Raw genomic sequence first — 72089 nt, 5'->3', positions numbered from 1 at the left:
GTGTCTTGCCATGGCATGAGTTGCTTGAGTTCATGTTCTGATTTTCTCAGGCAGGTTTCTTTCCACTTACTGAACTCCTGACTAAAGCTAGAGAGCAGTCTGTACAAGGATTATGTAGAGGAAAACAATCTTGGTTTTAACTTTATCCTGTATTTTTGTTGTGTTTGTGATTGCAGTCAGATTAAATTCAGAGGGCACAACTTAAAGCACCCTTAGGCTCTGATTTATCTCTGAAACAGGGCTGAAGATGTTGTAAGTTGATATTTGTGCTATTTCTGCAATTGAATATCCACTGAAGCCAAGGAATGTGGGTTTCTTGTGCACTAGGAAGAGTCTGAGTATCACAGGAGCTGCCAGCTGAGACAGCCAGGAGTCCTGTGAGGTAGTACAGTGTCAACAGGGGAAAAGCACTAATATCCCCTTCATCCTGAGGATGAGGGGTTGAAGGAATATGCACAGAATTGTTTGGAATCAATGGCTTTATTAGGTCCATTGACACTTCACACCATGCCTCTTTGTTGATGTAAAGAAATAGGTGAGCTTTACTATAAACTTGATTTTCTGTAAAATCAGTAAGTTCCCATTCTTGCAAACCAAATTTCCAGTGACAGGCATGATAAAGTCAAGTTTCCCACTGAAGCCAGGGAGCTTTGGGTTAAATTGAAGTACCACAGAGGTTGAGTCCCTCCTTACACCCTTCCATTTTTAAGCTTGGAAAAGGTTAGGCTTGAAGTCACTAAACAAAGATTAAGAGGCTACCTGTATATACACTTGAAACTTACTCAAATATTACAGATTTGACTTTTATTTGTTATGAAAAACCTAAAGGCTGTAAGCCTTGTTTTGCTGATGATACCACCTAATCCAGCTGTGCTCTTGTCCTCAGTTTTCTGGACTCTGAAGGAACAGCTGGAGTGAGAATTGTGGTTCTGTCCTGCACAGAAAGAAAAATCCTTATGTTGTCAGTCGTTTTCACAGTACCTCTGGCTGATACAGTTGAGCCATGTCAAAGAGAACAATCCTCCAGAAACAAAATTATTTCTACCAGATGAAGAACTTCAAATACTTCAAATGTAAGCAAGCTATTACTATCAGGACCTTGAAAGATGCATCAAAGAGAATCCCAAAGAGAAACAGAGTAATATCAATGTGAGTTAGTATTAGACAGCCAGGTGGAGACATATCTAGACAGAGGGGTAGTTTGAGTAGCAGATTTAAAAGGACTTTTCCAATGCTGCTTTTGGAGTAGCTGGTTTTAAAAACACTTCCGAACTGAGTCTGCCAAATGTTCAGCTTTTTCCATTTTTTTGCTTATTAGGGAGTGGGGAGTAATTTAAGTTTTTGTGACATACAAAGTACATTCTTCATTAAACGTTGCCTCCTTTTCTCTTAGCAACTGAAGATTTTATTTTAGAGGGGTTATAGCCCTACATACCATACCTGATTTTACAGTCTATGCTATATCCATCCATAGCCATCTCACTGCCTTATGCTTGGAAGCTTTCAGAAGGCCTGCTACTGGAATGGGTTTCACGTTTTACTCTCCCAGAAGTAGCTGCTGAGCTGAGCAGTGAGCTGTAGTTCTTCAGGAACTAAAACAGTGGCTTGATGTAAACCATGTGTTTTGCAGCCCAGACCATGCATGTTATGTGGGTGGCAACAAGGAGCCCCAAGGGCCAGAGCTGTGCAGCCAGGAGAGCTCACAAACCACCTTCTTAATTCTTCTGGACTGTTGGGGGTTTTTTTGTCTTTTTCTTGTTGTGAAAGCTCTATGCGCATGCATATTACTAAAATATCTTTATTATTATATGTATATCTCATTTTTCACAAATGTTGGTGTTAAAAAGCCTTAAACAATAGAAAATCAATAAAGTCCAGATTAAAGTTGCAGTTCTGTCCCTGTGGCAGTGCTGGAGTATGCCCCAGAGGAACTGGGAATGCTGAATCCTCTGCCTGCATTAGAGGGAGCAATACACACTTTTTCTGCAGCAGAGCTCATGGAAGGCTGTCCATATGGTTGGTAAATTAAGCAAAAAGTCAGTTGAGGGTAAATGTTAAATTGTTGTTATGATTTATGGACCAGCTACCAGGCTCCTTTTCATGGTCTGGAATAGTATTTGGAATGCTTTTTGCTAACAGATACTATCATAGTAAAAGCATGTACATGTATCATTTTGGATGTGTCAGGAAAGGCAGGGATGAAGCTGTTGTTGGTACAGGTGCTGTGGCATCCCACAGAGCTGTACTGGTCATGGGTGTTCTGCCTTGTAAAACCCCTGGTCAAGCCATGAGCTGCCCTCCAAGCTTAATGATGTTGAGCTGTTAGAAAAACATCTTGGTTTAGGGCATGTGTTTGATAATGGAGACATGATGCTTGCAGAGGAGGACACAGACTAGTTATGACTTTGAACATGATTGCTCTGCCATGTATGGAATGAATGGAGGTAATGTCCACGGTCAGGATGGGAGAAGGGGATCTGAATGGGAAAGTATTTTGAATTACAGTTGTTATGACTCCTTTATTCTCCTGCTCTTATAGCACAAGTGCTTCTTAGTCACCCAGCTCAGCCTGGGGGTGGTCAGAAATGGTCAGGGCAACCCCATACCTTTGCCAGCTGTTTTCACCTGCTCTGTCTCCACAAGGAGCCCCCAAAGCTGTTGTCACTCCAATACCACCTTTCCTCTAACTCTCTGCAGAGGCAGGTGCTCCACAACACCCTGAATGGGTGTTTGCAGACCGGGGCCATGGCTGCAGTGGGCTCTGACAGTCCCTTTGGCGTTTCTGGGGGCTTTTGCCACCGCAGTAGTTTGGTCACTGGAGAAGCCCAGACATGAGGTATCCAAAGTCAGTGGGCGTGCTAGAGGGGCTGAGCTACAGCCTCAGAGGGCTTCCTTCAGAGGTTGCTGGTGCAGAAGCAAACCTGTGCATGGACATCAGTGGGAGAACGTGAAACCTTCAATAACTCACTCTTGGTTGTTTTTAAGTCGTAATGCGTGTATTAATCGTGCAGAAATGCATTGCTGAGTTTGGAAAACGCCCTGGTCCACTGTGCTTAGCATTCAGAGGGTTCTTCAAAGGGAGCACTGGAAATTTCTGTTGACGCTGTCAATTTAAAGAATGTCCTCCAGATGCCAGGTGACTCCTCGACAGATGTATAATGAATTGCTTTCCTTAAATCAGACATTACCATTGGATACTGGTCCTCTGCCCAAAACTCCTGACTGGAGCCTGATGAATTATGGCACACATTCCATTGTGCTTTGCAGGAACTAAAGCATTCCAGTTCCTAATTTCTGCACCAAGCAGAAGTGTGTGGAAATGTGCCGACCAATTTTTTTTCCCCTGCAAGAAGCAAAGGATTTATGTCACTTCCACTGCTTTAACTGATTAGCTTATTTCCAGGTGGAGATCTGATACTGAGAGTATAAATTAGGGGCATTAAAAAAGTTGATCAACCCACATAAGGACAAGACTAACAGTGTGTTTTAAAATGCTAGGGGACCTACTGATGCAATAAGCCTGACGGTGGATTTGTTCTCCCATTTCTGTCCTACTTTCTCTGGTCATATACTTAGGCATTTACATGTTAGGGAAGATCCCCACTAGAGCTAGTGCTCTGCTCTGTGCCATGGCAGGTCTGAAGTAAATTATTGAGTCCAGGGTCTTGTGAAATTAGAGCAGTTAGCACATCTCGGTTCAGAGGGCCACATCAACACTGTTTGAGCTGGCCCACTGACTGCAGGAAATATCTCTGCAGAGTGAACTCTTCTTGGGATGGCCCCAGTCCAGTCCTCATTGAAGCTGGTAGAATTGTTCACATTTTCTCAACAGAACTTGCATCAAACCATCAACTTAAAAAAAAAATCCTGTAATGCTTTGCCAAAGTGACACAGTGCATTACTTTTTGGGTGGAAAACAAGTATTTTCCTGTGATATTATATTTATCCTCTTTCTTCTTTTCTGCTGATATGGCTTGCGGATAGCTGTATGGCAATAGTTAACAGCGAGAGTATGTGAAGGTGAGGAGAACAGCCACTCCTCTGTGGATTGCTGAATGAGAAAGATGGGATGTTTTATTTCCCCCATCTCTTTCAGTTATGGTAAAATGACATTTTTCTTTTCCTGTTCATGAATAACAACTGGGTTGAGAGCCGTAAGCTGCACGAAGGACTATAGGGCTTTAGACACATGGCTTTACTAGTAAAGCTCTGCTTTCTCCTTTTCAAATACACTCTGTTTAATATGTATTTCAAATTGGGTGAAAAAATAAAATGGCATGTCAGAATTATCCCAACCCTTAAAGCCAACATACAAAGTGATTTACCTACTGGTAAGGGGTAGAGCACCATTTGGAAAACAGCGCCCACTGGGGGCATGAAGAAGAATGGAGTGTTGCAAAGTATTTTTGCAAACAATAAATTTTTTCCTGGAGAAGGTTGGGCCATGATTCAGCCAGTACATGAACACTGCCACACGAGTGTGAGGCTTTACTCCCCGGCTTTCCTGGTGCCTCCTGTGGGGCTGGCATTGCTCAGTGTTTCTGCACCCCTGGGCAGATGCCTGCCTTTGTTTCACAAGTTGTCAAAAAAAGGGGCAATTGTAGAGCTGCCTTAGGATGTGTTGGCCACACGTGTTCCGAACTTTAGTGTCACTGATCAAGCAGTTGCATTTAGGACTGGTCAATACAATAGGTTTTAGGAATGCAAATGTTTTACAAAGAGTCTTACCTCACAAATGGAATTAAATTTAGAGTTGCCAGCTGAAGAATCAAAAGGTAGTGCCTCTTTTTTTCCTGTTCATTAATTCACTATAATTTTTTGCTACAAGTACAGCTGATACCTTTGTGGTGATATCCAGGCTTGGACACTTATCAGAATGCAGGGTATAGAGGAGTATTGTTTCCCAAAGAAATAGCTCAGAGATCTAGGAGCCATCTCTGGCTGAGGTACTATTCTAATCCTGGTGGGGGGTTTTGAGAGGAATGCTGTAAGGTGTTCGTAAACCGAGTTGTTCAGCTGGATTGCACCTTGGCAGTGGTGCAAGGTTCTTACCTCAGAGGACAATTGGTTGAGCTTAGGAAGCAGTTAAAGACTTCTTAAGACAAGGATCTTTGAGGAGGATGAATGAACTGAGCAGTTCAGCACGTTTTGTTTAATCTTCCATACTGTTTTGTCTGGTAAAGGAGCAGTAGTCTTAAATTAGGGCTCCAGAGTCAGTAGGTCTCATTCCATGCTTAGAACTTAATTTAAAAATAGTAATAAAAACCAAAACACACCCCTTCCTCCTCCCCAGAAAAACCCAAATAAACAAAAAATCCCACCAGTTTGCTGTTGCAGTGCAGACGATGATTTTTGGTGAAGTTGCCCATTGCAGGATTTCATTTGAAAGCTGCCATTTTTGGCCTTCTGATGACTTTGTTATCTCTAAGCAGTTACAGCTTCTACTTTCAAGCCGTTACTTTGCACATGGCTGGGCTTAGTCTCCCAGACTTCTTCCTAAACCGAAAAGAGAAATTGATTGTTGTTTATAAACTGTATTGATGTTGTCTACTTACTGTGCCAAGTATGTGTCCTCTGTGCAGCAGAACACATTTTTATAGGTCCAGTTTTCCAGTCCTGAAGTTATGGCACACAGAAGCAAAGTGTAGAAAAGTTTTTACTGACTAGGGAAGACAAAAGGAAAAGTTTGTACATAGACTTACGGTAGTAAATTAAAGTGCCTGATTTTTTGTGACCTCAAATGTCAACTACTTTTTTGTGCTTATATCTTAATAGGTTTGGGGTGCTTGGTATGTTTTTCCCCACAGTTATCAATTGATTACTAGGGACCATCCCTTTTCCTCTGGAACTGTTTTGTGTTTTTCTTTGCTAGATAATTGATGAGACCCTCTGAAGAATCTGTGTGATTTGGCAAGTGCAAGCTACCTCCTTGTGTGGTTGTTTAGACGATGTTTTACTCTCAGCTTAGACCTCATGCTTTTGTAAACTGTTCTCCTACAGTACTGACACAGACAGAAATTTTGGCAATACTAGTGGACATTTCATCTGTGAAAAATCAATACTAAGGCTTTAATCAGCCCTGCTTTTTTGAGGCCAAGATACTATACACAAATTCCTGTAGCTCTGGGTAATGTTGGATTTCTGCACTGAAGAGAATACAAGGGAGTGACTCTTTCTCATTTTCCAGAATATAGAAAAGGATTTTATTTTTATTTAATTGCAGGTAGCTCTTTAGATTAGTTCTGAAGATGATTACTGGTTGATTTAGTTTGGCCAGAGTGGAGGTCCAGAAAACTGTTAAATCAGTTTTGAAACAAAAGTGAAAAAATGCTTAAGATATATTTACGGGGTAAATAATGGTTAGAGGAGGAAGAATCAGCTGTCAATTCAGTCACGCACTTGGTAACTTGATTGAATTTATTAGAAAAATGAAGGAGGTTGGGAGTGAAAGCATCCGAAGACTTAGCTTTTTCATTTCTACAGAGTTGGTACCTCATCCAAAGTTTGCTGAAATCCAGTTGAGTTCCTGGTGTGCAAGAGTAGGTATTAGATGGGGAACAGACAACTGCAGCCCTGTACTCATTTGTAAAGGTCATATCTACTGTCTTTGAAAGGAGAAACCACAAGCACTGTAGTAGCTGTCAACTGTGCAGCTTCCATGCTGACATGAAATCTTGTTTTGGGACCTGATGGGGCCATCTTCTGCTGCGAAGCTGGCAGCCTGTCCAAGTTTAGACCATTTGAAAAGGTAGGGAGAGATGCTTGACAGGGTCAGACTGCAGCCCAGGGAAGCAATGGAAATGTTCCCCACCTCTCAGGGCCCTAAAAGTGACTGGTGTCCTGGGCCACTACTGGATGCCCATTTATCTAGGTTGGACTCAGCTGGCCTCAATGAAGCTGTGGAATTGATGCTGCAAGTGAGCAGCAGTACAATGTATCCATCCTATGTGACATGGGAATGTGTTATGCCAGACAGTGAGGAAAATATTGGGGTTTCTGTGCTTGGTTCCCCTGTTGCTAGATCTGTCACTTCCTGCATCACTGGGAGTGCCAACTCACAGATAGAATCTGATGTGTCTTTTCTTCCTTGAGAAGGATGAGGGTTTGTTTACAGATCTCCACATCACTGTTGTTGAGATTAGTGTACTTGTATATCTAGTGGATATTTGTGCTTAAGAGAGGCAATTTTTATTGACACATTAATGTGTTTGTGGGAGGCTGGAAGATTTGTGTAAGGTTGTGTTGAAGGTGGATGAAGCCCAGCATCCAGTGGCTACAGCTCTGTCTCATCCTTCCCTCCTTTCCACCCATGCTATTTCACTCTTAGCCTTTTCTCAGTTTCTTCCCTCTCTGCTTCAGGTTTCTGTGTGTGCTCTATTTCTGTGTCACCTTTAATATTATTATAGTAGATCTTTCGCTGACTTCAGTGTCCCCTGTTTCAACTTCTCTTTTCCACACCCCTTTTCTTGGACCTGTTTTTGACTCCCTTGGTCTAGGATTGAAATGATGCTTTGATTTTTCAAGAGGTTTTGCTTTCTTTAGCCCAGTGTGACAAAAATCTACTCTATAGTCTTTTGAGTGGGTTCAGATCATGGCATCTCCAGGTTCACATCCAGCACCTAGATGTACAGTGAATGGTATCTTAGTGATGCAGGAAGGTGATGGGATGTGTCCTCATAGTGCTTGACCTGTGGTGGCAGCCTCTTCTAATTCTTTTAAGGCTGTTCAAGACTGTTGTTCCTGGTGAGTTCAGTGTCCTCACAGGAAGGGGCTACTTTGGAAGTTGAATGACTTAAATGATGCATGGGATTTATTTCTTCCTCCTCCCATCCCTTCCTTGATGAGTGTAGGTTGTTTAGGACAATTCTGTATGTGTGTGTGTGGGGGGTTGTTGTTGTTATTGTTGTTGGTTTGGTTTGGGTTTTTTTGAAGATGAACGAGCCTAGCCACGAGGACCAAACTCTGGTCTTTAGTACACAGTGAGCTTTTTTTGTTGCTTAGTCTCTACAGTCCCAGGGTTATCCTCTTTGTGGAAATCCAGACTCTTTCCCGGAGCCAAGACAAGAGCAGGAGACCAGGGCAAGAGAATGCTGATGTGCAAGGGCTGTGACTGCAGAAGACAGTGACTTTATATCCTGCGGGGAACTTAAGGAGTGGGAAATGCCCTGACTGGGAAGCACTGTCTTTTTTGCGTGGCTAAGCCTGGCAGGACAGAAGCCCAGCAGGTGCTCATAGGAGGAGGTGTGAGCCCAGCTGCATCTTCTTCCTCTGTGTGGCTGAAGGTCCTGACTTTCAGGCCCTTATCAGGGCTGATACAGACTTCACACAAAAATACTGGTTTTGATGGATTGGCAGTTATCAGCAAAACCATTTAAACCATTTCTGATAGTTCTGGTCTGGGTGCCTTCAGATTCCTGCTGGTCAAACTGTGACGAGGAAAGATAAACAGAAACTGGAACCAACTAGTGAAATGGGAACAGAAATGAGCAGTAGAGTGTGGTGCTACCATGAGGAAAGTAATGGAAGCCTTGGAAAGCTGTGGTTTTAAAATCTCAGCTGATCCCCTGCATTCAGCTCTAGAGCCGATAAACTTCACTTTGCCTAAAACCACATTTGTTTCAGATTGAATACTTTCCATATGGCTCCCTGGCTGGGGCGGTTCCTTTTGTATCCTTTGTCCCTTACAGCTCTATATTTTAATTCCAGATGAAAACTGCAGCTTTCACTGGGGAAGCAGAGCTGATGGGCTGCAGTGTTCCTTCCAGCTACCCTGGGCCAGTGAGCCTATGGGGCTGCTGAGAGGAAACCAGCATGGTGTGCTTGCACTTCAGCCTGGCAAAAACTACAGGCACTTGGGAAAGTGTGGCTGGTCAAGGGGATATGTTCCTTCCCTCTGGCCAGGGCTGGCACACTCAGGAGAGACGTTGAGGTCTGTGGAGGTGGTGGCTGCTATGGCACATGGGCTACAATGAGAGGATGAGGGAGTGGGGCGGGTAATCTGACAAACAGGAGGACAGGGCGGCATCCCTCAGCAGCCAACCACTACTTGACAGGAGGATGCAAGAAAGCCACTTCTTCTTGGTGGCAGGGCCCGTGTATTATTTTAATGCTGGGCAGCAGCTGCAAGTAGCAGTTTGGGAGGTTTGGGTTGGACATTAGGGAAATATATCAGAAGTAGTGTGGCCAGAAGGACCAGGGAAGGGGTGATCCCCCTGTACTTGGCACTTGTGAATCCACACGTCAAATACTGCGTACAGTTTTGGGTCCCTCACTACAAGAAAGACATTGAGGTGCTGGAAGAGAAGAGCAACAGAGATGGTGAAGGGTCTGGAGCACAAGTCTTGTGAGGAGCAGCTGAGGATGGTGGGGTGGTTTAGCCTGGAGAAGGGGAGACCTTATTGCTCTCTGCAACTACCTGAAAGGACGCTATAGCAAGGTGGGGGTCAGACTCTTCTCCCAAGTGGCAAGTGACAGGACAAGAGGAAATGATCTCAAGTTGCACCAGGGGAGGCTTAAATCGGATACTAGGAAATTTTTTTCACTGAAAGGGTGGTCAAGCAGTGGAACAGACTGCCTAGGGAAATGGGTGAGTTACCAGCCTCGGAAGTATTTAAAAGACATGTAGATATGGCACTTAGGGATGTGGTTTAGTGGTGGACTTGGCAGTGCTGGATTACAGGTTGAACTAACCTAAACAGGTTTTTCAACCTAAACAATTCTATGATAAAAACTTTCACCATTGGCAGGTGTTGCAGCACTGGAGCAGGTCCACAGAGAGGCTGTGACATCTTCATCCTGAGAGATTTTGAAAACTGAGCTAGAGAAAGCCAGGTCTGGCCTCACACAGTGTTGGAGATAGTTTGTCTTTGAACAGGAGATTGAGAAGAGATGTCTAGGTGTCCGTTCCAACTTGGATTTTGCCCTCTTTCAGTTCTCCATGGTGGTGCTGTGAATGAAGGATCTGTGACTGTATAATCACTGACTCACGGGCTTTTGAAATCCGTGTTGTGCAACTACTCAGGAGAGCCAAAAAAAGAAACCGCTTGGGAGCAGGTGTTTTCTTTTAATAGAGTACATGACTGAGAATGTTCCTTGGAAAGTGGTCAGGGACCCTCATGAAAGCAACTATATTTATTGTCAAGCAAAAGGCGTTTATTATTTGTTAAACACCTGGGACCAGTTGCGCTGCTGCGATCCAGCTAATATACCCTGCTCTGGCAACAAAAAAAGGTCTGTAAAATCAGCTTAATTGGCTGATTAATCTGCTTTTATAGCTGCTTCATTTTGCTGAGGTGGTCAGGAGCACTACCAAAAGAGACAAGCTGCTGAAGTCTGTCCATGTGTTTAAACTGATGATCCATGTCTTTGTAGGCAAAATAAAAAGGCATGGTTTACCATGCTGAGCTGCTGCCCAGTATTTCAGTAGAAAAGCAGAGTTCCCTGCAACTGTGCGGTTCCCTGCATATGTTACACACCGCATCAACACTAAAGCCTTGTATTTCTCACAGGGGTTTCAAGAGAAGCTTTGCAAAAAGCTCTGAGAGTTGCTATGATTCTTTCCAAATGGTAATTTAATAGAAGAATGTGTGTTAGGAGTGTCTAAGAAGATGCAAACTTGTCAACAGATCAAGACAGTGTGAGCATTTTGGTTATAGAAGGTGTTACTGAGCAGAAATATTGGAAAAATACCTACTTCTGGCGTATATAGTGACATGCAGCCATCAATACATACTTAAAGTAAAATGTTTAAGTGATGTAATGAATAAATATGAGCTCCTGAACTGGTACTTTGGTGCATTGTCTTTCATTGTCTGTCCATGTCTCTGCCAGGTCTCTGCCCCAATACCTTATTCTCTTGACATTGCTGTGTTGTCAGTGGTTGATATAACCAGTGAGTGAGGGGATGTGAATACAGCATGTAACCTCTGTGCTTGGTGGAATGGCATTGCTAGAAAAGACAGAAAAACCTGCTGTGAGTGCAAAATGTAAAAGATAAGAGGCAAAAATCACTCCAAGTATGAAAGATCTCAGTCCTGGGTGGTGCTGTCAGCCCTTTTCTTCCTGCTATCAGGTCTGCTTTCAGCCTGCACAGTAACATAGTGCAGGTCATATGCAATGGAGAATGCCGTGAAGACTGGAGATGCTGTTCAGAGAACCATACTGGTTATTTGAGTAATCCTTGCATCAGTGTCACTTAAAAGAATGCTGCCAACTTGCCAGCAAATGTAAAAAAACCACCTGACTTGCATAAGGTACCTATTAAAGTGCTGGATGTTCAAAGGATCCTATATTGAGAGTTTGGGAAGTCAGGAGTTGAAGCACATGCAGAACAGACCTTTAAATATGAGTCTCTTGGGGAGCAGAACCATTAGTGATGCATTTAGGGGAAAGGAACCTGCTTTTAATGTGGATTACTTTCTAAAAGAAAGTTTAAAAATAGTGAAACAGTTCTGTGCTTCATTTTACTCTTCAGCATTTGCCAAAAAAATAATGTACTGGTGTGCTTGAACTAGGGAAAGGGGATTAAAAAAAGAAAAAGGAAAAGATTAAACAGGAAAGATACAAGACATCCCCAGTTTTTGGAAGGAGTCCTTGTGTTACAGTATGTTTTCACTTTTGGTGTCTTGCACCAGTCTGAATGAAGGGCCTGGGAAAATACACTGAGTATTGTATATCCAGCTTGTAAACTTGCTGTTACTGAAATTTAGTTGTATAGAAAAAAATAAAAAGCTATAACATTATGTTCTTTATTCTGATGTTAATAGATATGCTTGCAACAGACATGCATGGACTGCTATACATGTCATGTGCTTCATAATAACTATGATGGGGTTTGTGTGTGTGTTTACTTATTTTTTAAAGAGAAGGACATGCCAAGCAGACCTCTGAGAGTGCGTGCCCAGTCTCCAGATAGCAAGTTACCTTTTCGGTGGAAGCCACCTTATGGAGCAGGCTTCAGAAGTCCACGCAGCAGATCCCAAGGTTATCCCCGTGGGTATGGAGAGAGCAGCCGAAGGATGAGCTATGCTCCAATGCCGCAAGAGCGGCAAAACCAGGAAGCAAGAAAACTAGGTGAGTTAGATTTTCCTGATAGCACCCAGTTTAGCTAGCACACTTCTGTAGTCCTCTGTGGCTGCTAGGTAATCACAGATCACATGTTGTTCTAGCCATCAAACAGCCTTCTTTCTATAAATGAAAATGCTTACTACGATTGTATTCTATAATGTGTTTTTAACAGAGAGTAGAGTATTACCTAAAGAATAGGGTAGAAATTGTAGAAGAACTTGATGCTGTGTTAAAGAGACATGATGTATGAGTTACTCATTAACAGCAGAGGGAAAGGGTGGAGAGAAGAGCCATATCCCAGATTATCCTTGCATGTAGTGAGACCACTCTAAAATCCATTATTTCTTTTCAATGAAAAGGATGACAGGAAAGCCTCTGTTTTTCCCCTGCATGTACAGCCTCTGAATCAGTTCATGTGGTTTCGCTGCCAGCAAGGAGCTCCCAGGGACGGAGCCAACCTGTCTATAGGTCATCTTTAACAAAAAGAAAAGTCACAGGTATGTTTCTTTCACGTCTGCTGTCAATGAATGGAGACAATTGGATACAAAGAGAAAACTTTGTGATTTTTAGACTGCAAGTCTTTTGGTGCTGGAGCTGCTAGGTTTTTCCCTGTGTGCTAGAGAGCTTTATGGATGTCTCCAATTGCTTCTTTAATTCAAGCAGGATTGATAAAGTAATACAACTCTACAACATGATTGATTGAGTTTCTGAGTTGGGTTTTTGTTTTGGTGGTTTTTTCTTTAGTCTCCTCCTATCTATTGAGAAATGTTATGCATTTCAGTAACTGCATAGGAAGACATGATTAAATCGAAGCCAGGACCCCTCCAATGGTATGCCGCCTTCTCAACTCTCCAGCCCCTTTTCCAGAAGCATCAATCTGGTCAACAAAGGTTTTCACTTTCTTTGGGAAAGAAGGCATTACATACTACTGCCAAGGTTAAAAAGGATGAGCGAGATTCTGAGTCCTCTCCATGCCAACATACTTTTTTTGCTCCCTTGCATTGTGATGCAAATGCCATGGGAGTGGCAGAGTGTTTAGGATATTTTGATAGTGATCATAGAGTCATAAAATCATAGAATATGCTGAGTTGGAAGGGACTCACCAGGATTATCAAGTCCAACTCCTGGCCCTGCACAGGACACCCCAGGAATCACACATGTGCCTGCGAGTGTTTGTCAGAACTAAGAACTGGGGTGTATTGAAATCCCACCTCACACCTTTTCTGGGGAGGCAATGCCATCCATTTCTCATGTTCACTTTCTCGCTTCATATGCTCTCATTGCAAGCCACTTGTGAATAGGTCCCCTAAGCCACTTAGTAGATGGGTCTTCTTGGCTACTTTTGTATAGTAGCTGTTTGGCTTGGAAAACCTGGAACTGTTTGAGAACCCTCTGCATTAAAAACCTGATTGGAAGAGGTGAAATGTGCCTCCCTGCTGTCTGCCATCTGCAGGCAGTGATGGTTTTCGGGGTAATGTGCCACCTGCTGAAGAGAAGGGCAATCTTTGCCTCAATTTCAGTCATACATGAGTAAGATCCCTAGAGAATGAAATTGTACTCTGAACTTTCCCTTTCCTGAGGCATCAGTATTTCTTCCAATATTATTTGTCTGTAAAACTCTGTCTGGAAGGTTGCACCTTGTACATTCTGTGCCTCTGGGATACTGGGAAGTAGTTGCTGTGACACTAATTAGGAAAAGTTAAAAATCTTTCATGGGCCAGTGGATAGACTATACTCTGATGGACAGAGGGAAAAGGAAGCCTCATCAAGATTAAAAGCGTCAAAAAATCAAATAGGTTTCCCTTATTTTTAAAGTTTTTTAAATTGTTTGCAAAAGATATTCTGATATGTCAAAACAGCCCACTGCAATGATTTTTTCATTCACTTTTTTTTGCCTTGTATACCATAAAAAATTAAATGTTGAATTCAAACAACCTGTTCGAAGCACTCAAAAACATAAAAGATACAGGAATTCTCCCTTGTGAAGAATTTTTTGGAGAAGGTTTTATTGCTCTTCAAAATGAAACCAAATTTTAAAATCTTGAAATTTTTCATAAGTCAGAATTTCTACTCTCCAGGCAGCTCTGGCAGTGAGTTTGCCAGAAATGATGAATATCATTATGTTAATAAAACCTTTGCTGTAAGTGATAGTTTGGGCACCGATAGAATATTGAAAAACTGTAGAATATATTAGTACTCTGGTCTTTTAGGCAGACAACTAACAAAAGAAATGATGTTTCTGTGGGATACCATCAGTAATCAATCTACTTGTACTTGTAATTCAGCTGTGCTGTGTGAATATTATAGTGTCAGCTGAAGACATGTGTTGATTTTTATGAGAGATCTAATGTTGTTATTGATATGCTATTCTGTTTTGCCGTTTCAGAGGAGGAAGAGGTGGAGGTGGCACACGACATAACTGTTCGAGTTATGTCCTCTCAATCTGTGCTCGTTGCTTGGACAGACCCAATGTATGAAAAACAGAAGGTTGCAGCAAATAGGTAGTTAGCCCTGTGTTTTTTAAATGAATACTGAAGGGGAACTGCTGCTAACACACTACTGAATGCTTTTGCATTTATTTAATTACTGTTGGTTATGAGAATAATTTAGCTTGCCTCCCAGCACTGTTAGTATTTAGAAATCTGTGTAAGTGCTGAAATGTTGCCATCCCCAGCTGTGGGTATTTTGCAGTTCAAATGCTAATATGTCACCATGGTCAGCAAATCCCCACGTGTCCATGGGGAAAGAAGAAGTGGGGGACAGGGCACAGCCCAGCAGAGGTGAGGTCTTGAGTTGGATTGGCAAAACAGACTACAGCTTTGAGACAATCATACTGTGGATGAAGGAAACATCACTGCAATGGGAAAGACACCCGTCATGGCACCCTGCATCCTCTAACCTTCCAGAAGGCCCATGCCGCTGAGGCTGAGCAGATCGGGGGCTCCTGTGGGTGAGAGAGCTTGACTCACAGCAGCATCCCACAGCAGACGGAGACCACAACAAACAGGGAAATGGGCTGGAAACTGCTAAAGGTCTGAAAGCACTGGCTTGTGTTGCTCAGCTTGGGAACGCCAAAGAGCTGTGCAACCTGGTGTGGAAATACCCTGAGGGTCACAGCAGGAAAATTGATAATTTCAGATATTCTCTGTTTCCTTGTGGAAGCAGCTGTCTAGGCAGACATGTGGGAACCAAGCCGATGCTGCTCTGGGAGCAAAGGGCTCCCAGCCATCCAGCTGTGCTCACAGCCGTGGGGCAGTGAGATGGTGGTGTGGAGCCCTCTGTGACTTCCCCTGGGGGAAGAAGGTATTTTGAGTAAGAGTCTTGAAAGAGTGGTCCGGGATCACACTCCGTTAGAAGACAAATGTGTTTATTTAAAAGACGTTGGGTTTTCGTGGTGGTGGTACTTTATTTTTGCAATTTGGTAGGTTCCTCGGTAAGCCCCAACAGACTAGCTGAGGGCAAAGCATCCCCATCCCTCTGTGGTTCTGCTAATGCTAGGTTTCCACAGGTGAATTTTTATTTTCCTGTGTTTCTGATCCCAGGCAATATAATGTTCGCTATCGGGAAAAGGGGGAATCGGCAAGGTGGGATTACAAACAGGTGTCCAACCGGCGGGCACTGGTGGAAAATCTAGTGCCAGACACTATGTACGAGTTTGCCATTCAAATCTTGGAAGGAGAAAAGGAAGGCAAATGGAGTGTGTCTGTTTACCAACGGACCCCAGAGGCGGGTATGTATTCGAAAGGTCTGTGGGGTAACACAGGTCTTAGGATTTGAGCTGTGGAATAGGGCTGACTTGAGGGAAAGTCAGAATAAGTGGTTGCCTGGGGCAGCAGAGGGTTGGGAATATGGGAAAAACCTCAGTGCTGCTGCCTGAATCCCTGCAGTAGTGCCCTGGAGAGCACACCAGACTGCTCTTGTGGTATGACAAGAACGGGGGGTGTTTCTGTGGGATGAGTTGCACCCCTGAAGCTGGATGAGCCCCTTCAGTGGGAAGAGCAGCATGTCTTCTGTCCCACTCTGTGAGCAGCAAATTTAAATCCTCTATCCACCACGGAGAAGCAGTCAGGCCCCTTTGGTACAGGGAAGTGGTCCCTAACAACCAAATTACCATGTCATTCCAGCTAAGCCACAGTAGCAGTCTTGTGCAGACATCCTGTTCCTAAAAATATGGAATAAAATTTCACTATGGTAGTCTGAGAGAGAGATGTAAACAGAGGCATGCATGGGCCTGAGTCATGTGTGCTCTTCACATTTATCTTTGAAATGACCATATAGTAATCTCTGCTATGAGAAGATGGAGCAAACGGTGTGTGCTGTGTTCGTTCACCTTTCTTAATTGCCTCTTCTGCTTATGGCTGTTTCACAGCTCCTGCCAGTGCACCTGAAAATTTGGATGTTTGGCCACTAAAGGGGAAACCAACCTCTGTAGCAGCATCCTGGGATGCTCTCCCAGAGAGTGAAGGAAAAGTCAAAGGTGAGTTGTCAGTGTTGGTTTCTAACTCCCTCAAGGAGCTGGTCTTCTCAAAGCCAGACTGCTGCCTCACAGTAAGCTGGAGCATTTGGTGTGCCAGGATTTTTTCGCTTGTTAATGGCTTATACCCAAGTAAGGTTTTCATGTTTCCAGCCCAGAGTCTCCACAGCACCACTGAGAAGCCATTGTCACTCTATGCCTGGGATGTCAGGGAGCTTTCTGGGGTATCATGCATGCACATTTTACCTCTTCTTCCATTAATAAACAGGTTGAAATGGAGCTCAAGAAGGAAGTTTCTGGAAGGATTTGTAAGAATTAGGTGAAGAAGGAAAAGTTGGGTAGTTGCCAAGAAAGTGGGTGGGCTTATGTTGTGATTTATTTCTAGTTTATCATGGAAGGAAAGCCTCAGCTTTAGAAGCAAGCACAAATTGTATTTTCAGCAGTTTTAGTGCATAAATTTTGTGTACTGTAGCATTATAGTCATAATGATAATTTGTCAGTGGTTATGTTTTTGCATAGTATTAAAAAGAAAAGCTTTCTGGGATTTTTTTTCCTGTTTCCCTCTGAAAATGAACAGGCTGATTTTTTGGCCTCTCCTGTTCTTCAGTGGTTGACAGGATTGTGTTCTCAAATTACACAAGTTTTTGGAGGTGCCTTATCAGCACTGTAGCATCTCAGGATTTAAAAAACCATTGGCCTGGAGGGAAGTATACTGTGTCTGCATATAAGACCTACTCCGTGTGTTTTCCAAGGTGGTGGTGGAATTAATTCCTTTTTGAAGTCAGTAGAAGTCTTGCCAGTTACTTCAATGGACCTGCAATAGTGTCCAAGAATTATTATTTCTTAAAGTAGGGTCATGCAGGGACATTATCTCAAATTTGAGATCTGCTCCTAATTTTGAGCAGTCTGTAGGCCTTTGTGCATTTTTGTCTGCTAATCATTAGATGATTCATTCAAGACAATAATTTTAGAGATACCTAATATTCAAGGGCTGAATGCTTGTATGTGTTCAATATATTGTGGTTTTTCTTGAGTATGAAGTGTTACAGGAAAGGCCTAATTTTTAAACTAAATAAATGAGAAGATATTTTTACTGGCTAAATAAAATCACTGAATTAGCACTTCATAGTCATTTTGATGGTACGTCGTAATCAGGAATTTTTGTCTTTTAAGTCTTTTGGTTTTCAACCCTATCCTTATATATTTATGCCACATATTAAAATTGTTGGAGAAAATGTCCTTCAGTAGTTATCTGAGAGTTATCAGAAGCTACACCAGTATCTCTGCAATTAAAGTAACACCTGTGTATCCTAGAGGAAAAAAGATTCAAAGCTTACCATGTCTTCTAATACATTGATTTATTTTTCAACTGAGAGCATTAAATGTATTTGCATATAAAATACTGATGAATTTTTTTCTTTATTTTGATGAACTATGCCTATGGGCTCATTTTCAGAAAAAATACGTTTCTTCTTTTTCAGGATGCCATTATGTTCCAGAGTTTTTTTCCTCATGGCACTGTGATTGCTCAGGTGTTGTTGGGGTTTTTTGTGTGAAGTTTTTATGTTTCAAGCTGGCAGCCCTTGAAATTTATTATCAAAACCCTGGTTTTGTCCAATACCTCTTACAGAGGACTTGAAAAGAAAACGAAGCCTGCAGATGTCTGAGATCTTACCTGCAGTTTTTGGGGGTATAATGGGAAGATTCCTGTTCGTGCCCACAGTTATTCCTATAGGGGTGAAATTTCTTCCAATACAGAAAACTAAGAAAGAGCACAGGTATCACAGTAATCTGAAACTCAAAGGTGAGAGCAGGGTGAGTTTCTTAAGTAGCAACAAGACCTTGCTTTGCTCTCTCTGCCATGGTGTTTGGCCTGGCTGTAGTTAAGCATAGTATATCAGATTTTGATTTTGTTGTACAGATATGATGTTGCTCCCATTTGGCAAATCCACAGTGCTGTTATTTTCTGGTAGAAGTATCTTTTCTGAATAAGAACCTCAATCATCCAGGCATGACTTTTACCTGTAGGTTACAGCTAAAACTCCTTTAAGCAAAGACTCTGCTGGAAATATTTATATTTGACTGCAGTAATATTGTTTCCAAGATTAAAGTAAGTTCTTTGGTGTTTTCATGGGGATGTCCCTTAGGCTCCAGCACTGCTGAAAAATGAGTATGTGGCCTTTGGAACTGGTAGAATTTCACCACAGTGGACTGGAAGAACTACTTTTACATGACTAGGGTCTTACAATAGAGTGTAATTATAGCTGTGTCAAGACTGTGTTGGAAATTAGGATCAGAAAGTAATTAATAGCAATGAATGATGTAATCTGATTTTAATACTGATGTTTTGAATGATAGTTATGTGAATACACAGTTTTATTCTTCTCCCAAATAATTTCTGTGGAAAAGAAAAAATTTTAACATTCTTATTTGGTGGTGAATATAGCTACCATCAGCAATGCAGTTATGTATTGTCCACATTGTGAGCGAGTTATGTTTTAGAATAATATTCTTTGGATCACGTGTTATTCATTGCAAATATCTTAGTAGCTAGTCAGTAAGTTCAAAATTTCTCTATTTTTTGGGAAGTATACAATGTGCTCATAGTCAGTGAGCCATAAAAAACAGGTATTCTGATCATAGCAATCTGCACTACCTGGCGTTCGCACAATCTTTCAGACTAGATTTCCACAAGTAGTAGGACAGCGCATATTTTCACGGCAATGTTCATACATGTTTTTTGCCTCCAGTGCATTTTCTCTTCATAGATTTCCTCTGTTATTTCTGATTTAGAGCACTTATATTTTTCAGAACTCATTTTTTTCCCCTTTATTAGTTGGTGTCCAAAAACAAAAAACAAGGTCTCCTGGTGCAGCACACCAAACGGCGCAGGAGTTGTTGCTATAATTTTCTCATGTCCCCCACACCTTCTCTGGAAGTGCGCACGGATGTCATCCGGCTCCTCTTGACACTTCATCCCGATGGGCATTGTTGCTTATGTATTTTTACAAAGGTATAGCTAACATACTGTCTCAGTGATTAGGTCATTGATGTGATTTGGTTTTGTCTGTTAAGATGAACAAATGTTCAACTTACCTACATATATATGTATATATCTCTCTCTCATGTCTTTATACTCCAGCTATTGACTCAGCGTGCATTGCTAGTGTATTAATTTTAGTAATGCACGTTCTAATTCATCCTACCCATACAGTCTGTCCGCTGGAAACAGGACTGTTTTCAGTTTCCTCCTTCCAACCGTCTGCCAAATCATTTCAGAATACATTCTTTCATACGCCCCGGCTCTCAAGCCATTTGGAGCAAAGTCCATCACCTACTCTGGAGCTACAACATCAGCCATAATAGACGGTCTTCAGGCCGGGGAGCGCTATATTTTCAAAATTCGTGCAGCAAACAGGAGGGGACCAGGTCCTCAGTCTAAAGCCTTCAGTGTCGCCATCCCAGCAGGTGAGCACCAAGCCATGAACCAGTTGCATAGTTCACCCCTTCTTGCCTTGGTCCCGGCTATTTTAATTCTTACTGACTTAACTCCTCTACGCTCTATCTAACCCATGGGATTTTACTTCGTTAATGCTGTTTCTGTTAGTTCTTTTTATTACTACATTGTCCAAATAAGTATTTGTCACTCTGCAGCAGGTAAAAGGACATCTTATGGACATTTTAACATCTTAAATGAATGCATGCCATACTCCATTTCCCGCATGGCAACACTATGTACTTTTGCTGTCCAAAGGCTTTGGGTCTTTGCAATGCTTTGGGTCTTTGGCTGCCCTATTCCTGAGAACTCCTGCTTGAAAGTCTTCAAAGTCACTTAGAGTGTTTTACTCAGAATGTTTGCTGGGTTAACTAAAAATGGGATCTACAGCATTACATGGGTTAATGCAGCATCATGCCATCAACATGACTAAACTCCGCTGAAGATTTGGTTTCACTGAAAGAGGTTTTACCCAAGGTACAATAATTCCACATAGGTACCTTTCTACAATCCAGAATTTAACTTAGCTGTACTGCACAACCTGGTTAATACAGAAACAATTGTTGTCTCATATTCTCGTAAGTTGTTTTGTTCTTGCTACCTGGGTGGTTTCTTCTCTTGGTCAGTTTTTTATGCATCTTCTATTGTGAATAAACACTTTTTTTTCCCCCCTAGATGCTCATGAGGATTCAGTTGCTCAGCAAAAGACAAATATTCAAGATAATTCAGAAGCTAAAAAAACTGGGAATGCTGGCTCATCTTCTCAGTCGTCTTCTGTTTCTTCAAAAGCCCAGCCATCACCTTCTTCTAAGCAATTATCTGTTCATTCACCTAACGTTAGTGATGAAAAGAATCTTCTTTCTGAATATAAGAATAAAATCTTGACTCGAGGGGTCTTGACTAAATCTCAGTTACCTTCTAGAAAGACAGGAGAGCTGGAACCTGATCTCCAGTCCACTGAGGTGACAGATGATCATGATTCCTCCCAAGAAGCTCCAACATCACCACTAAAAGCGCAGGACCAGAGGCGGAATGTTAGGCCCTTATCCCCTGGTCGTCCAGTCCACCCTGTCCTTTCCTCAGGGAGGACCTCTGTACGAACCCACGCATCAGAAGTGTCACGCCAGACGAGCACAGAGAAACGTGAGCCACCAGCAGTGTTGCCATCCTCAGCACAACATTCTTCTGCCTCATCTGTTCCCAAATACACAGATAATGAAACAAAGCAACAGAGGCAAAGCAGCAATAATGTGGCTTCTAAAACCTCTTCCCATCCTCTGCCTGCCAAAAATAATGATCTTGTGGGTAATGAGGAAGAGAAGCCAGACCCCATGCTGGTGAAACCGTCTTCTAAAACTTCAGAGCCTAGTCGCCCGGCTTTGCCATCGAGTCGGCAGTCTGCTGTCTCTCATGAGGTTGTCTTAGGTCGTCGCAGTGGGTCTGGCTCTCTAGGTCTGTCCAGATTAGCAGGTTCCCACGCTCGTGATAGCCATAACGAGTTTGACAATGAAGAAGCAGAGGACAGAGCAGGACAACCCAGTTCTAGGTCACAGCAAACAAGGCTATCCTCAGGCTCCAGTTCTCGCACATGGAAGGATTCAAAATTGGCTGCAGTGGCAGTCTCATCTAGATCTGCTGTTTCTGGTCACACTTCAACTCACTCTCACTCCTCTACCCGTTCCAAATCCAATGGGAAAGATGTTGATAAGAATCATAGGGAGGACTCACAAGATCAAAATCCCTTATTTCCTTCTCTGCCCTCTTCCAGACAGTCTTCTTCAGCAATCTATTCAAAGAGAAGAAATCCTCAGGTTGATTCTGATTCTCAGCTCAGAGAGACACATGGTGAAAAATCACCCCACTTTGACTCAGAAGAACAGCAAAGTCGAACGGCTGCTCCAGAAAAGCATTCTCTTTTGCAATCTTCTCTTTCCAAACACAAGCCTGAAGAACAGGACAGTCGAGAGGTAAAAGAAATGCTTGTTCGATCAAAACCAAGTGTGTCATTGTCTAGAAAGATATTCTCCTCTCATCTTCCAGTGGAGAAGACCTCCCACTCAGAGCCTTCACAGAGGGCACAAACCAGTCCTTCATTACTGCATTCAAGGGGCCGGCGCCTCCCATCTCACATCTATTCCCAGAGTAATGAAGAGTTGCAGGAAGATGATGATGAGGATGTAACAGGGGGCAGTGACAGAGCAAGCAGTCACTCTGTGTTTCCTAAAGAGGTGTCCTCTTCTAGGGGATTACCTTCATCTTTCTCTCAGGGAAGTTCAAGTTCATCTCAATCAAAGCAACAGCAGCCAGGTTCTCAGGTACCTTCTTACAAACCAAAGCATATTCAGCCAGACTCCAGTTCTGCCAGTGATACAGCAAAAGACAACCAGTATAATCCAAGGTTGTCGTCCACTTCGAGACAAGCTCGTCCTTCATTACCTACTCGCTCAAGGGTTGCTATGAGAACAGCATCCCAAACAGAGAAAAAATATGGTCTATTGCCCTCAAAAATGTCTGACACTGAACTTCCTCAAAAAGTTCCTTCATCTTCTTCATCTAAATCTCATCAGTCAGTTTCTAATGAAGAGAGTGATTATTACAGTGAATATGATCAGAAAGAAGTGGAAGAGAAACCCACATCTTTGGCAGCAAAATGGTCCCCTGCTGTTTCTAGAGGTAACAAAAACACATACGATGACACTACTAGCAATAAAAGAAAATCTATGGACACTCTTCTACCTCACAAAGTAAGTTCTGAAGAGGAAGAGGTGGAAAAAGCTTCAACATTAAAAGTGGCTTCTCCTGAATCACCAGGAAGCTCTGCCATAGCATCACATATTACTCAGTCCTCTAACAAGCATACCCCATCTAAACCAAGCTTTGTCTGGCCGCATTCTCCTGCATCTACCACCACACACACTGTTTCTCCAACAGTTTCTTCTTCCACTTTGTCTCCTCGTCAGCGACTATTGAACTCCAGGCTACGGAGCCCTTCCCAACGGCAATTTGTCAGACCTCCTCATAGACCAGGTATCTTGTCTTTGTTGTACTAGTCTCACTAATTGTGTTTTTCCTAAGGTCAGCAATTAGCTGAAAAGTCCTCCATCAGAATGCAGGTTCAGTTATTTAGTATAACATAGTGCTTTTTATTTTGATGGTTCTCAGGGAGCCCAGTCCTCGAGGACATTGTCCGATTGGTGTAATGTGGTGCTCCAGACCTTTTGTCCTGTGGTCTGATCTGCACAGGATCCCATGATCCACAGAGGAGATGACAGAGTTAGGTACTAAATTGGAAAAAGGGCTATGTTCCTTATTGAGCAATGAATTCACTGAATGCTTACGGAAAGAGCATTTGTACTCAGAGTACGACAACTTCTCAGGTGGATAGCTCTTCATGACAGGGATTGCTAAAAGGCCTGTTCTGTAGTTCTGTAGTACTGCCTTGCCCATGTCTACGCAGTGAGGTGTTTCCTCATGATGTCCTGGCATTCTGTGTTTTCTTTAATTAATTTTTAAACCACTTTCTTCTTTTTTCTAAATGACAGGTCAGGGTTGCCCATATCTGTTGAGGACTCTGCACATCACAGTCAGGCCATCTAATACCTTTATGGCTGTGATTTACCCCAAATTAGGGACTTGCTTTCTGGCAGAATATCTGATGACCCTGGGTAGTAGAACAGAGGTGTGTCACCTGTTGATTCCTCATGTCACATATGGAGAATCCCAGACAGTTTCAGTGACTTTGATAAGTAGAAATAGTTTTTCTTCCTCCAATGTTTGGACATCCAAAGTAATATTGAGTGACCTGAATGTTTTAGTAGCAGCGTTTTGTTCAACGTGGCCTCACTGTTACACAATGAGGACCATGCAGCTGGCCTATTGTATTTGATATGCTTTAATCAGACTTAGTATTGTGTAGAGGTTCACCAGCTTAAAGAGCTTTAATATGGGAGCAGACTTGAAATAATGCTGAGGAAGATAAAATGTATAGCATGAAAAAATAACACATTTCTATATGGAGGTTGTATAAGCTTACTACTAGCAATGCAGTTGCGAAGTTATAGCCAAGAAGTGTTCAGTTAATATATTTTTTCCAGTCAATATATGTATATACTTTCATTATATTTTTCTGGAGACAAGTCTCTGAGCTAGGCTATGAAAATTGCTGCTGTTTCGGAGCTGGGGGACCTGCAGCTCAGTGCCACTGCTTCTCCACCTCTGACCTGAGTGTGCTTCTGTTTAGCAGTGGTTTTTCAGCTAGAGGAGAATCCTTCCTTTCACGGGTTAAAAAAAAGTTGTAGAGAAAATTGCCATCCCCTCTCCTTTCAGTTTGTCACTACAGGATATAGTATAAGGATAGGATTGAATAAGTGTTTGCATTTAATAATGATTTCTTCCCTCATCCCACTTCAAATATTTACAAAATATCGCAAACATTTTAATGACTGTAGTGTCATCGAGAAATATTGACCTGCTTTCTTAAAAAAAGTAAAGAGGGAATAAAGAGACCAAATAAACATGGTAGAGACAAAGCATGAGTACTTAAACTCTTTAAGAAGAAACAATTTCAGATGCATGTGTCAGCTACAGGAATCTAACAGTGTCACAACAGTTGCTCCAAGCAGAAATGGAGAGCCTGGTGTGCAGAGTGTGGTGAGGGCTCTTTCTGCCCTCGTTTGTGTTCAGGTCAGTCAGAAAATGCCTTTACTTGCAATTTAAAATGCAGTTTGTAAGTGGCACGGCTTTCTTCAGAACAGTGTGTTTTCTTCTATGTTTCAGGTTACAATGGCAGACCAAATCTTACAACGAAAAATGGAAAAATAATCCCTGGTAATAATGGAAAACCAAGTGGACAGAAAGTAATCAATGGCCCTCAAGGAACAAAGTGGGTAGGGTGACCTTCTCTCCAAATTCAAGATGCTTTGGCCTTTTATAGTATTTACATTTTCATTAAGAAAAGACAGGCGAACAGTGCCGTCAGTCAATGAAGCTGTAAAGTTGAAGTTATACTGTAAAGTGAAGTCTAGTTTCCAGTGCTCCACCGAAATCTAATGACAAATTCTGGATTTTGTTATTTTAACATTTTAAATGTCTAATTTAAAGCATGATGGCTCAAATTTTCAACTATAACATTACTCCCATAAATTTAGTGATTTAGTGAAACATTTTCTCTTCAAAGTCAATGGGACTTAGACTCCCCAGTGACTCAGGGCTTGTCTGCTGTGCAGTGTGAGTGGGGACTGTCCAGGATAATTATTGTGAAAGATGTGTTCAGCAATGCTTCTCCCAGACTCATGCTTCAGGTAGAAGCTTGTGAGCAAGAGTATTGAAATGTAAAGTTACTCCATAAGTGTCACAATGCTTTAAATGCACATATGTAGTTATCTTTTAAGTATTTTGCCATTCTTACAGACATTCAAATACCCCTTTCCAGAGATATTTCAGAAGAGCTCAGATGCCATTGATAGGAGAGCCCCACGAGCTGCCTACATGCCCAAACCTTGTCTTTTAAAATCCTTTCCAATGAATTTATAACCAAGGAAAGCAGGGAAGAAACTGGTGCTTCCTGCACGTTAGCCCATGTGCTGAGCAGTTGGAGACTGTGGTCAGCCTCCCTGGCATTAGCAGAGCTGCTCACACACGGCATTGACACATAAAGACATTTATTTTATGACCACTTCAATCTCACCGTTTGCATAGAGGAACATAAAAATGCATCAGGTATGTCACATTCAAGGGGGGGCATTTTGAAAAACATGCCCAAAGCCCTTTAAATAGACTCCAAAAAGTGGGCAAGAAAGGTCCTTGAGTGCCCATGGGGCATCTCTCTCTGCCTCTTGAGAGGAAGGCATTGCTGCAAGCAGGGCAAACACCTTGTAAAGCAAGAGGATCTATGCCAAATCTGGGACCTGGAGGGCTTCAGAGACTGAGCTCATGATCTGCTCTCCTTCCTGCTGCAGTCTTTTCCTCAGCACCAGATGGTCTGTCTTGCCAACCTGGAACTGTTGATCATGTCTTCTTCCCATTTTCCTTTCAGCACTTAACACCTTTTGCATTTTTGTGTTTTGTGGCTCAGCATCTGTTACCTCAGGTTAAAATAGCATACAATTAAGCTCTTTCGGATTGAAATAGCAACACAGACTGGATTTTAACTGCAGTTAGCTCTTGAATTCAATCCAAGCTCTCAGACACATTTGTTTTATGAGACAGAGGCTTTTCTTCAGTCTGCTGACCAAATTAAAATCTGAGCTACTTTGTTTTCACTTCCATTTCAATATAAATTTACTAGTTTAATTTTTCCATTTTCTTTGGTTCACAGACATACTTTTAAATCCCATCTTCAAAAGGATTCAGGGTCATACTGGAATCAGTATTACAGGAATCCACCTTAGGAGTCATGCAGCCCAAGAAAATCAAGGGAATTGCTCCTTTGCATATGAGAACTACATTAGATGATATGAATATGGTTATGCAGCTCTGGAGCCCAGAGATTTTCTGGGGATTTGCTTTCTTCAGCCATGATTTTTCAGTGATTACTATCAATTAGGCCCTTAAAAGGCCCTGTGTGTTGTAGCTATTCCTGAACATCACACTTAGTGTATAAATTTCCCCAGGATTTCTGTTGCTATGACATTTCATTTCACCTTCTCTTGTGCTAGCTAAAATTGAGTCCATCTATTGCTTTTAGATTGTAGATCTTGACCGAGGGCTAGTGTTAAATGGTGAAGGAAAATACCTCCAAGATTCCCAAGGCAACCCTCTCCGAGTGAAATTAGGAGGAGATGGACGTACAATTGTTGGTAAGTTACAACTTCCTTCTTAGAGAAAAAACATTTACAGTTTTTGTACCCATAGTATAAGTCTTCAAACTGTTGACTGCTTCAGGTCTCATGAAAGCCATTTGGAGTTGCTTGTACTCAGATCTCCATCACACAGTCAGCACATTGCAGGATCTGGGAAGGCTTTGGGGCATTCTGTGGGATTTCAGAGTATGAGGCAGCAAGAATCTCTTGAGTCCATCTTACTTGTATCAGCATTATAAAGAAATGCAGAACTTAGTCAGAATAAGGATTGGTGAATGTTTATATCTTTGTATATATAAAAATAATTATTTCCCACTGCTAGCACTGTACCAGCCATATGTATGTGTTTATTTCATTTTTTCCTCTGAAACTGACCACAAATAGTAAGAAACCCTGTGTGTGATCTCTGAAAACACTGCTGTTTGCATGTCAGTTCACCTGTATAGGTCTCTTGAATACAAATTCAGTGACTGTTCTTAAACTGGTTATCATGAATATTTGCAGTATCCAGAATCTGGCACACGAGTTTATCTGCAGTGACAGCATCTCACCAGCTCATCCCAGTGTTTCCTTGCACATTTGACATTAGGGAGCAGAATATGGATTCATTATACCTTTCATCAGCAGTTATGAGAGTGACTTAGATTAAATTCACTGTCTACACATTGTGATTCTGAAGTGAAACCTCCCTAGAGTGTTTATCAAACAGTGGAAAAAAAGTGAACACCACTGTGGTTTATCTGAGGTTCTTCTGAACCATTTTCCAGCTTCCTTAGCCATGACTGTTTCCTAGATAACACCCTTCTTCTCTGTCAGTTTAGTTGCAGGAAGCTCTTTTCACACTGTCAGTACTCTTGTGGTATCTACTGTGATAAAACACCCTGCTATAAGACTGAAATGGATTAATGGTGAGATTTTTCAGTTTTGTTTTTTTTTCCTAGATGAAAACGGTGCCCCAATGGTAAGTCCTGATGGGTTACCTTTGTTTGGACATGGCAGATTCAGTAAACCTGTAGCGAGTGCACAAGATAAACCAATAATAAGCCTTGGAGGAAAGCCTCTGATTGGTCTTGAAATGGTTAAGAAAACAACCACTCCCTCAACTACTACTACAACAATACCTACAACAACTACCACAACAACTACTACAACCACTACAACAACTGTTGCTACATCCACCACCACCACTCCCGAACCAACCACCACTGACCCACCCACTGAGAAACCAATCCCAACCTGTCCTCCAGGCACCTATGGACAGTATGATGATGAAGGCAACTTGCTGTTGGGGTTCGATGGCCTGCCAGAGTGCAATGCAGAAGGTAATTTCCTTTTGTGCTGTTTTGATTTCCTTGTCTGTGCTATTTGTACAGCGGAGTTACACAGATGTAAAATGGGAAAGAATCTGCCTCTGAAGACTTTGGTCCATTTGATAAGGTAGGAGCTGAGATTAGAGGATATGAAGAAGGGTTTGGGTGTTAAATGTTTTTTCATTGGAAAATTCCAACTTTCCCTAAAGCTGAATTTTTCTGTGGAAATACGTTGTTTTCAGCAGGTTTCTTACCTTGTGTTAGATCCACTCCTAATGCATGTATTCACTCAAATGTAGACAGTAGTTTTGTGGTCAAAGCAGTCACATATGAGTTTTTCTCAGTCCATTTCAGGCCAGGGAAGGACCTGGAGGCACCATACATTTTGTCTATTTTGTGTTCATTTATCACAATGAATTCTGAAAAGTCTCTCTTTTGAGCTGTAGTGGAACCAGCATTTGCAAAGTGGGATTCTTGTTCTCTTGTCAGCCCTTGGAGATAAAGATTGTCTAACAGGAATGCAGCACAGCACAGATGAAGCTGGTTAAAGTCAACCTTGGCTCTGCACGGATAAAGCAGAGAGTTGTACGCTAATTTCTTTAGAATATGAAAATACAAACCAGTGTCAGTGCATGTCACTTTTTCCCTGTTGCAGTTATACAAGCTTAGGATGTGGTGCCAAACTGAAATCCAGAATAAACACATATAAATGCACTAGAGTCTTTGGGTGTTGAGCCTGTTCCCTACTATGTTTTATGCTTTCCTCACCTGAATGTTGCACTGCAAGCCAGTTAGATGCTTATTTTGCAAAACCAGATCAGGGAGCCTCATACCCTTAACTTTCCCGTTTGTAGGTAATCCCCAGCTGAGTCTACTAATGGGCAGAAGCAGCAGCACAGCCATAATTTAAAAAGCATGTCGACCATCAGGCATCTGCCAATGGCAGTAGCCAGTTGTAATGTGTAGTGAGATCCCTTTACCTTTCCCCCATACACCTGTATCTCATAAACCAAAGTAGATTTACAAGTAGGTCCTGTAACCATGGCCTAGGAAGCTGAATGATCACTTTGAAGAGTGTAGCAATATGGAAAGATGTGGTTTCAGCAACTCACAGTGGGTCTAAGAATGGAATCTTTGGACAGGATCTCAGAAGCAGAAAACAAAATTCCCTTACCAGCTGCCCTGGGTAATGAGTCAGAGATGTCAATGCCTTGTGCACATGGAATTACAATGAGTTATGGTGTTAATATTTATGTAAGAATTAGCCCCATATTTGACAGCATGTATTTACAGAAGTCTACTTGCATGTGTATATATGCATGGATGTGTAAGCACAGAAATGTATGTATATAAAAATGACCATCATTGTTATATATTTCTGTGAAGATTTTTGCTCTTCCCTTTGGTGCTTTCATAGTTCTTAATTGTATTTACAAAAGTGTTACAAATATTGTTATTGTATATGATCACTCTCGTAATTTCATATTTGCCTAAAGGGAGCCCTGGTTTTTGGTAGAGTCCCTCCCACACCTCCAGCTCCTTTTGCTTTTCTTAAATATTGATTATATCTTGTAATGTTTCCTCTCTTTGGCCTGCGCTGTTTGTTACCTGGAGGACCTCTTCTGAGAATACAAATTATAAGAACAGTAAGAATTCATGAAATATGACTGGGGTTAAGCTGAATGTAGGCTCCAGAAGCTGAGCAACAAAAAGCTTTGCAGTATTACTTTTAGCAGAATTGTGGGCTGTGGTCTGGGAACTTTCATGTGATTTTATGAACATTTAAAAACATTCTGCTTGGGTTTTTTGCCTTCTACCAGATGAGCTTGCTGAATCCTTGAACTTTGTAGAGGCATGAATAAAAACTAAGTTTTTACTCAGGCTGTGTGTTCAATGAGAATGGCCCTTAAGTCACTTATAAACTGCCTGGCATTTTGACAGTATGTCTGCAAATGCCTCACAGTGGAAGACTAAAAGGACAAGATGGTACTGGATTTCTACTTCTTGCCTGGTATATAGTTGGAACAGTATTAGTCTCTACCTGGCAATTTTGAAAGCTTCTCTGAAGAGCCTAATCTTTTTAGTTTTTTTTTAATCCTAGTGACCTGCCTCAAGATTTGATAAACATAGCACAAAAACCTGTCTGTTCCACAGAGGAACTTACTTGAAAAGAAATCATTGTTGTCGTATTTATTTAATGATGGCTGGTTTTGTTTAACAAGTGAAGTGTATATTTCAAGAGTGACAAACAACTACTACTTGAATTATCAAAACAATTATTGCAGTTTTTACTTGTCCGTTTCCAAATTATGTTTTTATTTTGTCTTTCCCTTTAATCTGAGTCTAGAAATTATTCCAGATCATTTAGTGAAATACTCTTTCTGCCGAAGCTTGATATTTGTTGCTAAGTGCTTTACTCACAAACAGCCAGGGGCTGCAAGTGCCAAAACCCACCGCCAAATATTCTATTCAAGCTTTGGCAAATTCTCTTACTCTCTTACTCTTCTGCTCAACCCAGCAGAATTTATGGTCAGTGTTTCACTAGATTCAGCAGTCTCTAACTTTCAAGGAGGAGTTTGGCCACACAAGCACAATTTGCCAGCAAAATCAATCAGCTAAACTTTATTCATAAACTCACAAAGAAAAAAACTGATGGAAACTTTACCATGTGCTGCGTGTGATAAAATCAAGGGATGGATGCACAGTCTGCTGTCCTTATAGATGTCCAAAGGCTATGGCAGGTGGCCATAGGAAGACTTAGCCTTATTTGTTACAGGCAGGGTTCGCTCAAGAGCTTAAGCGAAGGGTGATGGAGCAAGCTGCAGAACTGCAGCTGGTGTATGTACAGAAAATGATAAAATGAGAGGTCTTTTGGGAAGTACCCCTATTATCACCATTGCACAGCTAATGCTAAACAAGCCCAGACAGTGAAGTTGAGTACAAAAATAGAAAATCAAATTTGACTTTGCTGGATTGTAGGTAGGTGAAAGACTGACTATCTAATACGTGTGAGTGAGCTGAAATCTGCCCATGAAGGATTTCAAATTTCTGCATATCTGATCCTCTGTTTAATGTATGCTGAGCGCATACATTATAGCTGTTGGTTGATGCTGGTCAGCTGTGATGAGATCTGCAGAACTACTTTGTGACTGACTACCCTCAGAGAAGTCAAGTGACTTCCAAGGGGATCATCTCCTGAAGAGTGGCTGCAGAAGTCTACCATGAGAAAATGTCAGTTTCTGATATATGAAGGTTTGACAAGGATTAACCTATTTCCTGTGTTTTCAAAGCTTATTTTGGCTTTGAAATCACACTACAGATTTAAAAGAAAATGATTGTAGGAGAAAAAAAGCAGTCTTATACAATTATTGTTGATTCTAAACAAAAAAAAACCCTGCAAAATGAAAATGTATAATTCAGATTATATTTGTGAAATATTTAACATTGGCAGTTGAAATTTTGCATTATGTGTATTACTGACTTAGTGAAAATAACAGTGTTACTTTCATATTGAGTGTTACATTACCAATTTATGTGAAGTGTCCTGAGATCAAAGCTGTCTCTCTCTTGTCTTTGTTCACACACTGGCCGCTCCTAGCGTTTCGTCGAAGACTTCTGATGGTGCCTGCAGTGGGTTCCACCACAGTGCTTTTGCTTTGTTTGCTTGGCTTTTTATGACTATTCTGAGCTTTGTGTACTCTTTGACTTCCCTGAATAATATGTGGAGAAATATGTCTCTCAGAGTGTGCAGGAAAGCCTCCAGGATTCAACAGATGAGATATTTGATGGTTGATGTATCTCGTGCTGGATTCATGACCTGAAGAGATACTGAGATAATATGAAGGAATAGGCATCTGTGAAGTCTTTTTGTGCATTATTTTTGGGGTGGATTAGGAGTGTGTTTTTGATGTGCACCTCAGAATCATCCATTCTTGCTATGCTTTCATTTGCATCATGGAGCAATCTTTGTGTGCACAAACTGAATTCCTGTTGGATGAAACTAAAGCAAAAGCAGTGCTTCATGATTGGGCCAGTATGTGGCCCAACCTGTAATGGGCCTTCATTCTGCAGGATCAGACTAGAGCTAGTGCAAAGTAAAACCCCAGAAAATCCAGCACCAAGTACTTCATTCTACAAATCCATTTCTTTTGGGCTGCACTACTTGCAAGCATTGACACAGTCTGTAAATGTCACAGCCCTGTGGGTTGTTTGTTTTTTATACCTCCACAAAAATATTTGGACAGAAGTATTTTAATTGCTTGCTTGTTTTCTTGTTATATAATGTTTTCACATTTGCTGCTCTTGAGACTATAAAATATTTTCAAATCCTGACATGAGTGTTACATATTTGTTGGCAGCCTACCTTTGGTCCAGAGCCACTGTGGCCTGGGGTGGAGCTCCTGGCAGGTGCATTACTCTTGATTTTGAGTAGCAGCATTGAACCCATTTTCCCCCAGCAAAACTCCTGGCTACTACATTTAGCTGCTCATGTGTTATTCTAAATATGTAGAGCAGACTGTCACTGTGTTATTTGGAAACTAGGCAATTATCTTATTTCTTTACAAATTAACTGGCTAAATATTTTTATTTTAAACTTTATTCCAGAAGTATTTTATTGAATTCTTAAAGCGTTTTTTTCTTTCTCCTACAGTAGATACGTTCTCGGGACTGGATTCAGATATGACAGCAACTCCAGAGGCATATGTGATATATGATGATGGTACTGTTTAACTGTAAAAGTCTATTGCAAGTGGCATGTTTGCGGCTGGGGGTTTTTCTGTCTTCTTTCTTTGAAATTGGGTTAAGGGGGCAGATTGGTGAATGGGAGCTTAAGCAAGGGGTGGTGAGCTGGAAGAGTCCTGCATCACATGTGAAGAGAAAGGGTGCAAAGACACTTGCTTCTGGACGTGAAAGTCCCTTTCTTTCGGTCCTGCAATCTAACAGGAGCCTGTTGAGGAAATAAATTATATTCAGAGCTGGGTCATACAGACACTGCTTCAATCCTGGATTCACTTCCTCTGGTACAACTTATAACTCCAGCCCAGTCAAAGTCAATGAACTCTTCTGAAATAGAAAATCCAAATAGTATCTGAGCCCTGGAAACTTGAAATACCTTAGTGAGTTTTTAGCACTCTACAGCAGTATGAATATTTTTTTGTCTTTTTTTTTAATGTGTAGTCTGTATTTAGACAATTAAATATGCTCATACTGAATAAGATCACCTACATATAAAATAATTAATCTGCTAAATTCATGTAGAATTTCAATCAAAGAGATTTGAAATTAGATGAAAGAAGAAGGAAATATTTTTGCAGAGTTATATTCATGCCATCTTGATATTATAATCCAGGACACACAAAACTCAGCTGAAGATGAAGCCTCAAGTCCCAGCATTTAATTATAAGTTTGCACAGGGAATGCAAATTCTCAATTACTAGAAATAACATTCACTTTCTGTCATCAGTGCTATTTAATGTTCTATCCCTTTTAGTCCTCAAACTCCTGCTTCTACCGGCACGTAAGTACAGACCTCACTTAAACAAAAAGCTCTTTTAACAGAATTTATGGCTCTACAGTAATGAAAGTTTTTTTCTTTGTGGTTGTAGTGCTGGGATCTTAAGTCAAACCAACAACAGAAAAGCACTTAAAAAGGGAGTGCAGCAGCTGAGCAGAAGATATCATAGGTGTTTGAGTTTTTAATTCTGATCACTTCATACTGAGACTGACCTTTAGAATATGAGGAAGAGAGAAAGAATTAAAAACTGCACAAGACCTACATCGCATGTTCCTTACATCCCCATGAATGCAGAATACCCTCAGTGCACAGGTCTTTTACCAGGCTTCCTCTTAGGTACAGGTCACCCGCAGAAAACATATGCTTTAGGAATTTAGCACGAAATTCTCAAAGCCATGAGCCAGGCCCCCCAGCCTGCATGAGGTCATGACAAGGATGCCAAATGCTACTTTCCCTTCATTTTGTGTGTCAATCAGGTAGCACAGTAGCTTTTCAAAGAGCACTGAATTTAATGGGACTGAACATCAGGATGTTCAGTAATGGCCATAAGTGGGACCACAAATGACAAGTACCAGACTCCACATCTCAAGTTGCAGGAGGGTTTAAGAGCAGTATGAACCACCTGTAGTGGTTTAAAATAACAACACAGAGTTAAGAGTTTTCTTAAAGAGCCATTTTTTCACTCCCTTATCTCCTTCATTTGGCATCTGAGGGTTTTGGCCAGGGATTCAGTTACTATGCCATCTTCTCTTGGCGGTTGTGAAGGGAGGTAGCAGATGCTCTTTCAGGATATTGCCATATGAATACACTTGTTTGCTTCCATTCTATTTAAATTTGTGAGTGAGGTCTAAATCAGCAACAACACTATTATTCAAAGGCAAAGACTTTGTGTTCTGTCCATCAGTTTGATAGAAGCCATTGCAAGGCTGAGGTGCAACCAACCTCCACTTGGAGGCCTGTAAGGAGTGTGCAGCAGCTAGGGCAGTGTATGTTGCACTCCTTTGAGACTGTCGCTGGTGACAGAACTGTGTCCTTTCTCATACTTGAGCCAAAATAAGATGAAGCATGCTAACATTTTCATCTTATGTTTCCTCTGAAGACTACGAGTTTTTTGAGAGCACTTTGCCAGCAACCACCACCACTGTAACCACCACCACTGCTTCTACAACAACAGAATTGGAAGCTGTCTATCCAGAGACTAGTGTTGTTGGCACGGGCCCTATGTCAGAATATGATATCGCTGGAAAGAAGCGGTTCACTGGTAAGGATGCCCTTTGGTTTATGTAGCTTACTACTTGTACTGCAAAGAATTCTTGTTCTAGCAAGGTCAACCCTTAAGCTGAGACCATTGTGCAAACAAATCCATCAGACTTGTGTGTGGTCCTTTTAAGGACTGCCACCTCAGAAGCCCAAAAAGCAGTACCTTATTCCTTGCTTCTATGCTTGCATGTCTACGTGTGGGGCCACACCGCTTTTGTTCAAACCTCTTTGTACTCTTTCAGTGTGAATGCTCTGCTTTGTGGTTTGCATCATATTCAATCTAGATGAAGTCAGTAAGAGAGCAAGAGTGTCTGTTCCAGTGCTTTGTTCAGCTTAGCTGCATCAAACTTCACACCAGTAGTTCAAGCAGTGCAAGTCTCCATGTAGGTGTGAGTCTTCCTCTGGGGGACTTAATTGTTTTCCACTGACCCTTGCAACCCCAGTGATTTCATCCACCTTGCACAAGCATGTATGTCAAAGGTGTGCTTCAAAGTCAAGTAATGAAGGGCATTTTGGATGTGAACTTTCCAAAAAATAAATCCAATGGAGATGAATTTGATTTTGCTATTTTTATGTTTGCTCTGTAGAAAGAATTTGGTGAAGGAACCCCCAATACATTACATGAGCCATGAGGCTGTCTCCTGTGTACACGAGCTATTGAAGTGTGTAGGTTGTTGTTGCAGCACTGACTTCAGAGCTGCTCTCCTTCTTTGTCAGAGAAGCAGCTGGGGGCCAGAACAGAGGGATTTGGAGATTGTAAGGCACTGCATTCCAACCTACACCCCAGACTGGTGACACCCCCTGCAGCCCTTTACATACCTCTGGAACTTGAACTGAGGTCAGATCAGCTGCTGACTCACCTGGCATTTCAGATGGGAGTTCAGGGGATGGAGAATCCTCTTTAATCCATGCATTGCCTTCCCTTCCAATATCCACAAGCTTCACGCAGCTTAGAGTGGAACTCTGCTGCTGCAGTAAAAATTTGTTTTTATATATGCCAAGACCTTTTCCAGTGCATCTTCAGTTTCCCCATCCAAACAATTTCATGATGTTTCTATTCGGCTCTCTCGTTACCAGTGCTTCTTGATTCGTTTGGCTAAATTTAACTTCATTGCGAGATCTGGAAAAAATTCCTTTAGGGCATGAAATCCAATAAGATAAACCAAGAATCGTTGGTTTATGAACATTTCAAGGCACTAGGGAAATAATATTACCATTTCAATGAATTGTATTATTGCAACTGAATAAACATTTCCAAAGTAAGTTTTATAGTCCTTACTTTGAATGTTACGGTGACTTTCAAGGCAATAAAAAGATGATTTAATCTTTTCCTGAACTGAAGTGCAATTCCAGTCAGAATAAAGCTTTTAAAAATAGAAGTTACAGGTTGGGAGCACGTGCCTGGAAGATAGGGACTCATGACTCCTGGTCCCTTAGTACCCAGGGGACCACAACAACAATACATTTAAACTGGTTGGACTTCACCTTGGAATTAGTCTTTATATTGCCTTTGTTGTTTCACTCCAGCTTCAAATTGTTTGTGTAAGAACCAACCCACCTGTAAAGTCTTAGATGATCGAAGGCCCTGTCAGGGATCTGTTCCCATGTGTGGAAAAGCAGAGCTTGGGTGACATTTTCATCCTACCTTCCAGAGCAGCTGGAGGTAGTGTGTGGAGAGTCCTGCAGTCAGACTGCTCTCTTCTGCTTCTTCTAGCAAAGACAATCCTTCTGTCTTTGTGTGATTTTGTGCAATTGTGAGTGTGGGGTAGACCTGAATATTGGCATCCCATTCCCCCTGCTCATCAATCAAATTGACTTTGAGCCATGCTTTGTTGGCAGCAGTTGGCTGAAAGGGGAGGAATTTTAAAATGCATCACAAAACTTGACTCTCTTCAAGAAATTGACAACCTGTCTGCTACTCTATGGTACCTAACAAACTGTTAACTAAATACCACCCTTCCTTGTCTTTTCCAGCTCCTTATGTGACCTATCTCAGTAAAGATCCAGCAGCCCCATGCTCCTTGACAGAGGCCCTGGAGCACTTCCAAGTGGACAGCCTTGATGAAATCATCCCTAATGACTTCAGAGAGAAAGATCAGCATCCCCTGAAAGCTCCTCACAACATCACTGTTGTGGCAGTTGAAGGCTGTCATTCCTTTGTCATTGTGGACTGGGCTAAACCTGCTCGAGGAGACATGGTAACAGGTACTCTCCCGAGGTTGCTCTCCTAATGGTGTAATGGAGAATCATAGAACCGACCATGTTGGAAAAGACCTCCGAGATTATCAGGTCCAACCCTTGATCCAACACCGCCGTGTTTACTAGACCATGGCACTAAGTGCCGCATCCAGTCTCATCTTAAAAACCTCCAGGGACAGTGAATCCACCACCTCCCTGGGCTGCCCATTCCAATGTCTGATTACTCTCTCTGTAAAAAATTTGTTCCTGATATCCAACCTAAACCTCCCGTGGCAGAGCTTAAGACCATGCCCTCTTGTCCTACTCTTGGGGACAGGTTTTCTTAAATGACCGTTTTTAAACTGAGCTGTTGTCTAATGACTCTGATGTTTCACTGCTCTGGAATTTTCTGAGGGAGGTGAGCTACTTTGTGAAGAGAAGGGTCTCTCTGTCAACCCTCAGTGCCAGACTGACCAGCCCATGTTGGTCCAGATATCTCGATTTTGGCACTGATTTTGTGACAGTGGTTCCGAAGGCATCGCATCCTACTTGCATGGTAGCTCTGATAGTGCTTTGCTTAACTGAGCACTTCTTCCCCCAGATAGTGCTCTCAGCTCCACTGCAGGCATCTCCAGAGCCTGCCTTTGCAGCATCTTTCACACTCAGCTTCAGTCCGTTTCAAGCAGACAACCCAGTCTGGGTCATGCCTGGCTCCTGAGTGTGGTTGCAGGAATGGTCTGCCTGTAGAGGGGCTTCTGGCATGCTGATCTTCTAGTCCGCTTTTTTTTTTTTTTAGGAAAATAATGTATAAAAGTCAATTTTCTTGGAATCTGTGGCCCAGGCTATGCTTAGCTTGTTTTGCTGGAATTTTGCTGAAATATCAGTCTGACAAAGTTCAGAGATGGGGAATATATCAAACAAATGTATTAAATTAAGTCTCCTTTAATGTCTCTAGACCTTCTGAGAGCCAGAGAAAATCCCAACTGACTTCAAGAATGAATCTCAGAAGTTGCTAGAAAAACGCTAGAGTAAATAACCAAAATATTTTAGAAATTAATCCTGTTTGTCAGTGGACCCAAAAGATTTGAAGTGAGTATTTCAATAGGCCACTGCTTTGGTGCCAACATCCAGTTTTGGAGGATCCTCGCCCAGCTCTGCAGCTGACACCATGGCAGAGGGATGAGAACTGGCAGAACTGAAGCAGTGATAATGACTGGGAAGGGAGAAGATGGCACTTGAACAGGCTGTGTGGTATCTTTCCCACAGTATTTAATTTTTCAAGACTGTTGAGACAGTAGCTTAATGAGCACAGTTTGTATAACTTCAGTTTTTTTCCCCCAAAAATCCTCTGGTATTTCTAACTATATTAGTCTCTGCACAGTCCATGTATCACTTAAAAGCAGTGAATGGATTGCCTCTGTCATCTTTTTGCCTTCACTGTGTTTTAAATCAGAATTCACACCTGTGTGCCACCCTCGGATGTAATGCTACATCATTAGCTAATGACAGGAAATTCTTACAGCCTGGAGTTTTCCAGAAGACTTAGGCATTGAATCATTTCCATATTCAAAGATGCTTCTACTCCTTTTAACCCGTAGAATTCACCATAACACCTAGAGATATCATTTACTTAAAATTTGTTTAGAATCCTCACAACTATTTGTCTTTCCTGTTTACAGGCTATCTGGTATACAGTGCATCCTATGATGACTTTTTAAAAAATAAGTGGTCAACCAGGACTGCAGGGTCTACTCATTTGCCGATTGAGAACCTGAAGCCCAACACACGGTAAGGATTTGACCCACTCCTTCTCAGCTCTGTTAAGGAAGTAAAACAAATTTTGAGAATTGTCAGTTGTTTTTCTTGGTCTTAGTGTAAATATTTACATGTGATTTAGATTTTACTCATTCTGTTTGACAGCAAATCGCTCTATAAACTGCGCAACTACTTACATGATATCTTTACCATATTAACCCTGGAGCAGATGACTGTGTGTACATGGATATGTATTTGTGTGTATAAAACCACATATCAGTAACAGAGAAAATCTTATTTTAAAATGCATTTCATAGTCTTTTGCATAACTGAATCAAATGTTGGGGGGGAAGGGTATACTAAAATATTTTCTTGGTGTGATGTGATGTGGCCGTTCCCACATACTGATCTGGTCAAGATTTGATACCTGAGGGCTGCTGAGGAAGTGCTGCCCACTGGGCTGTTTTTACTTTTTGTTCACATGGGTTGTGCTGGAAGAGAAGGCTTGGTGGTATATAGTGAGGCTGTGGCCATTGCTCAGAAGTCAGTTTGGCAGGAGCTTTAGGTCTGTATCTTGCAAAAAATCTCACTGAAATGACAGAACAAGAGCGCGTGCTTTGCCTGATATTGAAATAATTTGTGGGAATTGGGTGGGAAGTAAATGGCCACAAAGGGACTGCATTAAAATTACTTCTTTTGAGAGATGCTTGGTGTCTTTCAGACTTCTCTTTCAAATTCTGAGTCTGAAATTCAGGAAAAATTTCCTGTTTTGTCTATCATACTGTCAGTCACATGCTTTATGAAGCCTGTTCTTACATATCCAAGAGATAAAAAAAGACCACTTATTCTGAAGATTAATAATCTAGACCTTAATGAAAGCCTTTTAGGGTCATTCATGGTGTGTTAAGGCAAAATTACTTCACAGTAGAGAGCTTCAATTATATGCTCTACATCTGCTAGTGCTCTCATTACAAAACGTTGTAGCTACAAATGTATGGAAGGTGGTATTGGACACAGTTTATCTCTGGGTTTCACCTGTTATAACAAGATGGAAGAGGTTTGAGATCTCCTAAACACTGTTCCTGGGCAGTGATGGAAGCAGTTGCAGACCGTCCTGCCTTTGTACATCCACGTCCTTGTGACTTGAAGACACCTTTTCCCTAAATGACTCTCCTCTTGCTGCTAGTTCCTCCCTCCACATCCCAGACTCCTCAATATCCCCAGCCCTTTTCCCCTTCATCAGTATACACTCCTTGTCCCCCATGCAGGCTAGGGAGGCATTGTTTTGACACCCCAGCTTCCCCTGGGGGACCCTCCATCTCTTGCTTCTGTGCCATTTCCCTCTTTCCAGCTGCAGTTCCTCACCTCTTCAGACTCTCAGTCAAGTCTCCCTCTCCTGATGCCCCAAGGACAGTGTTGAAGGCCAGAGATAACTCTCTGCTTCTCATACCCAACACTTAAAGGGCTCCAGGTCACCAGAAGGAGTGGTTGCAGTGAAAGCTCACAGGAGTTCTGCAACTTCTGTCCTGGCCACGCTCAGTGCAGGGGAATTGGTGGGAGTTGAGCTGTCAACCTGTGACTTATCTGATGAGGTGTACATTAACTCCAGGCTTCCGAAGTTCACAATTTGTCTGTATTTGAATGGAGTTTTATAGGAACAGCAAGGTTATAGGTTCATGCAAAGTTATAGGTTCTCCATGAGTGTAGTGACTGTCATGTTGAATATTAAGGTCCTGTTTCAAGTGTAGGGAGGTTCAAGCAAGTGCTATTTATTTAGGCATATTGTTTCCCCAGCACCTTCCTGAAAATGGTGTAATCCATTGGTCCCTGTTGTATGCTCTTGAAAGACAATAAAGGCTTCATGTGGGGTCTGTGGTGGAGAAGGAGGGGTCTTTATAACAGAGAAATTGTGCGTATCAGCCAATCTCATTTACATTCTCCAAGTCCACAGACTGAATTGATTGAATACTTTCTGTCTTAAAAATAACTCCCTAACCACTGCAAAAAGACCCCATACCTAATTAAGGAAATATGGCATGAAAGCTGAAGTTAGTCTAAAAATTTTGTGTTTGCATTGTTAGTGTATTTTGTGAGAAATCTCAATTCAGTCAGATTTACTGTAAGATGGTATTGGCTGCTGGGCATCCCACGAGGGCCTATGGGTGGTGCAGTTTTGCGGCATGTGCAGCGTATGAGAAACGAGTTGGCATCTTGGCTGAAGTCAGCCACAGAGAAGATTTGAAACTGTCACCATATCCTGGAAAACATCTGCCTGGTGTTTAGGTTTTACAAACAAAACGGAAATCTCTGTTTAATGCGTGTCATAAGTTTTCTTCCGAGGACTGGTCTGACCCCCATTTGAGAAGTGGAAGTTTTTTCGTTAGTGAAACTCTGGTCAGCTTCAGTGGGCACAGGAACTGCTTCCTTGTGATGTGTGATTGTAAACACTAAAATTACTTTAAACCTTAATAAATCTTTAAAATAGCAGTTTTGACAATGTCTTTTCCCTAACCTTAATTCTCAGCTGTCACAGAAGATGATGCAAAGGGCTGGACAGCATCTGCTCAACCACTAAATCCACAGTCACAAACATTATAATCCTTGCCATGAACATTTCAGTCTCCTTCTTGAGCATGTTTAGACTTTTTCCTGCCTTTTTTCAGGAAACCTGTGTCACTGCCTGATGGGAGTGTCATGATTTAAAACACTGTCGTTTACCACCATATCTCCATGTCTCATGAAATCTTTTTCCCTGTCCACTTCGGTTGTGTTTCATCTGGGAACACTTTGATCCCATAGTGCCTGCTACCAATTCCGGTGTTGTACATAGGAGGTTCTCAAGCATTTACTCAGGGCTCACAACTACAAACAGAACCTGGATCTTCTGTCCAGACACACCAGAAATTTCTGTTTCCTTGCTGTATCTCTGTTAAAGCAAAGCCACAAGCTTCATCAACCAACAAGCAGCATCAACCACAGCTGACTGCTGTGTGCCACCAGGGAAGCACAGAAGAGCTAAGATGTCAATGAAACCCTTGTCCTGTGCAAGTGGTAGACCTGTGTGGCACGTACATACCTCACACCTGCTGTGTTGGAAGGTCCTGTTCCACCTGCTGTCGCAGGGGGGTAACTGTCGTGGGGTCTTGGTCCATGGGGGAAGAAAGACACACGACACGTAAAGGTAGTGAGACAAAGAGATGTCTGCCTGCTCAGCGCAGCAGGCAGCCTTTATTGAGCTTGCCAACTTCACACACAACACAAACATATTCCTACAACAACACCCAGGAATCCAAGCACCTGCACATTATCAAACCGTCTTAACCTTGTACTCCCTGCAACCCAAGGCCGTGTCCATGGAAACCATCTAACCAGCTCCACTGCTCCCATGGAACACGGCCTCACTTTTGCACTACCTCAAACTTTAATTGTGGGGCTACAACTTCACCCCACACGACGCTACTGTCTTATTATAATATTTGTTGTAACTATTCATGAGAGATGTAATGCTGGACCATTTTTTATGTAGGGAGACACTTTGCACTATCCTGTGAACCTGCAGGCAGCTGATTTAAGTGTCTTTCTTCTGAAAGGGATGGTGCAGTTGTAGGAGGAGGATTTTAGCCCCTGCCATGGGGAGAAACCTGTCCTTCCTGATTCCCTCCCAGCCTCTTTTTCCCCTTGTCCACTGCTCCTGCTGGACAGTGGGTCTATGGGGTGCTGTAACATTGGCTTGTCCCCTACCCTTCCTGGGTAGCAGCACATGTTTGTCCCTCCCAGTCACTGGGTTGGGCATGCCAGTTTCCCTCACGCAGGTAGAAGCCACGTGCTCTGCTTGCACACCCTCTTTGCATCCACCCTGGCTATCACCCAGCACTGCCGGAAGTCCAGCAGCAGCCATTCCACCATCCTCGTGGCTGGCACATGGTCATGGTGCTGTGGCTCCTGCCCTTGCCACCTGCAGCATGTGTGGACAGTGCCACTGTGCACACCGTGGCTGGCTGGCATCCCTGGCTGACATCTCAGCCTGCCACTGGATGGAGTGCAGGGCTGAGGATCCATGTAGGCATGCCTTCGGAGAGTCTGGAAAAAGGAATTTACAGCTAACTAATTTTTTTTTTTAAAGCTGCTTCTCAAATTATCATGCTAAGTGGTTATCTCACTTTGTGCTGTGAGTACCAGCTGTTTAATTCCCAGAGAAGGGAGACATCTTGAATTAAGTCATAAAATAATTTTGCTCCAAGTGACAGGTTTGGTGAACAATTAATCATATAGTCTAAATGAATAAAAATATTTCAAATTCATTGCCCTGTTACAGTTTACTGTGTCCTTTCTTGACATATCAGTAGAACTGGTAAATAAAATTTCAAAGGAACTTTACTCTTAGGAGGAAAAGCTTTTTTCTGGTCTGTTTCGAAAATGAACAACAAATCGTTCTGCATCTGTGGCAGTTGTGATTCTTCTGTGCCTATTGATAACAATTAATTGCAGTTCTGCCTAAGCGAAGTGTAAACAAAGCTCAATCAAATTATATATTATAAATTTTGTTCATGTATTTATGTGATGAAAACCAGTGGAGTTATACCGATTTGAGATTTCCTGGCAAAGTCATCAGCTGAAGGATTCTGACTAATGCAAATGTCAGATTCCTGGACTTAGAAAGGCTTTGGGAATTTCTTTATTATTTGTCATGTCTGAGAAAGAAATATATCCTGACTGCATTATTTTATTGATGTTCTTAATACAGCAATAATAGCAATGTCTATGTCTAAATCACAGGTCAGCAAGTCATGAGACCTGGCTCTCTTTCTGGCACGACTAGAGGCTTCTTGTGTATATAAAGGCTTAGAAACCAATTTTCCAATTTGTAAAGAAAAATGTGCTCATAACTTCATCGCCGATTTTTTTTTGAGACAGTCAGGCAGGAGCTTGAACAATCCTGTGTCCCAGATGGGCTTCTCTGTATGTAACAGGACACCTGAATGCACAGTTGTCCTGACTCCATAGGTAATCAGTTCCTGCATTACACATTGGATACAAAACTGCATGTTTTTCTCTACTTAAATAGGGGCACAAGGTTCTTGGGCTGCTCTATCTCTGGTTTCAGAGGTGGATCATCACACTCATATATCTGATGGGAATGGTTTGAAACTGCCATTAATACACATAAATTAAGTGCATTGAAAGGGTTGCTCAGAAGGTGCCACCATTTTGCAAAGGTGGTATCTAATTATACTGCTTCGGAAGCAGTGGGACATCAATCATACATATAGATGTTTCCACTGTGCTTTGAAGCATCATGGAAGAGGTGTAAGCTGGAAAACATTTTTCTCCTGCTCTTCTGAAGTATTTAGAGCAGGTACTGGGTTAAGTCAGTTAAGCTTGGTGCTGTGTTGTGGTTGTTTTGGGAGCCAGCATGAGGAATCACTGCGCTGTGGTCAGGCTTGTGCTGCTCACTCCTGTCCTGATCCAGGTGGAAAAAGTGCTAGTGGGTGAAGAAGGTATGGATGGGTGCAGGTGCCCCATGAGAACAATGGCAATTTTGGATTAAAGCAGAGCTCAGGCTGCCATGCTCTGCTCAGGTGGCCAGAAGTGGAGGAGCACAAGGGAGGTTTTTTGCCTTCCCTGTCCTCTTTCCCCAGCCATGCTAAACATGCTTTTATACAAAAAGCAAGGTCAGTAGTTAAAACCAGGGGGAAATTTTTCTGCCAGCAAGAGGATTGTGCTAGGCATGAGCAAAAAGCACAGCCTTACTAAATTTTGCTATTTAGCTGCTAAATTCTGCTATTTATTCTGCTAAATTCTGCTGTTTTCTTTTTGTCTCATCATGTGTCTCTTTTAAAGAAAGCTGTGAGTTGTTTGTGAACATCATATAGTCATTCATTAAAGGCAGAATTGTCTGAAGAAAGCAGAAATGGAGTAGTTTTCTGGTATCAGCTGCAGGACACAGTAGGGACAGGGGACACATCCCCCATGCAGACATGGGAACGTGTCCCACAGAGAGTCTGACCGTGCATGTGCTCCAGGTCTGACATAGGTGCAAGGTAAATCTGGTGCCGTGGATGAAGTTGAGAATATTTCAATTCCTGCAGCTTCCGCATTGATTTCACCTAGGCAACCCACCTGTAATTTTTAAGGAGTAAACAAGAAGATGTCCTGGCCCATATCCTGGAGATAACCATCTTGCTTCATGGCAAAACCCAGTGTTCATGTGACTACCACCATTCTGCTGAAGACAGAAGGGTGTTACTTGCACATCTTTTCAGCCTTTTCATAAAGATCAGTTTGATTTTGAGGCAAAGAAGTTCACCTTACTTGATAAAGAATATTTCTTTTAATGTATCAGGAACAGTGTGGCCAGCAGGACCAGGGCAGTGATTCTGCCCCTGTACTCAGCACTAGTTAGGCCACACCTTGAGTACTGTGTCCAGTTCTGGGCCCCTCAGTTTAGGAAGGACACTGAGGTGCTGGAGAGTGTCCAGAGAAGGACAGCGAGGCTGGCGAAGGGAGTGGAACACAGGCCCTTTGAGGAGAGGCTGAGGGAGCTGGAGCTGTTTAGCCTGGTGAGAGGAGGCTCAGAGGAGACCTCATCACTCTACAACTACCTGAAAGGAGGCTGGAGTGAGATGGGGGTCAATCTCTTTTCCCAGGCAACCAGCAGTAGGACAAGAGGGCATGGTCTTAAGCTGTGCCAGGGGAGGTTTAGGTTGGATATTAGGAAGAAATTTTTTACAGAGAGAGTGATCAGACATTGGAATGGGCTGCCCAGGGAGGTGGTGTCTGGGTGCATTCCTCCCATTGTGGGGTTCCATTTCCGAAGGCTTGAGGTGGATGAGGAAGGGGTTACTCCAGCTCCAGGGGTTTCTTCAGGGTCCTGGACGCATGGAGGGGTTAGGTGCTCACCCCTCCCCCCACCCACGAGGTCCCATGGCTTCCGGAGAGACAGCACACAGCTCGTGGAGAGGAGGCGAGAGAGCGAGTTTATTGTGGTTAGGGGTTTATAAAGCTCTTGGGAGGGTCAAAAGGGACCATGTAAGGTAAGGGGTCTTACAAAACACCAATCAGGCAGGGAACAGCCAAATAAGGAAGGGATTAACAAGAGACCAATGAGAAGACTTCTTGATATCTTCTCAGGACATTCCTGAGACAGAGATAAGAACTGGCCGTGGGGGATTTTGGGAAGAAGAAACATGAGTTAGCAGAGACCACAAAAAAGCCATTTCAAAACATGCTTAAACCACAGCTTTCCCATATAATGCAGGCCCACTGCTACAGTGGTGGAGTCACCGTCCATGGAAGTATTCAAGAAGAGACTGGATGTAGCACTCAGTGGCATGGTCTAGTTGACAGGGTGGTGTTAGGTCATAGGTTGGACTCGATGATCTCGGAGGTCTTTTCCAACCTGGTTGATTCTGTGATTCTGTGAAAAAAAGGCTTGCCAAAGGGCTGGTTCAACCATGTCACCTCCGGTTTATTGTTATGAATAATTTCCTATGTGCCTAGCTGGTGCTCCGGCCAGAGAGGGCCCTTTCAGGAGTGACCTCCAGGCCCTGTTCTGTGGCTAAGATACAACTGATGGTACAGGAAAGGGCACATGGTAAAAATTGAGTGGCAGACTAAAACCAGCAAAGTTCTTGCAACAGGATTGTATTGGATCTTCCTAATGCATGGGAGACTGTAAAGTAAAAGCACCATGTCTCAGCCCAGTGTGGCCCATGCAATAGAACCAGCACTGGCAGTTTTTTGTGCAGGATGGGGAGAGCTTCACCACCAAAAGCAGCCTGATATTTTTAATGAAGCAGGCTCCCTTTCCCAAACTGAGGTGCATCAGGCCAGCCACTCAGATAGGATATTTTCATGTAAGGTAATCCAGCCATTGGTGGCAACCATCCATGCAAGTAATCACTTGACCTGTTATGTGGGTCATGTATAGAGCTTTTGAAGATGTCTGCTTTTGGGTGAGAGGCTTAATTAAGATCCAAATGAGATGTGGATATTACAGAGACACAATAATTTTTTATGTTTTATTAATTTCTTTACAAGAATGAACTTGAGCAAGGGGGAAAGAAGGGAAAACCTAAACTCAGGAATTTAAAAAATGCTGTGCTGGAAATTTTTACAGTAGTCTTTCATTCTAACTGGTTTCTGCTGGACTGGTACAAATATAAAAAGAAAAGAAGAAAACATTAATCTGGGGAAAAAATGACGGGGTAGGCATCAACTAAAAATCATTGTATTTGGAAATGAACTAAAATGTGCTTACATGTATTCTTCTCTAAGGGTGAGGATAATTTTGCTTCTGTTGAGCAAAGAATAGTGTTCTAGTGGTGAGTCATGTGCTTTGACTTAAGCATGTGATTTAAAAACTTTGGGGGAATCAATAAGGCAACGTGATGCTTCCTTGTATTACTCAAGTATTGTGATCTTAATGCTGCTGGAGTTTTTACACAAAGGTCAAAAGCTTAGTTTCTGATCACATATAAATCTGATCCAGTTTCAGTTTGCAGTTTACATCACGGCTTTCCTAGGAGTTAATCTGGTTTAAAACTATTCCTGAGATCAGAATTTGATTTCCTTGCATCTTTTTCTTTTAGTCTTTTGCTATCAGTTATTTCATAGAAAGTGGATATAGTTGTATGTGGTTTTTGGATGGGGAATGATATATAAATAAATGATCCAAAAATATGCATGAGAGAAATTGCAAAAAGGAGACATTTGTCTGTAACAGCCAGCTCATACCCTGGCTCAGTATCCAACTCCATTTAACGATAAGGACACTCGGTGCTGTTCTGCTGTTTTGATTCTTACCCTGTTTTAAATTACTTATAATTTAGCCATTGCACTGGGACCTGTTTTCATCTTATTTCCCCTCTCTTTTTGTTTCAGGTATTATTTTAAAGTCCAGGCAAAGAACCCCTTTGGTTATGGACCTGTTAGCTCTTCTGTCTCATTTATCACAGAATCTGGTATGGTTTGCTTTTTATTTTCATCTCAAAATGGAATTTTTAATAAGAGATGTGGCAAGGCAATGACTGAAACCAGCATGCTAATAATGGTGATTATCCTGAACTTGCTGTTTTGAGGTTTTTTTTACTTTAATTATTTGTTTTCAGTTAAGCCAGGAAAATAATATGCACTCCTAATGCCACTATTAAAATATAGGTGACAATAAAGTGAACTCTGGGGAAACAGGAAACTGAATTTCAAATATACAAGAATACTAGTGTTCAACAATACAGAAGCAATGGGAAGCTTAATATCTTTGATAGTTTGACCAAACATTTAGTAAAGTAGTTTCCTAATTGTGGGCAGCTAAACAGTTGGAAACAGTTGTCTCTAGAAGAAATATAGAAGGCAACAGTTCCATTGGACAGACAAAATTCTCTGCTCTTTTTTTTTGACAAGGCATGCTGCTCTTTCACAGGGCTAATAGTACATTCAAGAGCAACATCCTCTTCTAAAAATAGTATGTTAAATGAGCTATTTTTGCCCATTTCTTCTTCTTCTACTTCCATCAAGCCAGAGGCCAATGACTTCACTAAATAATAAAGGACAAATTTTTCAGTCTTTACTTCAGTGAAAGGTCTGTTGTTTCTTGCAAATTTTGCCCTTTTAATGACATGAGGCTTCTGTGGTCTCTGCCTTTGCTCATTTGACTTCACTCTGTAGTGCTCACTTCAGAAGCTCCACTAAGAACTGTGCAAGTAAGTCATCACAGAAGGGAGACAAAAATGCAAGATAAGAAAATGGTCCTGGGTAACATGTTCAGATTTTCATTAAAGGAGTAAGAAGCTCAAGTATAAATCCAAGCATAATATTTAATATTGCCTGGGTGGCCAAGAAGGTCAATGGCATGCTGGCTTGTATCAGCAATAGTGTGCCCAGCAGGACCAGGGGGGTGATTGTGCCCCCCTGTTCGGCACTGGTGAGGCTGCACCTCAACTGCTGTGTCCAGTTCTGGGCCCCTCACTGCAAGGAAGACTTTAAGGTGCTGAAGCATGTCCAGAGAAGGGCTGTCAACAGGCTGGAACCTAGAACAGGCTGCCCAGGGAAGTGGTGGAATGCCCATCCCTGGACGTATTTAAAAGACGTGTAGATATGGCACTTAGGGACATGGTTTAGTGGAGTACTTGGCACTGCTGAGTCAACGGTTGGACTAAGTGATCCTTAGAGGTCTTTTCCAACCTAAATGATTCTATGATTCTTTGATTCTGTGCTGTATCTTGCAGATTGTTTTCCTGATTAGCTGGCTACCAGTCTATGGGTCTGAATGCCTGGTTTTGCCATCCAAAATCAATGAGCTTTAACATGTTAAGTACACCAAATTTAAAGTTTTGTTTGCAGCACTGATCTTTTGTTTGTCATGTAGCCAAAGGTGGCTCTCTATAAGGTGGCATAAGTACAAAAACAGTTGCTAAATGCAAAGCCAGGTGGTATAGTTACAGTGATGGTATAGGTCATAAGAGAAAGAAATTGCTAATTCCGAGTGCTCTTCTAATGCAACCATAAGGTTTGAGCTGATGGGAATATTCAATAAAGAATGCCATCATACTTATGAATAGCACTGAAGAACTGTGCTGAACATGATGGATGTCTGAGACTGAGGTTTGCATGCAAGAGTTAGGTTATATTTCCTGTTGGAGGACAGGCCCACTATTCGTTCAGAAGTATACAGTGAAACTGTTTTCCTGCTCTGAAGACGTTCTGAGAAGAGGAAATGTTTCAAAGCTGGCTTTGGACTTTGATACTAATCTCAGTAGAGTTTTTACAGTATCAAAATAAATTTACAATCCTGTGGCAAATTTCATTAACTGAGGAAACAGCAGAATAACAAACACACATTAGGTCTGCAAATTGAAAAGACAATATAAGTTCCACATTTCATAATGTAGTTATGCATGCTGTACTGTCATCCTGTTGAGTGACTGTATGTTTCATATTATAAAACAAGATTTGGAAAAAAAAATACTAAATTTTTTGTTTGTTTTATTCTTCTAGACAATCCTCTTCTCATTGTCAGACCACCTGGTAAGTCTTACTCTGTTGTTTCTTTCATGAAGTGCATAAAATCTGTGCAAAACAGTTAGAATATAGAAGTTAGAAACATTTAAACATGCAGTTTTAGTTACAGTTTTAAGCAGGTAGTAATTCATGGGACTAATTCACAAAACATTTTTTGTCTTAGGACCCCTTATTCTGTTTTCTGAAAAGAAATCTTGTAAAGCTATGCTCGAATAAGCATTTGATTTTAGTCCATCTTTTTGCCTGGTACAAAGGCTTAAATTGCTTAGTATTAAGCATTAAACTCTATTGCTTTTGTATCTGTGTCCTTCAGTTGCCTAAGCAGAGCTTGAATAGCAGCATCAGGTTTTTGTCTCTCTAGTTCTTATGTTCATCTATACAAATCATCATGCCCTTATAAATGCTAAAAAACTCACTGATTTGCTACTGACCCAAATGATATGCCACAAAGCTGATGAGCTTTCCAAATTGTTGAGCTGTTTTCAAATTTGCAATAAGCTAGTTCAACCCCTAATCAGAAGATCTGATTTCCTGGTGCTGGGACTAACCTTGCTGACGTGAATATTGGTAGGGTAACCCCAGGCAGTACGTGCTCTCAGAAGAGATGCAGGAAAAAAACCCCTCATAGTTATTATACACTATACTCTGTCAGCTTTCCTAAGCAATTAAAATGCTTGGTTCTGGGGCTTTTTTGCTACAGTGTTTATGAAAATAGCATCCAGCATTTCCCTTCCTCCTCTGTTTTATTTTACTTGGGGTTTTTTTCTCTGTCCTCTCAGAAGTCTCTGATGATGCACAGGTATTGCAGAGCACACTGTGTCTCTGGCAGTCAGTGTGAGAGGCCTCTGAGAGTGGTGATCTTTCCAGACACCTTCAGCTTTTTTGCTATCCATTACTTTGTTGGTCTGTTCAAAGAATGGAGGCTTTGGAAGGTGATGGCTTTTGCACTTGTAGTTTCTTTTCCAACTGGACAAAGAGAAAATACTTCGTGTGGCCGCAGTAGTAAAGACAGACCAAAAAGAGATGGCAGAGATCTAGGAACTTGTGGAAATTAAGAGATTCTGAACATCCATTGCAGCCCTTACAGGTCATGCTAAGTTTATCCTTCAGGATTTTTGGAGGTGGGCAAAAGTGATGGACAAAAGCAGATTATTCACATTAACAAAATTGCATTCAAGAAATAGTTTACTGTTTTATTCTAAAGACAAATCTGTGGCTAAAATCCTGTAATCCCTTCACTGTGTGGCTGAGTAAAATCAGTACAGTTAACGTTTCTATTCACACCAGTGGAGTTTTAAGGATTGCTGATCACATGATAGTGTTTGCAGGATTTGGACTATGTGTCTAGTGAGAGGGAGGAAGAATGACTAACAGAAAAAACTTTCCATCTCATCTGTAAACCATCTCAAAATAGCACAGTAAAATCAGGGCTTTGTGCTGTAGCTAGAGACAAAAATACCAATTGTCACACTGGAAACTTTTTGTATCATTCTGTATACATTACTACAACAGCAATTTCAAAATAAATTATATTGCCTTGTCTAGTATAAAACAAACATTTAGGTAAGGCAGTAGGAGTATTTAGTCTTTTGCAATACAATTAAGCATTCTCCTCTGCAGCAATGCTCTGAACAGAGTTCCCCAGGAAAGATCTTGCTTGTTTGTTGTTGAAAACTCATCTGTTTTGATGTAATCTGAGAAACAAAACAGGGAAGTACATTTGTGATATGATCTTTTTAACCAGATAGCAAGAATTACATTTCAGGCTGTTACTACAGAATTCTTAACATCTGTTCTTCAGTAATAGGGTTAAGTTTTGTACTTAGTCTTAAAATGCAAGTCACTGTCAGACCTGAGATCAGGCCGTGTCGAGGAAAGAAACTGTAATACTAGGTAAAGAAGAATTCTTATTAAAACAAATGAGACCGTTTACTTAAAACTGTGGTTCAGTACATGAAATAATATTTTTTAATCAATTTAACAGTCTGCTGCCTAGAAGGGATTTAATCAAGTCCCTTTCTTCTCTTTTTTTAATAGTATTTGTTCTTGAAGTAGTATTTCTGGATATAGAAAAATTATGCATTAATCTGCTGCAGTGTGTCTTGTAAAACATATTATTAGATGTTAACCTCAGCAAAACTCAGATTGAAATGCTGAAGTCTGTCTCTAATGTGGAATTTATTTTTTTCCCCAAGGTGGTGAGCCTATCTGGATCCCATTCACCTTTAAATACGACCCCACCTACTCGGACTGCACTGGCAAGCAGTATGTGAAACGAACTTGGTACCGCAAGTTTGTAGGAGTGGTTCTTTGCAACTCCTTAAGGTATAAAATTTACCTCAGTGATGACCTGAAAGGTAGGCACCAAGATTAATTTCTTGATATATGATTACTTGCCATCTCCATCTTCTCACTTTCTTCATTTTATATGTGAAAGAATTGCGTGACGGCTCTGTGGGAGTCCTTCTCTTGAGAAGAATCAATGCTAATGCTTATATGGGTGTATTTACTTTCACATGATATATTCAAATGACTAGTATAGTTGAAATTCTCTCCACCCATCACCTATGGTGTAGGGCCCATGGACTTGCAAAATAGGGTCTACTCCTTATGGAGCTGTAATCCATTTATTTTCCATAATTTCTTCTTCAATACTCTGAAGGGAGCATTCTCCCTCTTTCCAGCCACCGTTTGCTTATTGGTAATACTGTGTTTGTCACTGTAACATTCCTCCTGCTTTCTTCCACATCTGTTTTCCTGGTGGCAAAGAGCATCCCAAACAAAAGTATTGCTGAGTTAAGTAATCTGTCTGTATCACCCTTCAGACACCTTCTACAGCATTGGGGATAGCTGGGGAAGGGGCGAGGACCACTGCCAATTTGTGGATTCACACCTGGATGGAAGAACAGGACCTCAGTCGTACATTGAAGCCCTGCCCACCATCCGAGGTACAGCAATGGGGGAGTGGGATGCTGGCCAGGTGCCTGTCATCCCATCTGTAGGATTAAGGGGTAAGGAAAAGGGCACAGAGTGGAGCGCTGTTCACAGCTGCTGACAGCTCTCTTGAGTAGTCCAGCTGACGCAGTAGGTGAAAACAGGTTATAAAAGTCCCAGACAGCTTGTGGGTGAAGAAAGAGAGACAGACAGAGAGGGGTGTATAAGGCAAATGCTTTACAGGAACAAAATGCAAAGACAGAAGGAAATAATTGTATAGGTCTGTGAAATGTTTCTCTTAACGATAAGACCTGCCTCATTGAATTGAGGTGCAAAAACTCTTCCATGTGCCAAGAAGGACCAGCAACATCTTTGCAAATACAGCTTTTGTGAATGGTTTCTAACCAGTTCACTCAATGCAAAACACGAATGAGTATGTCTAGTGACTTAAGGTCAGTACTTTTATTCTGGCCTGGTAGATAACTCTCTATGAGTGAAAATTCTTACCTTGAAGGAGTTCCTCTGAGTAAACTGCTCAGCTCATGTAGCCAGGAAGGTGACAACTTGCTTCACAAAATGAAACCAATCATGAAAGTTAGCCAATCTTTTCAGTAAGTCTATTGGTTTAAGTTATTCAGTTAGCGTTAATGGTTTCTATGTTAAATTATTTGTTGATATTCTTTTGATGGTGGCGTTACCAGGAAGAAACTGAAAAAGTCACTGATACTAATATATCACTGGGAAGTAGTGTATTTCTCAGTTCAGAAGAAGGATGATTAATCCAGATGTGTATAACTAGGTCTAGGAGACAGAGATAGAGAGCACGCAAAAGTTATATTATTGGCACAAACCACGAATATTTCAGATGTTCCAATGCACAAGCTATGTGAACAAGAATGCTGCACCTCTTCTAATGCTTTAAGCAGTCACATTCTTTCTGCAGATGAAGAAAAAGGGGAAGGGAGGGCTTAACTCAATATTTACTGCGTGAAATGATACCTTTTTGTTTTTTGAAAAGCTGACACTTCCTGAAGCCCTGTGAGAAAATATGATTTGATGGTATTTTTTTGCCCCAGAGTCCTTTATTTAAACTGACTTAGAAACTTCATAAACACAACTGAAATATGCCCACCTTTTGAGGTTAAAGGCAGAAGCTCTTTGGCAGACCATAGCATTACACAATAGTTAAAGAGATTTTGAACAGTGAAACCAGTCAAAACTGCAAGAAATATGAAGGACCAGAGTTAGATCATTCAAGAAAGATCTAGACCAAATACCAGGGCTAGCCAATACCCTTTTGACATAATTGCCTACCAGACCATTTTTAAGTTTTCATTTGAGTTGTGAAATTGACTCTCACTGCATCTGTTACTCTTGTTAAATTACCGTGTCTTTGTTGTGTAATACAAATCGGTGTTTTTCTCCTGACAGGGTACTACCGCCAGTACCGCCAGGAACCTGTATCATTTGGACGCATTGGATACACAACACCCTACTACTATGTGGGCTGGTATGAGTGTGGCGTGCCCATCCCAGGAAAATGGTAGTAGTCTGTTTTCCTGTCTTAGGCAGACCATGCTTTTGTAATTATTTCTACCAGAGGACTGTGAGCAACTGATTTGGAAAAGAAAAAAAAAAGGAAGGTAAATGAGGCAAACCAGTGAAAACCAGCTGCTCAAGAAACCCTTGTGAAGCCAAACATGAACATCCTTTACCAGCCTGTATCTGTGGTGCTGCTTGATTTCTGCTTGGAAGCAGGGATAGGATATAAGTTTGGTGTCCAACCTTCCTTCTGTGTCTTTAAGGCACAGAGAGAAGTTTGCAATATGTGCAGCCTGTGAAAACCAGAACTGTATTAGCCATGAAAATTTGAAAGTTTCTTATATCTTACAGGAATGACCTAAGCATGCTGTGCTTGCTTAATGGGATGCTAAACTGTCCTTTCCTCCCAACGGGGCTCCCCTATGCAATCATGCCATGTAACTGGCCATCCACCAAAGGCGATTTATTCTTCTGAAGACTTACCCTGTGGGTTCATCCACTGCTGGACTAATCACCAGGTCATTCACAGTGTAAATTCACTGTGAGATATATGTGTATCTATATCTATATAAATACAGTACTGTACATCTGCAAAAGTACTGTTTAGAGATGCTGAGTTTTCTTGTCCACTAGATAAATATGTTTGGAATTTTTATGTAAAAGGTGCTGTTAATTCTTTGAGATATTGCTATGCACAATATATTAACCAAGGAAAGAGCTATATTCTTCTTGTGAGTACTGTTGATGTAACATTTGAATTACTGATCAAAGACCTGTGTCTTACTTCCTTGGCAGCCTTTGGACTGGACATTCGATGGGAATCTACCCCTCTATCCATGTTAGAGTGGCACTGTTAGTCTAGCAAAAACACATACACAGCAGTTTATCAGCATCAGTTAAAGTTTCTATCCTTTGCTATTTAAAAGTTGTAGTGCAACTTTTCTTCAATCCATTGTCATCTTATTTTGTATGTTATTTATTCCTTGTCAGTATCTTTCACGTTACTGTGCAGAGGCATAGGATGAGTAAGTTGCAAATTAGAAACTGCTTTTAACTTATTTGCCCTCCAAAAAGAAGCCCAAGTCACCAATACAGGAGAACTAGCAGGAAGCTCATTTGACTATGGTCCATCCTAGGGACAATTGGGATACACTTCCTTTGCAATACTACTGAAATCTCTTCCAACCAAACCATAAAGCAAAAGCTGACATGAATGAAAGGTATACCTGGGGGACTGATCCATTCTCTAGTTCATCTCTCACTCTCGTTCCAGCTTAGATGTAGTGTAGTTCTAACAGCTTTTGAGTTTCTTCCTGTAGTTATTTTAAATTGTGTGGGCACAAAAAAGGTACTAAAGTGATTAAAAGAGCATTTTCTTTTTTACGGTGATTTGGGTTTTAGCATTTTAATTATTCTCACATACTTTTTCTTCAGTACAGTGCAAAATATATGGTCTTGAAGTATAACTTTTTTCCCTAATAAACCTATGATACATGGTTCCACTTCTGTTTCATCCTTTCTGGTTGTCTATGTCATGTAATCTGACAAAGTGACGAATTGTTAGCTTTTGAAAAGTCCTCCTTGGGAGAGGAGTAAATGTCAACTTTTTCTAAGGGACTGGAAGCATGTGAATGTGTTGTTCCCTTTTGAAGATGGTTAGCAGTTATCATGGAGTTACCAAGGGAAAATCATGCCTGACCTACCTGATCATATTCTTTGTTGAGACTAGTGCCTCTGTGCAGAGGGGAGAACAGTGAATGTCATAGACTTTAGCTTCTGTAAGGTGCTTGGCATGGTCTCCCACTGTCTGTTTGTAGCGAAATCGGTGGAATATAGCTTGGATAGTTAGACTTTAGGGTGGATATGAAATTAGCTACATTTTGAGGCTCAAAGTGCAAGTCCAAATGACTGCTGGTTGCAAGTGCCCTCCCAGGGCCAGTGCTGGGTCCAGTACAGTCTGATGACCTGGACAATAGGATAGAGTGAACGGGTGGAGTGCACCATCAGCAAGCTTGCTGCTGATACTAAACTGAGGCTGGGGAGTGGTTTATGTGCTAGAGGGCAAAGCTGCTCATCAGAAGGACTTCTGTGTGCTTGAGAAATGAGATGTCAGGAAACTGATGCAGTTCAGCAAAGGAAAGTGAAAAGTCCCACATGTTGGTCCTTGCAACAATACAGGCTGGGATGACTGTTCAGAGAGCAGCTTTGCAGAAGAGCTGCATTTCACCTTCAGAGACCGCAAGTAGATTTTGTTTCGTCCATTTGCAGAGACATGGTTCCTTCATTCCCTTCTGGAAATAATCTTGGGGTGGGACAGTCCCATTCAGGTATGTCATTATGGGTGAAGAGCTGAGATCGTTGTTTTTTCTGCAGCCTCAGCGTGGGAGGTACTGGAGGGTGCTGGGGCAGGGATGGAAGGGCACTCTTCCCTTCCAGTGTAAATCTTCTACGAGACTAAACCAGCCGGGGCAGAGTCAGCAGTGGGGTACAGCAGGGAAACACATGAAGTGCAATGGTATGCAGTCTGTTCCCTTCACTTTGAGGTCTAGGTAAATTCTCTGTGCAATATGAGGTGATCTGATTGACACATTTGCATCCTTTGCCCCATGTGTAGGGTAAACATATTATTGTTATATTAGCTAGTTTCTTGAAGAGATGGTACTGGTCTTGGTCAATGTTCACCTAAGAGGTGGTGGGATTATAGAGGTGTCTAAAGACTGCGTGGGTCAGGAAAGCCATGTCCCATCCAGTTCCTCTCTCCAAGGCCCTGTCAGTGTCCTGAGCTGTGGGCTGCCCTCCTCTTTCCTTCCTTACTTCCCTGCTGTCCCCATGACACGCTGGTCCTACTCTGCCACCATAGGAGAAGCAGCAGACCCGCTTGGAGGTAAATCTCATCTCAGTTGAAATAGCTGTACAGCTTTGTGACTGCCCTGTGTATCAGGGAACGTTGTACAACTCCAGATGGTGCTAATGGGAGAGGGATGGGTCTTTTCCTCTGTCAGCTCTCCTCCCATGCCCCTCTTACTGGCAAAGCCACATCTACATCTGGTCTTCAACCTCTTGGCGCCAGTTTAGAGAATGCCATGTCCCTTCAGAGGCTCTGAGGGGTGTTGCACTACCCCTGCCTTCTTGTCAAAATGATTCTTGAGGGAACAGGATGGAGGAGAGGGAGGATCCCCACAGAGAGAAAATTCATACAGCTTGGCCTGCATTGCCTCTGATCCAAGTCTCTCAGGGGTGGAGGGATGCCAGGGCCGTGCCTGGTGGGGAATTGTACAGAGTTTAAAAAAGAAGGGAGAAAAACACAACGGAGGAAGGGGTGGGGAGGAAAAGACAAGCAAAGAAGCTGCTCAAAGCATTGTCTGGCCCTGGTCAACTCCAGATGCTAATCTCTGATCACTGTACCATATTTTTGTGAGAATTGGGATTTCTGCCTCAAAGGCATCAGGAACAATTGCCAACATGTGACAGATGCCAAGGGTTCTTGGGGGCAGCCAAAGCCCAGCATGTGGACCCGGCATGTGAACAGAAGAGCTCTTGGGTGATGAAGGAGGCACTGGGTGTCACTTGGAAAGATAATAGAAGGCCTTCGTGGGAGGTAACCCAACCCTCTGAACAATGTGAAATGATGCTTGTGGTTCGTCCCTATAGTTTTCTCTCCACAAAACCCATGTCCTATTTTCTCACCAGGCAGAGAGATGTTATTCATGTGAAGAGCTGTCTTCCTCTGGCAGAAGAGGATAAGGTAAATGCAGAAGGGAATAAGGTCAATGCTGCAGCAGCCCAGCTCTGCTTCCTAAGGCAAAACTGGCATCCATGGATGTTGAAAAAGTCCCACCCATGGAGCCCTGCCAGCCTGCCTGAGGGCCCTCAGCTAGTAACATTTGAAAACAAAGCCATGTCTTGTACTGCTGCTCCTTTTCTCGTCATGCTTGTGTGTCCCATAAAGCAGGAAGCACTCCCGCAGGACTCTGCCAACTGCACCACAACAGTCAGTGAAAAATATGACCCTGGTGAGAAGTAGCATCTGAAGGAGAACACCACCAGGATTGTAGCTGAGTGCAATAATCACAATGTCAAGAAAATTCACATGTACCAGGTCCTCAGGTGCCAGCAGTTGCCATAACTCCTCAGTGCCAGTGTCACCCAACTCCAAACATGACCTGATCAGCAAAAAAAGAGCTTGGGAACCTCCACATGGCACACGCCAAGGAAGCACATACTTGTGACAATGAAGCTCACCGACAGGCCAAGCTGCATTAGCAGTGACACAGTCAGTGGGCTCAGTGAGGCACTTCTCTCTTTAGCACAGGTGAGCCTATACATGGAGTGCCATCTGCCCTCCTGTACAAGGCAAACGAGTGGATCAACAAGAGAGTGACCACGATGCTTAGGGTACTGGTGCACAGAACATATAAGGAAAGGGCAAGCACGGGGTTTGTTCAGCCTTGGGGAAGGAAGGCTTGGCTGGCCGTGATGGATCTAGTTGATATCTTCAGTGGCCTAATGAGATCATAAAGATGAACCCACACTTTTCTGAGAGATACACACAGTGAAAGGTTGAAGGACAATGGACACAGACTGCAACACGAGTGATTCCAAGGAAGTATTAAGAAAATGTTTGTAGCATCGAGCTGATCAAGTACAGGGACTGCCCAGAGAGGCAGGGAAAACTCCATCCCTGAGGGTGCTCATAACTGGCCTGGAGAGGGCCATGAGTAACCTGATCTAGCTTTGATGTTGGCCTTGCTTTGAGAAGTGTCTTGGTCCTGACTTCCAAAGGTTCCCTCTAACCTGAAGAAGTGTACAAGTCTGTGAATGATACCAACTACTGCGTTATGCAGCCAGACTAAAACAGAACCAAAATTTTACAAAAACAAAGTGCAATCTCCAGCATTTTCCACAGTGGATTTATTTATTGGACAAAAATGGTCATAAACTCACAGAATGACTGAGGCGGGAAGGGACCACTGAGGATCATCTAGTCCGATTCCTTCTGTTGAAGGCAAGGCTACAGCAAGACCTTGTCCTCTTGCATTTTAAAGATCTCTGATGATGGAAACTCCACAGTTTCTCTTGGCAACCTGGGTCAGTGTTTAACCACCATCCCACAATAAAAGAATATTTTTCTTTGGTTTAAATGGGTTTTCCTGTATTTGAGTTTGTGCCCACTGACTTCTATCTGTCACTAGACACCACTGAGAAGAGCCTGGCTCCATCTTCATTACTCCCTGCATTAGGGGTATGATTCCACTGAGTGTTCTCCAGTCTGAAAAGTCTCAGGTCTCTCAGCCTTTCATTATGCCAGAAGTGCTCCCGTTCCTTCATCACCTTCATGCCACTTCATTAGACTGTCTCCATTATGTCCATATCTCTTGTACTGGAGAGCACAGAACTGAACACAGTGGACTCCAAGTGTGGAATACTGAATACAGGGGGAGGATCACCTTTTTGGAAAGAAACATCTTCAATTATAAAAAAAAAAAAAAGCCTTTTTCTTTTCTAAATGGAAGTTGCAAGCTGGCTCCCAAATAAAACGTGATCATTTGCGAGGAAGTGAGGGAGGTTCTGAGGGCAAGAGAAGGGAAGACATGTAGTCTCCTAGACTCCCATGAAGAATTTCTGACCTTGGTTTCTCATTGTGAGTAGTTCCTGCACGTGCTTTCCAAATGGAACTTGTGGAAGCTCTCAGCTGAGCCTGAGGATCAGGTCACATGTGAGTGTGGGTGATACCCTCCCTCATGGTTATGCAGAAAGCCTCTAGATGGCAGGAGATGTTGTTTGGCCAGGCCTTGCAGCAGGTCTCTGCTGCAGGGGATGAGTGTCAGAAGTGGAGGTTTAGGTTAGATGTATGGAAGAAGTTTTTCACCTCGAGGGTGATTGAGAACTGGAACAGGCTCCCCAGGGAAGTGGTCACAGCACCGAGCCTGAGTTCAAGAAGCATTTGGACAACACTCTCAGGCACATGGTGTGATTCTTGGGGTGTCCTGCGTAGGACCAGGAGTTGGACTCAATCCTGATGGATTGAGTATCCTATGATACTGTGATTCTATTCTATGTGCATTCATCATTTCACACACACTGTGTGAAAATTTTTTTAATGAGAGCACAGTTTTGATTCAGGAGCAGCAAAATCCGTTTTCAGGTCTTAGAGAGAATCTCTAAGAAGTCTGGCCTTCACAAGGCAAAACTTGCAAGCTGTTCTGTCTAAAGCTTCGGAAGGTTATAATTAGAAACAGATGCAAATACACAATGTGGTCCTGCTGGGCTTTCACGGGAGATACTTTTCCTAAAATTGTGATTTCCCCTAGAGTACTGTGGGCAACAAGAACCAGTTTATCTTGCAATAGGAGTAAAAGCATTACAGACTATTTCCAAGAGGCTTTCAAACTCATCTTGAATGTAACAGCAATAGTGTTTCTGTCTGCCCTATTGCTTTCCACACTTCATCCTTCTGATGGTCTTTCCTATGTGAGCTGCAGGTCCTCTTCATTAAAAATATGGACTGTGTTTATTTAAACTGCTAATAAAATACCCATAAGCTTTTGTTGATTCTCCATCATTAGCCTCTATCTTTCCCTTTCATTGACCTTCTTGCTTTGGTAATTGGATATTTTTTCTTGGAGCTGAGTGAAGCACTGGCTATGTCTTGAAAGTAGGATCTAAGGTATATCTAAAAATATTTCACAATGTATCACTCAGAGGTTGGTGTTTCTCCCTGACACCCATGTGCATGATCTGTATTGTCCCACTCAGTGTCTTCAAACAGGTGTTTAACCTGCCTTGCACATGCATTTCTCTCCTGCATAAACATGGCAAATGTTAATGCCACAATTTTAAGTCCCTCCCAAACACCCAATAGCAGCATTTCCCCTTTCTCTCTGGTCAGTAGCATCATGAGGGAATGAAATGGAGGCAATAAAAGACAGGAAGGGACCTGGATCCTCCAGCTGACCAGCATCTCTGTTTTCATGCTGGTCCCTGTCCTACCTGGCTGCAAAACTTCTCCTATGTGAGCCCTTCTCGTGCTGCCCTTGTGTGTCCCTACTGAGCAGGAATTCTGGCATCGCAGCTCTTGCTTGTGGCAAGCTCATGAGCGGGACTCAGTCACTAGTGAGTCACCTCCTTCTCCCAGACTACACTGGGTTGATGATCATTTTGGCCAGCATTATAATGTCAGTGTTCAAAGATCCACTGTGGAGAAGAGGGAAGGAGCTTGAAATGGCTCCTCAGAGTGTTTTGGCTGCTCTGCCTTTTGGTTGAGGCAGCCTTGAGAAAGGCAAAGGCCATCTGCAGATCTGCACCCCTCATCCCGCCAGACATCCTTGGGCAGGTGCTGGGAGTCCCATCCCTCAGGGAAGGGCAGGGTTAGAGGCCAAACCTGTGTGACATGGTGACCCATATAGACAAAACTGCCTAAAGGCAAGAGCATACAGAGGAGAGGCTGCCCAGAGCAGATACGCTATGCTCTCTACCGAAACAGCAGAGAATGTAAATAGAAGTCAGCTGAGGTTGTGTTTAGTTTATACTGCTAATCAGCGGTGAATAAACAAGAGAAAACAGTTCCAAGCTGTGAGTATATTACCATTTCCTTTCCTTGAATGTGAGAAAAAACAAAACCTACAAAATGAATAGTATTGTCCACACCAGCTTTAGCCAGTGGAACCTAAACAAAACAGAGAAGTAACTAACCAGAATGAGGAATCATCCATTAATTTCAAGTACTGCTATTATTACCTCTACTGTTCATTTTTGGGTACTGTCCAGCTCTGAATGTTTATCTTGCAAAACCGCACACTGATAGTCTTGTCCACTGTACTGCATTGCCCTGGGCTCCTGCACAGAGTGGCCACAATCGTGCTGCAGCCCATTTGCTCTCCTGCCAGGTACTCTGCTAGTCCTCAGTCTGTAAAGGCTCAAAACTGGTCTTGCTGACAAACATGGCATGACTTTCAAGGTGATGGGAATCTTCCTCTGATGGGAAGGCTGGTGATTCCCAGCCTTACTGCTGGCTTTTTGCACAGGAATGTTTTAGGTCAGAGCTGACTGGCTATTTCCCATTACCTTTGCTGCTGCTATAGCTCTTATTTAACATTTTAAGGTTATAATATTTTTCTGGATTTTCAGCTCCCCTACTAGAAATATGCTTTAAGATCCTTAGTTACAAAGAAAACTCTGCTTTGGTTTCTTCCTTTTGAAATTTTCTTTTGAAAATTATTCTGGAATCATGTGTGCTGAGAAATCTGCTTGGGTTGTTTTTCTTTAAAAGCTCAAAGGTCCAGAAACAAGAAAAAACATGTTGCTTAGAGTAACTGAAATGCCATTTATTCATACAGTGAATTATTCATTAGTGAATTCTCATGTATATTATGGAGTACATTATAATATCGTGTACATCAATCGATATATCACGTCACATTTTTATAATATTGAATACATCAATCAGTATATTACGTCACATTTGAGTAACCTGTACCGAAAACCGGATTGCTTTTAAGAGCCATCATATAAGATATAGGAACAAAAAGCTTTATGAGGATTGTTTGAGTTGCATCTGAGGAGAAAAATGTATGGCACTGCAGGATATAATAGATGAAAAACACATGGTACAATATAGCAAATTACTTGTGAGTTTTAGCAATATGCTAATGTTTCTAACAAGTGGATTAAGTAGGTATTGGAAGAGTTCCAATGCTTATACATTTTGACTGAGACTGAGTTTTTGTCCCAGGACAGAGTGAGGGCTTGCTGTCATGCTAAAGTTCTACTGCACCACACTTCTGCACGCTGCAAGGTTATTGGACCTGCTTTAGAATCTCAGCAGCAGGAGGAAAAATATCCCCCTTTGACAAGGGAAAGATGCACTAAATATCAACAGTGGAAAACTGACTTAGTGCATGTGAAACCTGCATATAATTTGCAAGAACTTGGAAAATTCTGAAAACATTTGGAAATCTTTCACTGGTCCACCTTACATGGCACTCTGAAGAGGCCAAATGTCCCTTGGTACTGCCAGTTACTCCAAACAGCTTGTGATCAAAATGTGATGCACTTCTTGTGATCCTTCAGACTTCTGGGATTCCTAGGCCTTGTCTTCCTTTGCAAAAAGGGTTCAACCACAGTTTGCCAATGGAAACATGTGTGGTTCATGGATCTTTGCTCTCTCATTAGCAAAAGCAAGATGCTGAAGACAGGCGTCTAGTTTCTCCGTGCTGAGGAGTGTCCTGTCATCTTGGTGCCCAACTGCAGTTTCCCATTCTTGTCATGCAGCTTTTCATTTTTACAAACATTCTGTTCATTTAAGGGGTCACAGCTCCAAAGAAGACCTTGAGGCTTGTGAAAAACATTTTCTTGAAATAATCATGTAATGTGCCAGTTCGGAGGTAAAAATATTGTGGTGTGGGTTAATTTCTCCAGCATATAGAATGTTGAGATTTTTATGACTGTTGCGTAAAACAAGTGACTTTGCCTAACTTGCCTTTCTCCATTCAAAGCTCTGTTTGTTGCCTCCATTATTAGGAGGGGGGAGTGTGCCTTTGCACGATATGCATTCACTTTTCTAGTCTCTTAGCTGCTGCCAGCCACATGAAACATAACTCATTTGTTTTCCAAACAGAAAAAAAAGGCAAGAACCAGTATAATAGTCAGTTGCCCTATGGGGTTTTGCTGACTTTGCCATGTCTCCCTTGTTTTTCCCTTGCATGCAACTAAACCTGAGGTGGTCTTAGGTTCAACACCTGGCATTTCATCCAATAGCAGTACACCAAATGAATGCTGCTTTGGTCCTTTTGAATCTCACCCTGCCAAAGAATAACAGGAAAGAAGATTGCAATTGTCAATGGACCCATCGCTGAGGGTTTTCCTCTACAAGAATATCCCCTGATAAATATTATCCTTATCTTAATGTTGTTTTATGCGATTACAGAAGTATGAAAGGGACCTTTTGGAATCCCCACCGACTCCTGATGCTTCACAGGACTGGACTCAGATTTGGGGATCTCTCGGCATGGGTAAAAATCTGGCCATGGGTTTCTCCAAGTTCCACTGCTCCAGGAATACTTGTTTATTGTTTAGGAAGCCCAGTTATAGGAAAAGCGCCTCAGTATGGGGTCTTGTTTTCAATCTTGCATCTTTTCCACTAGCTTTTGTTTGTCGCTGAGCATAAAAAAACTCTACAAAAAGGCACTTTGGTACAGAATCCACATGTTTCACACACATGGGTCTGTAGTCCTTTTTCAGGGTCTCAAGAGCTGGAAATGCAAGTTCCAATCATTTGGGTACCCAGAGTGTGGGTTAGCCAGCTGCCAACAGCTGCAAGGAAACAGTCTGGACCTGGAAGCTTCAAATAAGCTGATTAATCCCCACCTCCTTCCTTAGATTGCAGTAGAAAACCACTTCTTGAAAATGCAATATCTGCCTTTTGAAAACTGAGATTTCCTATAAAAAAAAGGCATTAATGAGCGGTAGTTGCCTCTGTACTGGATTAGGGACAAGTTATGGTTTCGCTTCAGTTTTCAGCCTCTGCAGAAAAACATCTAGTGATGTTGAATTTGAATTGGTATATAGAACTGGACAACTAACTGTTTACAGATGCAATAAACTAAATGCTTATGATTGGGCTCACATTGCAGTTTCTGCCTCCATGCAGGAGGGCAGAGTAGCTGTGACCATGAACTCACATGGTGGGTCAGCAGAGATGTCTCTGTTGTGCTTCACCTAAGAGGCTCATTACTTTAAGGCTGGAAGTGACTACAGAGAAATTAATATTTTAGAAAGAGTGAACAGTGCTGTTTAAGGGCCCATTTGCCATTTCCCCCATTCCTGAGTGATTTTAGGTGTCTGTTCTAGTTGCACAGCAAATGTGGCTTTCTCTACATGCAAATTGTTGCTGTGTTTCCCTATTTTATGAGAAATGTTTGTTTGTCTACTGTAATGTTGTTTTGTGTTTTATGATGTTGAACTGGAAAGTGGTTCTCCTTCAAGATCTGAGTAGATCTGATGGGAAATAATAAATGCCAGAACGTGCAGAAGTGGCTTGACAAAGACAGTCAAACCTCAGATGAATTGCAATTCTTGCACTTAGGTAGGAAATGGAGATCTTAATCTCTTAAATTCTCTGTGGGAATACCCACAGAGAAGCCAACAGGGCAGTGCCATGTTTACATTTGTCTCCCTTTCTGTGCAGATGGTCCAGTTGTTGGCTGTGTTGACATGGATAGCTTAACTTCCTCTTGAATTCCAGAAAGCATCTCAGGGAATTGTGCATCCACATCTGAATATGTCTTGCTTGCTTAGACTTGTCTTGCGGAGCTTTCAGCTTTTTCTATGGAGCTTAAATAGGCCACATTCAGACACATGTATTTGCTTAATCAGTTTGTCCCTATGAAACTAGCAGAAGCTAGCCAGCTGTCGAGGGGCTGGGAGCCTGCTACAGAGCAGACTTTACTGTTTCTGTAAACAGTCAGTCAGTCACATGCTTTTTGCAATGTTGTACAATGAATACTTCATATGAAGTAGCTACAGGGGGAACTCCATATAATAAATGTTGGTACACTTACCAACATTTGATATTTTCCTCTTGCAAATGGTCTTTAAAACAAACTGCACCATGTTTTCAGAGTTTCTGAGCAAACATGTTCAGACAGTAAGTAACTATAATCTAAAGCTGCAGGAAAAGGAAATGAGGGTAGAGAAGTGATTTCTCATCCTCCAGAAGATAAAAGGGGCAAAAAACAAATTAAAAAGGTGAATGTGGGTGTTAAAAGAGACCTTTTGCAGGTCTGCCATAAACAAAGAAGGAGGGATGTGAGCTAGGACAATGCTGGGGTTGTGTGACAGGGAGATGTGGGAGTCACCTGAGAGCAATGGGCTCTGTTTTACTGTAACCTCTCTATGCGCCTGGCACAAAGTAAAAGAGTTGCCAAGTGCCAAGACCTTCACCAGAACTTGGCTTTCAAGTAACCAAATTGTTTCTTTCTAAGTAAGTTAGTAGCATAGAGGTTAGAGAGATGAAGACATAAATTATGGGTAGGACATGTTTCCATAGGAGAAATGGTTGAAATCAAGGAGATTTGAGAGTCCTTTGATGGCCAATAAAATTGATAGAGGCCCATAGCAGACTGCAGTTGTCCCAGGAGAGATCTGGAGATGAGAAGAACCCAGGACAGTCCAAGGACAGGATAGTTACAAATCTCTTGACCTTCTCTTGAGGTTGGTGTGAAAAAAAAATAGCAGAAAAAACTTGGCATCCATTGTGTGGGAAGCTGACTTCTGTGTAAGTGGGAGGAAGAAGAGTTAATTGCTGAGTGGGAGGGAGGCAGAACTTCACACTGGGAGGTTTTAGTTATTTTATGGGGCTTTCTTTAGGCTGTAGAGCTTTTATGGGTCTCTGAGGAAACATCTGAGCCGGCTAAAATTTCAGTTGAGCTGGAAAGAGGATGAAAGTGCAGTGAGCTGGAGATAAGAAAAAATACTTAACCCAATTTATATTTATTCATTTTGTAATCCACACATTATTCGTATGCCCATATTTGCTCTTTCTCCTCCACCAATAAAGCCTTCAAAGCAGTGAAGTGTCAGAATATTTTTTTGTAAAGAACACTGCAAAGGTTCTTAATATCTGAAACTGAAAAAAAAAATGTTACATTCCTAAGCCTTGCCACTTCCAGGATATTGGGGACAGGGACAAAAATCCCTCAAGAAAAGAAGAGTCATAAGCTTGGTTTGGGGTTTCAGTGGTTTCACTGTTTAGCCTGTGCTGAAAAGGCATTCCAAAATACACAGCTCCTGCTAATGCCACTGCCAGAACACTGCTCCCTTACCCATGTTTTAAACAGTCCTCTCAAATATATGAAGTAGGAAAATGGGCCAAGAGTGGAAAGTGCAAAGCCCTAACAGAGCCAGAACATTCTGAGGTGGGTACCTACATGTTACATCCAGACCATGCCTGGCCAGGATGAGTTTGTGTCTGCTCTGTACTGCCAGTACAACATAGAGTGGAATGGGGCATCTCTAACCCTGTGCTTTTTGAGCCAAATCACTTTCCTTTGTGATTGAGACATCCTATTGCAGGTCCAGGTCTCCCTTGCCTCCTGGAAGTAACAGATAGGTTCACTGTAGTAAGCAGTTTCTACAACTGTAGTTCATTTTCCACTTTATAAATACAATGCTGAAACTAGAATGCCATTGAAAGGCAGATCCACATTCAATACCCTGTTTGGCACTGTGAGGTGCTATAACAAACCCTTTAGAACTTTTTGGAGTGCAGCAACCGCCAACAGAGCCCCAACACACCCATCTCTATTAAGTCTCACTCCACCAAAGACATGGTCTGAATTCAGCATCTTCTGACAAGGAAATGCTGAGCTATATGAACACTTCTGATGTTTTCTTCAGAGCAGGGGTGAGGAACATGTTCCTTGCTGAGAGTCAAATAAGCCCAAGCACTCTGGCAGGCCAGGTCGCTTAATGGTGTCCCGTAGTGTAGTAGCATGGGCATGGAAGGAAGTCAGATGGCTGGAGATCATAAGAATGATGTCACAGTTAATAGCTGTTCCCTGGCCAACCTGATCGCCCACATCCTCCTTCACAAATTAAATCAGAAGACTCTGCTGTAGTTGCTCCCCTAGTGATCAATACTATCCCTGCTTCCCAGCATCCTATGGACCAGGCTAATTTTGAGAGCTAAGTCTATAAAGTATTTTCTGCTATGTAATTACATTAAGTTAATAGGGAAATAAACTTGTTAACAAAGGCAACACCAACCTTCTACTTATGCTGTAAATATTTGCTGGCCAAAGCTTGTGCTACTCTTTGCTCAGATCTGTGTGAGGAAACTTTGCTCCCATGGGAGAGAGCAGTTAAGTATCCTGAAAGTGTTAGATGAAAAATGTCTGCAAAAGGAGAAACAAAACCGCTAACCTATGTGTTGTATGTATGTGCCATATGTCAACTGTGGACGCATGATCAAATGCAAATGGCTCATGGGACCTTATTTTCCCCTTCCATTGAAGCTTAAGTGAAGTTGCACAGACATGAAACTGGTATAGACACAGAGCTGGACGGTGTTTGCTTATTTACCCAGATCATTAGAGGAACAGTGGAAGCAGCTGGGTTTTTATGATAATTAATTAGCTGTCAAGCCTAATTCAGAACAACCCCTCAAACAATAGTAATAACAAAAGCAGTGCTAATAAAAGTTTTGCTGCTGGACCTGAGATAGGCATTGCTTCAGTGTACAGAGTGGAGTGAAGGACCCCACTTGTGTCCAAGCCTTTAGCAATATGCCTGTCTGTCAGCATATGTTGGTTTGTTGGTCCACTGGTGGAATGCAGTCCCTGCTCAGCCTGCTTTGGACAGCATCTCTGGACATCCTGTTTGTCTCCCAGACTCTCCTCAGGATAAAAGAGCTTCTCCTTTATCCAAACTGAACCTCTTTTATTTCAGCTTATGTCTCTTGCCTCTTATCCTCCCACTCCACACCACTGTGAAGAGCTTGGCTTCATCCCTGATGGAGGGTGCCTCCCCACAGGGACAATGGGCTGCTGTCAGGACTCACTGAAACTCTCTGAGTCTCTGAGCAGACCCAGTGCCCTCAGCCTCTCCTCACAAGGCAAGTGCTCTAGCCCTGACTATACTGGTGACCCTCCGCTGAAATTTCTCCAGTTTATTGATGTGTTCATAGTACTGGGACAAAAAATTGACACAGTATTGTGCATATGGTCTATTGAGTGCTGAGTAGAAGGAGCAATTATTTCCCATGATCTGCTGTTTGTGCTCCTGCTCATGCATCCCAGGAATCTGCTGGCCTTCTCTGCTGCATTTGCACAGAAAGGGCAAGAGAACAGTTCTGATTTTGCTCATGCTTAAACTAGTCACTGATTTTATCCTGGTGGACCTGAGAGCAGAATTTGGACCAGAGTAAATAGCTTTCAGCCTCAGCCTGAGCTGAGGAGGAGAGCAATAGGGGGATGCAGAAAGAAATAAAAACAAAATTAGGTAATTAATTTTTAAACTGACAACTACTAAAACTTCAAGGGATGAAAGTAGAGGAAACTGCTGTTTATCTGATCCACACAGCTAAATCCAGGTCCCAGCCATACACCAAGACCTTGCTGGGCAGGTCCTCCTCCCTGGCCAGCATTTTCCTACACCCACGAGACTAATGCACAAAACATTAGCCATGAATTTTCTGGGAGTTAATGGACCTGCACCACCGCTGAAGGTTTCCTCGAAAGCTCTGCCTTGTGGGGCTCCCATGCTCCCTTGCAAGTGGGTCATGTGCCAAGCTGCATGACCGTACAGAGCCCCTGCTTATAATGGAGCTGTATCCACCACTGCAAGACTCAAAACTGATAAAGTCAGAGATGCAGTGAAATGCTGGCTTTATGAAGTTAGTGAGAGCCAAAGGAAAATATGTGTATTCCTTCATCAAGCTGAGCTGCCTGTTTGGATCTGTCATTCTTTCTTCACATGCTTTGCAATTATGGTCATGGTGAAACACATGCATGGGCCCAAGGTCAGCTACCTGCAGCATCCTGGAGGCCTGGGAGGACTGATGCCACCAGCCAGCAGGACACTGACACTGGCATTACTTTGATCAGGGGCCTGGAGCAGTACCATGCTGCATTTCAGAAAACAAAAAGATTCGAGTTACAAAGCCGCAGACTGGAATGGACCTGGAAAGGTTGGCCATTTCTAGTAATGTATCATATTCTTTCCATCTGCAACAAGCTTTTATTGCCATTTCAGCAAAGTTTGGTTAATTTCATTTCCAGTGCTTTTTTCTTCCCCATGATGCTCTTTGCTCTTTGGGGGTCTGACTAATAGTGGAAGTGTTACAATTCTTTCCACTTTCTTACTGCTTGTATTTTTAGCCAACCTCGTCGATCCAGAAGGTTTACATAAGTATAACAAGCATGCAAATCTCTGCACTGGACCCCTAAGCATTAGGATTTTGCTGATCATCACTAAAAAGATCGTTTTTGGGAACCCACTTCGGAAACACTTATGCACATAAGCAGCTTTCACAGGTGATTTTTTAGCTATCTTGGGAATCAGAAGAGGCCCCAGCTGACTGGAAGCTGATGAATGTTGTCCCGATTTTCAAGGTGGGCAGGAAGGAGGACCCCAGAAACTACAGGCCAGTCAGTCTCACTTCAGTGACTGGTAAAATCATGGAAAAGATTATTCCGGGAGGTATTGAACAACACCTGGAGGACAACGCAGTCATTGGTCACAGTCAGCACAGCTTCATGAGAGGAAAGTCCTGCTTTTCAAACTTGGTTTCTTTCTACTACAGGGTAACCCACCTAATTCATTGAGCAAAGCCAGCAGATATACTCTTTTAGGACTTCAGCAAAGCTTTTGATACTGTCTCTCAGAGTAGTGTTCTGGACAAAATGTCCAGCATACAGCTGGATAACCATGTTACATGGTGGGTGAGAACTGCCTCACAGATCAGGTCCAAAGAATTACAGTAAATGGGGTGACATCGGGCTGGCGTCCAGTCACTAGTGGGGTTCTGCAGGGCTCCATCCTCTGCCCAGTTCTCTTCAATATCTTCATTAACTACTTGGATGCAAGGCTTGAAGGGATACTAAGTAAGTTTGCTGACGACTCTAAACTGGGAGGAGCTGTTGACTCCCCCTCGAGGGCAGAGAGGCCCTGCAGAGAGACTTTCACAAATTAGAGAGATGGACAATCACCAACTGTATGAAGTTCAACAAGAGTAAATGCTGGATTCTGCACCTGGGATGGGGCAACCCTGCTTGTATGTATAGACTAGGAAACAGGAGGCTGGAGAGCAGCACTGCGGAAAGGGACCTGGGGATCCTGGTTGATGGCAAGTTGAATATGAGTCAGCAGTGCCCTGGCAGCCGGGAGGGCCAACCGTGTTCTGGGGGGCATCAGGCAAAGCATCACCAGCCAGTCGAGGGAGGGGATTGTCCTGCTCTGCTCTGCACTGGGGTGGCCTCACCTGGAATATTGTGTGCCATTTTGGGTGCCACAGTATAAGAAAGATATTAAACTCCTGGAGAGCATCCAAAGGAGGGCTACAAGGATGGTGAAGGGTCTGGAGAAGAAGCCTTTTAAGGAGTAGCTGAGATCACTTGGTTTGCTCAATCTGGAGAAGAGGAGGCTGGGGGGAGACCTCATTGTGATCTTCAACATCCTCATGAGGGGAAGGAGATGGACAAGTACTGATCTCTCCTCTCTCTGGTGACCAGTGACAGGACTTGAGAAAACAGCTTGAAGCTGAATCGGGGGAGGTTTAGGTTAGATATCAAAAAAAGGTTTTTCACCCATAGGGTGGTTGGGCACTGGAACAGGCTCCCTAGGGAAGTGGTCACAGCACCAAGCCTGTCTGAGCTCAAGAAGCATTTGGACAAGGCTCTCAGGCCCATGGTGTGATTCTTAGGGTGTCCTGCGCAGGGCCAGGAGCTGGACTCGATGATCCTGAACTGACTGCATCTGTCATTCCTGAAGGGCTGGAGATGGGTCAGTGATCACAGAGAGGACAGGGTTTTAGTTCTTTCCCTTTTTGATGCCTGCTCCTCCAACCAGGAATAGTCATATAAATTGCAATTAAAATGAGCCTGAACTACTGACTCCCTTCAAGCTCAGAGCAGAAATTAAGTGATTTATGTTTTTACAGGCTGGATGAACTGCAGGCAGCCCAGCAGGGGTTACTCACATCCCAACAGGTGGCTGTCAGCACCTGAGTGCAAGCTGAGCTGGT

General features: G+C 42.3%; 1 protein-coding gene across 1 annotated transcript; it reads left to right on the top strand.

The window, feature by feature from the left end:
• The first annotated feature begins 11870 nt into the window (after positions 1–11870).
• FNDC1 (fibronectin type III domain containing 1) lies at positions 11871–55851 on the top strand. The gene is made up of 19 exons (XM_027687222.1): positions 11871–12072; positions 12465–12563; positions 14453–14567; positions 15609–15796; positions 16436–16543; positions 19820–20008; positions 20712–23063; positions 24813–24922; positions 26722–26833; positions 27778–28158; positions 32801–32866; positions 34761–34922; positions 36896–37126; positions 38779–38887; positions 47738–47817; positions 49850–49879; positions 52069–52230; positions 52699–52821; positions 54239–55851. The coding sequence occupies exons 1-19, from the start codon at positions 11871–11873 to the stop codon at positions 54352–54354; spliced, it is 4935 nt and encodes a 1644-aa protein (XP_027543023.1). The 3' UTR covers positions 54355–55851.
• Positions 55852–72089: the final 16238 nt, after the last annotated feature.

This window comes from Neopelma chrysocephalum, unplaced genomic scaffold (genome assembly GCF_003984885.1).
Source record: "Neopelma chrysocephalum unplaced genomic scaffold, ASM398488v2 Primary Assembly neopelma1_23, whole genome shotgun sequence".
In the NCBI taxonomy this organism is placed as follows: domain Eukaryota; kingdom Metazoa; phylum Chordata; class Aves; order Passeriformes; family Pipridae; genus Neopelma; species Neopelma chrysocephalum.
The sequence above is the reverse complement of the archived record's forward strand: the minus strand, read 5'-3'. Positions and strand labels throughout refer to the sequence as shown.

What these genes read in the sequence shown, in the direction of transcription:
- FNDC1 (XM_027687222.1), top strand. Translation starts at nt 11,871, where the DNA reads ATGCCAAGCAGACCTCTGAGAGTGCGTGCCCAGTCTCCAGATAGCAAG. An exon ending in GCCCTCAAGGAACAAAGTGG is followed by an intron (nt 24,923 to 26,721) that starts GTAGGGTGACCT and finishes TATTGCTTTTAG; the next exon opens with ATTGTAGATCTTGACCGAGG. An exon ending in AACCTGAAGCCCAACACACG is followed by an intron (nt 38,888 to 47,737) that starts GTAAGGATTTGA and finishes TTTTTGTTTCAG; the next exon opens with GTATTATTTTAAAGTCCAGG.